Genomic DNA, 72089 nt, shown 5'->3' with positions numbered 1-72089 from the left:
AGAACTTGCTTTTTCATGGGTCTGGTGGTCATGCCTACATATATTTTCTCACATGGACATTGAAGGACGTAGATTACTCCTTTGGTATTGCAATTGAAAAACATTTTTATTGTATGTTTCTTATTGTATTTGTCAATTAAACAAGTTTTTGTTTCTCATGTGTTGGCAAGCTTTACATTTACCACAAGGATATGTTCCAGTGGTAATAGCTTTTTTTCCGCTGTCCTGTAATAAGGATATGTACTAATACATCTTTGAGATTTCTTGCCCGTCTCCAGCTCATATTGATTCTTGGTCCCAAAATGAGTTGTAGGTCTTCATCAGTTTGTAAAATAGGCCAATGAGTTTGTAAAATCTTCTGACTTTTTCTCCAATCCTGGCAGAAGTCAGCTATAAATAGAATTTCATTCCTTTTGTCAGATCTCTTTGGTTTGGGAAATACAATATGGTCTCTGTTCTTTTGTTCAGCTATTCTTCTTGATTGTTTAATGAGTCTATTACTTTATCCTCTTTCCTTTAAACGTACAGCTAGTTCATTGTTTAAAAATATCTAGGTTCGAGCAGTTCCTCATCAATCTCAGAAATTCCCCTTTTGGAATCCCTCTAAGTACTGGTGGAAAGTGAAAGCTTCTCTAATGAAGTAAACTGTTCGTGGCCATATGTTTCCGAAATAAATCCATTTCTAGACACCATTGATGTTTTTGCAAATCCGTAGATCTAGAAACTTCACTTGTTCTTGGTCAATTTCACTGGTCAGCTTTAAATTGAAACTGTTTTAATTTAATTTCTTGATGAATATTTCAAATAACAATTTTTCACCTCCCCATATTAAGAAAACATAATCGATGTATCTCACCCATGTTATGATGTGGTCTGTATATTTTATGTTGTCATCTGAAAAGACAAATTCCCTCTCCCACCACCCAAGGTATATAGTGGTGGGGTGTGTGGAGGCACAAGCTGTCCCCATCGCCGTACCCCATGTTTGTAAGTAGAAGCTGTTGTAAAAAGTGAAATAATTGCTGGTTAAAACAAATTCCAATAATTTCACAATGAAGTTGTTGAATTCTGAAGCTTTGTCCATGTTTAGAAAGTATTTTACCGCTGAAATGCCTACTGTGTGTTGTATGCTGGTATGCAGAGATTCAACATCTACTGTTGCTAGCCGCATATTTGAGTCTAATATTACGTCATGCAATTTATTCAATACATCTGTGGTATTCTTCGTATATGAAGGCAGGCAGGTGACATCCTTTCTTAGATAAGTATCTAAAAGATACTGGCCTGTTTGGTGAGGCTTCCAATTCCCGACAGAATAGGTCTGCTGGGTGGTGACAGTTCACCTTTGTGTGTTTTAGGGAGCATATAAAATGTTGGAACTCTAGGTTCTTTACATTGTAAAAATTTGTGTTCAATCTTATTCATTATTCCCGTTTGATATGCTTTATCTACCAATTTATCATATTGTTTCAAGTAATTGGTGGTGGGATTAAATAATAATTGTCTATAACACATTGTGTCCTTTAGTTGTCTAAAAGCTTCTTTCTTATATTTGTCCAATGGCCATATGACCACATTGCCTTCCTTGTCTGAAGGCTTGATGAGTACATCTTGCCAGTTTTTCATTTCTTGCAAGGCTTTTTGTTCTTCAAATGACATATTATTATTACTTCTAAAATTGGAGACCATTTGATTCATCAATTGACCTAAATCTTTTGAGACTAACAAGGTAAAAAATTTAACTTGTGGACAAACCACATCATTAGGAATATAACTTGATTTTCTTTTTAAGATGATACATGAGTGTGTATCGGTGTGTTTGCTTCAACCTTCTGTTCTTTATCAAGTTCTTCCAGAATATTAAGAGCTTGTATGTTTTCTTCTGTAAAGAAGACATTGTTCTGTGTGGTAAGGCATTCTCCAGATATAATGTTATTTAGATCTGAAGATCCTAGATTTGGTTGATTTGAAGATAAAGAATCATTTTAAATTTTGTTTCCTAACAATAATTTTCTTGCGTATAAATGGAGATCTTTTTCCCACTTGAACCTGTCTGTATTAGCAATCGGAGAAAAGGAAAGGCCTCTACTAAGAAGATCTACATGTACTGGAGATAGTACTTTATCTGATAAATTATTAATCCTAAAATTTTGTTCTTTTCCTATAATGGTTTTTACCTCCTTCTGTCTAATCTTAGATCTTCCTTCCTTCCCATTTTTCCTTGCAGAGTAAGTTTGTTCTTATCTCTCCTTATTGGCCTTGAACTTCTTTTTTTATTTCCTTTTATTTTCTTTGTGAATGTTGGGGGACTTTCTAAAAAATCCCTCCTCCTAAAATACTGTTCTCTATCACGATCAGGTACCTCAAGCTACCCAATTGTCTATAATTAGAGTGAAATAAGGAAACACACAGAACATATTCAATAGTAAATCAAAATATCAATACAAAGTGTATGAAACTAAATTAAAATATAAACATATTCAAAATAAGTATTGCTAATTAGTGAACATTCACATTGCTTTTAATCACATTTATTTTCTTATTTTCACTTCTTGATACTATATATTATTTTTTTTTGCATATCAGGTATTTTAAATGTTTAAAAATAAAGAAATTATTTTAAGAAAATTTATGAACCTTTGACTGCATTCTTTGTGGGAGAATCTCTTTTCTATTCTCCTTTTAGTGAAACTAATGGAGTACCCAAGCACTGTTAACATGACTCCATGCTGAATTATTTATTGGTCTCCAATTTGAAGGGTCCTACTTCCAAACTGAACTTCAGTTACTGGTGACATGCCCAGCATATAATGTCTTGTAAAAGTATGGATTATAGACTATCCTGCTGCTTTACAAAATTATTTTGGTGATACTTGTGCTATTTGAGCCCAAGAAATTGCTACTGCTATTGTTGAGTGTGCCTTTAGAATTTTGGGCACCTCAAGACCTTTCCCTTTATAAGCCTGTATGATGACCTCACTGATCCATCTTGCAAGGGTATCTTTTGATAGGTTATATTCATGTTGTGAATCAAATTGTAAATCAAAGAGCTGAGCAGTCTCTCAGTTTTTGTTATACAGTTGTTCTCACCAGATCCAGTGTATGAAGATGCATCTGCACTTCATTCTCTACATTGCCATCATTCTGTGCACAAGCAATTTCCTGATTTTTATGAAAAACAGATACCACGGCAAAAAAAATGGATTTGTCAAAAAATGGTTCTTTGTACCACAATGCATGCATTTCTCCTATTAAAGTAATTTCATCGTTTTCCAAAAAGCATTGTCTATGCGACTTGTGTGGTTCCAAAGCACAAGCAATTTATTAAACAAAAGCAAAAGTTTAACATTTCAATAAATGAGTACAGTACAGCCGATACCTTATACATACATACATACATACATTCGCTGCACTCAACTGCACTCTCTGCTGGATCCAGCTAGACAGTCCTTCAGTCCTGAAGACTGTGGTCAGTGTGACTGCTTAGCTGATTCCAGGGAGCTGTATATATACATTTAGTGATACAGTGAAGACAATACAGGTGACTTTGCAAGTTTCCATAGGTTCATGGATTCGAGCCACCCCAAGGCACTTACCTCCTTCCCCGGCGCGCTGTACGCTCTTTACTGAGGAGATCTCTTTACCCCGACCGATCAATGATGCTGCTGAGCACTTTCAAGGGCCCCCTGGATGCCCGAGGCCCCTGGGCTGTAGCCCAGTTAGCCCTATGGTTAATCCGGCCCTGGGTTCAGGCTTCAGAAAGGTCCAGTGTAATGCAGTCCATAAGTCAGTTCAAACAACCCCCTCAAAGGGTGGGGGGGTCAGCATTCCAAGGGTGGGGGTCAGCTCTTCAGATGATGCATACTTAGTTTTCCCACCAAGAACTGGTTCAAACTGGTCTATTAGCATTACACAGACAATATTATTCTAATCATTTATTCCCTATCATCGATAACTAGCGCACGCAATGTGCGATCCTTTCGGCGAATGAATCGGACAACTACAGATAAATAGGGGATTAGAATGATACCAAACATGACATGCTTCCTGTGACCTGAACTCTTAATATCACTAATATGTACATATAACATTAAAATATTTAACTATAAACTAAATTGTTCATAAACGACTGTGGATTGGAACTATTATAAAAATGAAATTATATATATATATATATATATATATATAAGTGAATGTGAAAGTGCGAGTGTATGCGTGAGTGATTTTTTGTGCGATTGCGCCATGAAACATGCCGTACTGATCGCAATCTCACGGCAAAACAACATTAATCAATATACGTTCTTTCATCCTATTATACGACTTTGACACTCCTCGCAGATGTAGTTGCCACCAGAATAAAAACTTTAAGAATGAACCACTTGAGTTTTGCCATTAAATCTACTGGAAGTAGACTGAATCTTCATTTCAGTAACTGAAACAATTCCTGGTTCAAAGTCCATTCTCCTGGATGAACTTGATGATGGCTTAGTTAATCTACCACAAGATTGTTCTTGCCAGCTACATGAAGGGCCTATGTTGCACGTAACACCTGTACCCCCTTGTTTGTTTATAAATGCAACTACTGTCTGAATGTCTTAAAACACCTCAAGATGTTTCTGGTGCAACACATGTCGCAAATGAATAATTGCTTTCCACACTGCTCTCATTTCCAGGACATTTATATGTTGCTGTCTTTCGTGTTGAGTCCAGGTACCTTGTATTGTTTGTGTTTTGAGAAATGCACCCCAGCCCCTGGAGCTTGAGTCCATTGCCAGAATCATCCATTCTGGTTCTGGGAGAGATGTTCATTGAACTGTCCTTACAGGATCTTTCCACCAGTTGAGATTATCTGACTGCCTGTTATCCTGCTTCCTTGGTTCACAAACTCTTGTCTGTAATCCCAATTCCTTAGGATTTCTAATTGTAGGGTTCTCGTGTGCCACCTTGCCCATGGTATAACATACCTCGAAGACTGAGGTAATCTCTTTAGAAAGGTTTTCATCGATCCAGAATGTAACAGATCACTATGTTTTGTCAAATCTCTTTGAAATGGTCACTTTGTCTTCTATGATGTCTATATATAGACCCTGAAACTGTAGCTGTTGTCTTGTTGATGATCTATCCATGACTTTGCAGAAAATTGATTACTATATCTGTTTTTACCTGAGACATTTCCTGTGAATCTCCTACCATCGTAATATCATTCAGATAGGGCTATCCACCATTACTATTAAAACCTTGGTGAATGTTCTTGGGGATGTAGCAAGCACAAATGGTAGGAATGTGACTTGAAAATGGCAGCCTTCAATCCAAAATCTGAGGAACTGTTTATGGAATTCTACTGGAATATGAAGATAGGCATCCTTTTGATCTATGGAATTTATAAACTGCACTAACTCCATTTGCTCTTGTAAAGAAATTCACTGTTTCCCATACAAAAAATGTTTCACTAGGATAAATTTGTTTAACCTTCTCAGATCTAGTGTTGTCATGAAGTCTCCTGTTTCTGTACCAAATAAAAAAGTTTTGGATAAACAGGTATTCACTTGTTTTTCAGGAGTAATTGTAGAATGTTGCTTAATTCTTGCCTTTTGTATCATACAGACTGTGGTCCTGGATTTTACAAAGATATTCCCTCTTGGAATCTCTCTGAACTCTATTCCATGGCTACAATATCTCTTCCCCCATTGATCTTGGGTAGTTACTATCCTGGTTTATAAATGCCTTGATATTCTACCCTCTACTATAGACTCTGAAAGCTGAATCCCCTGAGTTATTGGGGATTAATTGGTCTAAACCTCCTTCTCTGCGTCTGGAGCCACAAAAGGACTGTCTAGGAATATAGGTTCCAGAATGTCTGAAATACTGCTTACCAGGACGTTATCTTCTTACTTCTCTAAATTATTGATGGGCCGACGGTCTCTTAAATTTTGAGGAAAACTATGTGTCTTTCCACCAGTCACCTTCTGTACCGTAGATTCCAGATAATCTCCAAACAACAAGAAACCTTCAAAAGGAAGGAAGACTAGTTTATTCCTTGAAAAAGGATCAGCTAACCAAGGCCATATCCAGAGCGCTATCCTAGTCATAACCGTTGAAGTTGTCATTCTTGATAGTGTAACCATGTCTAGGGAAGCTTTACATAAAAAATCAATCTCTTTCTTCATAGCTTCCATAGTAGAAATGCTACGAACACTGTCCTGCCTATCTTATACAAGGCTTCCATCCAGATTCTAAGAAATCTGGAAACAGAGGCTGCTCCTATCCCAGTCTTAATTGCAGTTCCTGCAGTGACATATATAACCTTTTGAAACTCTTTTCCATTTTCCTATCCATTTTCCATTGGAATAGTAGTATTTGTGGAAAGATTGGCTACTCCTGCATCCACCCATATGAAAAAGATACATTCTCTGAATTCTTTTGGGATTTAACTGACACCTCAGGTTATTCCCATTATTCCCTGATGAGGTCATTAATAACATTATGCACAAAAAATACTCTATATTTACATTGTCTAGCCTTCAATAAGGTATCTTGTAATGAAGCTGTAGCTGGTAAATCCTAAATTCCCATTGCTTTATTTATTTGTTTAAGTAATATTTCAACCATATCTAAGTTGAAAGATTCTTCATTACTTTCCCCATCCTCGCTGTCTGCAGACCAATCTTCCATAGATTCTCCCGATACATACACAGAAGCTCCTGGAAAGTACTTGGTGCATATAAAAACCCTCTTTGGTTACAAAAAAAATCTTCAGCCACTGTCATAACTCTCTGAATTGTTCTGATGGCTGTTCAGTATCTTCACTGATGTGTGGTGTACATTTAACACAAATATTCTAAATATCCATCAGGTAACTCTTTATCACAGGCTCCACAAATTTTAAGTCAAGATTTGCAGTCTCCTTTTATCCAAAAGGCATTTCCATAGGGGTACTAAAGGGGAGTAATGATAAACATACTAGCTAACTTTATTTTATTTTTTTTAAATGCAAGTAGAACAAACTAATGAGGCTAGCATTGGTTGTGCAGTTCTTACATTTTTTTTGGAGTGTGCTCCAGCACAAACTCGGTAGCTGTACTTTAAAATGGTACTTGCTCTGGTGAACAGTCGGCAGTTCGACAGGTGTCTCCCTTATGACACGTACAGACTGAACTTTCCAGCATCCCAGGCTTCAAAAATATGAGCCATCACTCTGGATGTAAGCGATACCAGGGAGCTACCCCTCTGCCCTGGGTAGCAACCAGTCTGAGATGCAACTCCAGGACCCTCCAAACTGCACTATAGGTGTCAGGTAAGTTCCATGTAGGTACAAAACACAGCAAAGCATAACACTACAGATACCTACAATTTGCCTACTTAGCTGGGCAACACAGGGGGAAAAAAAGACACTGAGGAAGTGAATGAGTTATATTATATAGCCTCAAAAGTTCTTCTTTTCCCGTGTATGATCAGCTGAGTAGGATGTTAACCCATTAGTTTTGGCTGCCAAGGAGTCCAAAGAAGACCATGGACCAGTGTTTCCCAAACCCAGTCCTCAGGGACCCCTAACAGTGTGTGTTTTCCATATCTTCTTGCTGGAGCACAGGTATATTCACTACTGTCTGACAGATTTTGAAAGATCCACAGGTTGAAATAGTTATGTCACTTGTGACCTGAAAAACATGCACTGTTACTGATCCCTGAGGACTGGTTTTGGGAAACACTGCCTTAGACTTAATATGTTACCCGAGCCACACTAAAAGTACAAGTGTCAGCAATAAATGTCTTGCTAGATATCAAATTTGGTTTGGAAGAACTGATTAAACATTTATTTGCAAACACTAAAAGTGATCAGTCTGACAGTGAGACCTTTTATGGCTCAATGGAGACCTTCATTTAGTACTCAATATGCTTATGGATGACCCCTTTGAATTGCTACAAAAAGTACCAGTCAAATTGATAAAATAAAAGTATTATACACAGAACCAGTTACTTCTGCTAGTAGAGTTGGTAAAGGCACTATAGTGCAAGGAACCTTTATTGAATATAAATTCAAATAAGAGTGATGCTGAGATTCGATCCTGCTTTTCTACAAAATTAGTATCAACATCTCACATAAATCAAGTAATGCTACTAGTTTTCAACAACCTAAAGATGAGAAGGAAAATAAAGTGCAACTGGTCAGGGCAATTCTTATGTAGAACACAGGAGTTCAGAAAAACAGAATTGTTTGTGGTACCAGCAGGCCCAGTAAATGAACTACTTCCAGATGGATGAGAGGTGATCTTACAGGCATGCAATGCAAGAGGAGTGGGAAGACAGTACCTGGAGAACTGAAAGCCCATACAAGACACACAGACACAGACACAGCACTAGGTCCCTGAAAAGCCAGTGTAGGTTCAAAATTGCAACACAAACAGGCATCTATGGTTTTAGCCACAGCACCGACAATCGCAATGTCTCATCTTCAAAGCCGTCGTGGTTATATGAAGCAATTGCACCAGCTCTACCCTGAGTATTCCATTCTGAAGCCTTTTCAGACTTTTGAGAATGTCCTCCAGCCTCATCTCTAAGAGGTCCTGGAAAGACACAGTATTTGTGAGAAGAACCGTTGTCCTCTTGGATAGCTGCTCCAAAAAGTTGAATAAATTTAATTATGTGTCTTCTACCATGTCATTAAACTGTTGGTTACAAAAAGCCACATGCTCCTCCTTTATCTCGCACACACAAACCAAGAGGCTTACTGGAGGGATTTTGCACTTTGACTGAAACATGATATGGCCCAGGAAAGTTAAGGAGACAATGGGAAATTGGAAATGCAATGCATAGTCTATGTGAACTAAGGCCCATTCTGGCAGCATATGACCACCTCCAAGTGATATTAGAAACAAAACCAAAGAAAAAAACAAGCCCGTGCTTGGTATATCCCATATTGTATATGGTACCAGCAGCCTGGCAATATAAATGCCCATATAAGTATACAAAACAAAAAGACAGCTGTCAGCGCTTATCCTTTACACTGCATATCTGTGTGTGTCTAGCAAAATGAAAACATGAGGTATTAGTTCATATTTTGATCAAAACATTTAAGCCTGCATCCCAGCGTCAAGTGATATTAGAGCCTGAGACTGCAGAAAGCATTTAAAGTGGGAGAGTTTGGTTTAGCAGGAATATAAAGAGCACACCAGGGAAAGGATGCAGCATTCACTACCTGGGAGCACTGTATGGTCCAGGGCAGGGTTTTCCACCTCCGGTTCCCTCAAAAGTTCATAATTTAAGAAATGGAGAAATAAACCAAATCTCTGTGCTCTTGGCTTTGGTACATTTACTGGAAGGAAGGTACTCCTACCTCCAGTGGCCTGACAAATAATATTATCCAATTCAGATATTTTCCTCTCAAAAGAGAGGAAAAGCAGTGTCCCCTAGATGGACTCATGTAAAAAAAATTTCTCCAAGTTCCAAAGTCTACTTTTTTCAGTCATCCAATCTGGGGGACACTGCTAGCATGGGGACCTTTAAAAGTAGCCCCTAACGGAGGGAATGCTCACAAGCCCAGCCAGCAAAACACTGAGCCAAAAGAAGCAAAAACATTGAACGAACATAATTTAGTAAAGGTGTGAACAGAGGAGCAGGCAGCAGCCCCGCACATCTGATCCGCCGAGTCATCGTGATGCGCAGCCCAAGATGCCCCCACCGAACGCATGGAGTGAGCAGTGAGTCTCTCAGGCACCGGTCTACTAAAACTCACATAAGCCTGTCGAATCATTTATGTACTCCAAGGGGCAATAGTCTGCTTAGATGCCGGACAATCCTTCTTGTGGAAGTCATACAAGACTAAAAGCGAGTCCATCTTGCAACCAACAGAGGTCCAATGAAGATAAGAGGACCTTCCCTGCAGAGGGAGAGTGTTCGTGCTGAATCGTGAATGATCTTGCACAGAAAGAGCGTCTCACTAGATTTCATGATTCAGCACGAACACTCTCCCTCTGCACAAGTGCTCATGAGCGGGGCGGTTTGACCTTCTGGGAGATTTGCAAGCCATAGTGCCAAGCAGGTGATATTAACACACTAACTCGCGTTAGTCTTACTATTCTGAACGAATAACGATTACACATACAATTGTGTCATTGTGATCAGATTAAAGAGATACAAGGAATATGTTATACCAACAATCAGGATTTAACTACAAGCATTTGGTGATTTGGATACTGTCCCCTGCTCCACGGGCTGGAGCCGAGAGTGATTGTACTTCTGCTAATTCATTCCGTGTTGGTGGATTTCTCTGATATTATATATGATCATTTTTGAACTTTATTTATTTTATTATCGTCAATACATGTTCGTTTACTAACACATTATTAGTACTATTCTGAGAATGTGCAATTTGAATTTATAATGTACTCGTGATCCTCAATTATGCATGACTAGTAATGAATTTGTTTTATCTATACTAATATTGTTATTTTTATCTATTTATTTGTGCCAATAAATTATATAAATGGTATATCAAGCACCCACTATTTGTATAGATATCTTTTGACTTTTTATAGGCTGGATACCTATTTGTGGTGTAGCTGATATACCTTTTCAAGTCACAAGTGCCCAATTTGCTTTATCCATAACAGGTAACAGTGCTGCCCACAGCATCTGCGTTCATCCCTACACTTATTACTCCCAAGAGTAACTCTATAAAAAAAACAATCTAAAACTGTGCCCGAGCACTGCAGCTCAATTGAAAAAAAAAGCCCAACTCCTTGGCACTTAAATTAAACTGAGGCTAGCATGGGTTGTAGAGGAGTGGAGTCAGCAGTTTAGCTAACTATTTAAGTGCCAACTCCATCCACCCTCATACAACCCCATGGTAGCAATATCCACCAGATAGGATGACTAAGAAGTAAATGTTAATCTAGTACTTATGCTCCCACAAGACTACTACTGTTCTGTCAGTAGTTGAGCTCTAGAACAAACAACAAAATAAAGAACCACCATATAGCAGCCTCATCGCTCCATGTGTAAAGCAGGTCTTTGTAGACTTGGCGTGTGAGTGTCTGTTCTTTCTGGGCAGGAGCTCTTTCCGCATTAGCTCCACCCCACACCTGTTACATCAGGATCTGGATGTTCATGTTCCCAATATGATAATAGTTTGCTGTGGCTTCTCAAAATTCTAAGTCTACAATGATCCTTTTGGCTCTGCTCGTTTTAACCTGAGCAGAGTAATATTGCTACTGTACCTCAATCCTCCCTTTTCCTGAGAAGGGAGCTTGGTACCATCCAAAAAATATGGCAGCTACCACCACTCCAATTACCAGCGCTCACTGCCTTTGATGGCAGCTTTGCTATATCAGGAATACCAGTTCAGCGCCCTATGAAGCAGTAAGCACTGAAAAACTGCAGGTGCTGTCAGCGAGAGCCATCAAGCTCTGACCCTGCAACAGCTGTATTGTAATGATACTGCAAAGAGTGTGCCATATATTATGAACAGTGCACACAACCTAGTTAAAAAAAACAACAACGCAATCAAAATACATATAAAATAAACCTGCTAGCAATAAAAGTAAGCTCAACTCCTTTGGCACTTAAACTACCCTGAGGAGCTACAGCGGGCTGCAGACAGAAGGGGTCTGTTAGCATGTTACATTAAGCAGGTTAAGTGCCAATGCCACACTCCCCTCATACAACCCATGGCAGCAGTGTCCCCCACATAGGATGAAAGAAAAGAGGATTTATACTTACGATAAAATCGGTTTCTCTGATTCTATCTGGGGGACACTGCTAATCATGGGGTTGAGTAGGGTAGGGAGGAGTTTGGCACCTAAATAGTTAATTCTTTTAGCTGCTGCCAGGCCCTCCCCCTGCCAACCCCCAACGGAACTCAGTTTGATTAAAAAAGACCCAAGAAGATTGGCCAATCAACCAAGACACATAGAAGAAAGCAGAAGGGAGGGAACGCAGTGTCCCCCAGATGTAATCAGAGAAACCGATTTATCGTAAGTATAAATCCTCTTTTCTCTTTCATCCATCTGGGGGACACTGCTAAAGCAGCCCCTCTGAAGGGTGGGACCGCTCTGATAGCCCAGCACGTACAGCACTACGGCCAAATGGGGCGTCTTCAGACGCAAAGATATTAAATTTGTAAAATTTTGTGAAAGTATGGACCGAGGACCAGGTGGCTGCTCTGCATAACTGATACGCTGAGGCCCCATTCCGCGCCACCCAAGACGCCCCAACTGAACGGGTAGAATGGGCAACAATACGCTCCGGCACAGGACGGTTAGTACTGACATAAGCTTGCTTAATTGTCAGGGTAAGATATCTAGCAATCGACTGCTTAGACGCTGGCCATCCACGTCTAGAAAAATCAAATAAAACAAAGAGAATCTGTCTTATGAATCTTTGCAGTTCTCTTAACAAAAATAAGTAAAGCCCTAACCACATCCAACAATTTTCTATTTCCTGTTTCAGAAGCCTGAGGCTACTCTTTGAACAACGGAACTACTATTTCCTGATTTACATGGAAACCAGACACCACCTTAGGAAGAAAAGATGGAACAGTTCTTAAAACTGCTCTACCATCATGAAAGACCAAATAAGGTTCACGACAAGATAAAGCCCCCAGCTCAGAGACGCTCCGAGCTGAGGCAATAGCCAGCAGGAAGACCACCTTCCAAGTTAAAAACCGCAAAGTCTTAATATCCGGTATCTCCGCCAAACGTCTGTGAAAGTACACTGACAGTGCTGACACCGGAACTCTTAAGATTTTCCAAACAGAGACCTCCATCCAAGCCATCTTGTAGAAAAGCAAGAAACCTAGTCAGACGAAAAGACTTTGAATTGTAAGAAGAAGTCTTACACCACTTTATATAAGCATGCCAGATGCGGTGATAAATCCTAGCCGAAACTGGCTTCCTAGCTTTGAAGAGAGTGTCCACTACACTCAAAGAAAACCCTCTCGATCTCCACAGACCGGATTCAACAGCCATGCAATTAAATTCAGGCGGTCTAGACTCTGATGCAAGAATGGTCCGAGTCAGCAGATCTCTTCGAAGTGGTAACCGCACACCCAGACCTACTGCTATAAGAAGAATCTCTGGCTACCAGACTCTTCGTGGTCAAGCTGGAGCCACCAGAATGACTGGTCGATCTCCCTGCTTGAGTCTTCGAAGGACCTTGGGAATCATTGATATGGGGGGAAACAGGTAACCTAACCTGAAGTCCCAAGGCATTGTCAACACATCTACTGCCACTGCAAGCAGATCTCTTGCGCAAAATTCTGGAATTTTCCTGTTGACGCCATCAAATCTCGATCCGGAAATCCCCACCTGTTTACCGGTGACTGGAACACTTCCAGATGAAGCGCCCACTCTCCCGGTAGAACCTTGTGCCGACTTAGACAGTCTGCTTGCCAGTTCTGTATTCCTGGGATGAAAACGGCTGACAGCGCGGGCACGTATCTTTCAGCCCAAGCCAATATCTGAAACGTCACCTTCATCGCTCCTACATTCTTGGTGCCCCCTTGTCTGTTTATGTATGACACTGCCGTTTGAATGCAAACCGGCCTTCCTTGCAAAACACTGAGCTCTCTGCACTGCTTTCAAGATGGCCATCAGTTCCAGCACATTTATGGGACGAACAGACTCCTGCTCTGACCACAGCCCTTGCATTCTCAGGTGAAGGACCACTGCCCCCCAACCATTCAGACTGGCGTCCGTGAATAATAAGATCCTGGACCATGGAGCAAAAGACATACCCTCCCTCAGATTGTCCCTCACCAACCACTATCTGAGGGACTCTCTCGCCTCTGGTGACAATCTCATCCACTGACAATTCAACCTGAGGTGGGACCCTGTCCATTTCCTCAGCATGTCCCCATTGGAAACATCTGGAGTGAATCCTTCCATAAAGAAGCGTCTCGAAAGATGCAACCATCTTTTCTAACAGTTTCATACACAGAAGCACTGATGGCCTCCTGTGAGACAGAACCTTGTTTGTCAGCTCCTGTAAGGACCTTACCTTGTCCTCCGGAAGAAAAACTCTTGTCTGACATGAGACAGGGTGTGAGACGGCGAAGAAGAGGGGGACACAGGGTGTGAGACGGCGAAGAAGAGGGGGACACAGGGTGTGAGACGGCGAAGAAGAGGGGGACACAGGGTGTGAGACGGCGAAGAAGAGGGGGACACAGGGTGTGAGACGGCGAAGAAGAGGGGGACACAGGGTGTGAGACGGCGAAGAAGAGGGGGACACAGGGTGTGAGACGGCGAAGAAGAGGGGGACACAGGGTGTGAGACGGCGAAGAAGAGGGGGACACAGGGTGTGAGACGGCGAAGAAGAGGGGGACACAGGGTGTGAGACGGCGAAGAAGAGGGGGACACAGGGTGTGAGACGGCGAAGGGGATACAGAGTGATATGATAAAGGGGCACAATGTGATGGTGAAGGGGTCTAAATACATCTTACGTCATTTTGACCCAACTACTTAAAAAACGGGACTACCCGGTAATTTTTTTTGCTTAGGGGTGCCTTGGAAAAATTATGGTGACCCTAAGGGTGCCTCGAGCTGAGAAAGTTTGGGAACCACTGATTTAACCTCTTCCCATGATTCCCTGAATCCATCTGTCCACTGAGGACTCCGTCTCACTGTTGACTGAACAGAAGCAAACGTCCCCCCACTCCTCCCTGCGCTAACAGAGAGTGGTAGTCATGCTGCAGGTTTATCCGGAAGCTTGGTGGAAGAGGGCTTACCTGCTACGAAGAAAAGGATGACCTTTCCCCTAAGCGACCGTGTACCTCCAGAAGCTCTTAACCTGACTGTCTGGCCCTCTGCCAGACACGCCCCCACGAAACGGCTGTCTAAAAGAACTAAACCTTGGAGTCCTAGGTCTAGGAGTATTAACTGGTAAGGATGTACTCTTTCCTCTTGAGGCCTGTGAAATCCATCTACTCTCGCCACCTGTTCCCATTGGGTCATATCCTCCTCTTGTAGTGGCTATAACGACCCAAATTTTCTAGGCATAGTGAACCTCTTATCCGGATGTTTCCAAGAGGCCTCTGCGATCTCTCTCAACTCTGCAGAGGGAGGAAACTGGACCACCTGTTAAGCGAACACACACACATACATATACAATAAAAAAAAAAAAAAAAAAAAAAAAAAAAAAAAAAAAAGGAGACTGGTCCAAAGACCTAGTCTCTTTGCACAAATCAAGGTCTGACGTACTGCTTTTACCAGATCATCCATACCTTGGTACCTAGAGCCATCCTGAATCTATTAATGAAAGATCAGAGTCCTCTAACAATTCACCTTCCTCCTCAGAGGATCCCTCTGAGTCAGACAGAGACAACAGCGTATTTGCTGATCTAGGTCTCTTATTTCTATGTAAATGCCTAGGATTTTCCAGCAAATGGTTTAGCCGGTCTAAACCCTTAACCACTGCCGACCATCCAGCATCCCCCGCTTGGGATGACTCCTGGTGTGTCAGGGAAGATTGTCCTAAACCTGAGGTTAACAGACTAATCATCTCTCCTCCCCCCCACCGAACTCACAGAGGCTAGCGTTCCAGAGGTAGACGGTAACCCTATAGCCACCACTGGAATCTCAGCTGGCCTAGATAAAAGCTTAACAAGGGTATCAACCTCCTGTGACAAAGCTGCCACCCACTCAGGAGGATCTGTCCCCTGAATGGAGCTGTCCTAGGCTGTATCACTACAGGCACCACAGCGCAACTAGCACACAGCCCCCCTGGATCCAGATGTTCACCAGTTAATTTTGCATTACATTTGGAACAGGCAATATATTTGGCGCGTGTTGCTTTACTTTTATCAGCCATCATAAGAGGAAAAAATAGTCACGTACAAGACAGAATAGGCACAAACACACAAGATATTTCTCAGAAATACTATCTAATTATGAACAAGCCAAAACACAGTATTTCTGACCCAAAAAGGAAAGCTATAATCTCTTTAAAATTAAGCTCTACCCAGTATATGTGCCCTCCATATTTATACTTCTCTATCCAGCATATATAGCGAGAATAAATTATACTTAGAGAGATGTCTGTCAGCAGCTGCAACTTCCTCTCCAAATGGCTGCTGTGTCCTTTCCTCTTGTATTCTGGCGCCAGAGGAATCGTCCACCTGCTTCATCAGCAGGGGGGGGGGCTCTTTATATAACTCCCCTTCCGCTGGTCTCCATTTCATGTGCAGTATACCAGCGATTTCCACTTCTCCACCTAAGCAGAATCGCCTGGTATCTGCTGAGCAGTCCCCTGAGAAGCGCTGTTATAGTGCGCCCATTATCCCAAGTTTCCCCTCCTCGGTGAGAGTACTTGGTACGCTCCACTCCCTCCTCCACGTAATGGCCCAGGGGAACGGCAGGTGTGCCGGCCCTCTCTGCCTCTGGCAGCACCGGACCCTGCTAGCAGTGTGAGAGCGGTCTGTGCAAACCGCTTATCACACTGAGAAGTCTCACCGCTTCCATGTGCTGAAGCTACTTCTCCGCTCACAAGTGTGCTCTGTATTACCGAGCCACTCGTGTACTAGTCAACAGAAAAAAAACTAAAAAAAAAAAAAAAAAAAAAAAGGAAAAGAAAAAACCTAATTACAGTGAACATTGTTCACTGTGCAGCTTTTCAACTTCAGCCCATACTCCTTGGGCACCTACATCAAACCGAGTTCCGTTGGGGGTTGGCAGGGGGAGGGCCTGTCAGCAGCTAAAAGAATTAACTATTTAGGTGCCAAACTCCACCCTACTCAACCCCACGGTTAGCATTGTCCCCCAGATGGATGAAAGAAATATATAGTATATTACCCAACTCACATTTTTATAATTTTACTTTTAATTTGTATCTAATCATGTGCTACAGATGACAAAACCTATGAAGACACTGCAGTCACCATACACAATTGTGTTTTTGCCTTTCGTCTGTTAAAGTGATTTATAGAGCGCTGCAATACTGGTTCATCCTTTGAGCGCTTAGTTGAAACCCCTTTTTATTTTAGCTAAGGTCCAAATGTCAATACACAGTTAAGGCATCCATTTTGTAGGATAAACCAATATTCATGACTCTGTATCCCACCAATTCAATATGGACATTTCCATAGCCATACAAATATCCAATATCCATCAATAAGACCAAGTTTCACTCCAAACACCAGCCCAGCCGCCTGGGGAACACAAATGTAAGTGTGGCGATTAGAATCTCAAAGTTGGCTGCCATTACATGTATTGAAAATAGTCCCAGCATGGCAGTGGCATGTAGATGGATGGCGTTACAGAAATTTGCACATGTTGGTGTCTTTACATTTCTCTCAGGAATTAGACGGACAATACAATGTTTCAGGTTGAGCCTAAACCAACTTAATAGGATATATATGAACACAGGAACCTACTTTTTTTTTTTTTTTACTCATCTCAGATTACGAAAGAGTGCAATGTTTCTGCAATGTAGATTTAAGTTTGAAATGTGAAGTTTACAAGAGATTACATTGTTTATAGCTCCTAATCCCAATTCAACATGTAGAATTTTATTAATACAGTGCAACATGTTGATATACATGACACTTGTACATAGTCTTCAAAATCACTAACTGCAAATGTTAGTGAACCCAAACAAGTAATGGCTGCTTGACCTATTCAGAAAGCTACAAAATAGATAAATTAAGGCCATATAAAAGTGTTGGAACGCACAAGTTCAAATCAATAATTTATCTACAGGAACCAGATCTATAAATAGAGAAAGGAACTTTAATGGTCAGACAACCACACCTCTGCGGGCATTTAAAGCATACGCAGAAGCATGTGTGTAAGAAATTAGCATGCTGTTAACACATACTCACAATACATTTATACACCAAGTGACATTTGTGTGAACAAGCTGAACTTCTAGGAACAAAGCTTAACTATTACATAATATTTAAATTGTTTCCATTGATACATATATGGGGTTTGATATTAAAATATGTAGAATGGGCACTGGATTAAGAGTCTGTTAGAGTTTACAAAACAAACATAGGTTCATTAACTTTTAGTACTGAAGAAGCCCAACAGCCAATGCTTTTTTTTTTATCTTCGGGACACACTGAATGGCAGCACAGAGTGACTCTCAAGCCAAAAAAAAAAAAAAAATAATGCACTGCATTTCCATCCCCTTCTTCAAGCATCAAGTTGTTGGAGCAATAACAAAAACTAAGCCTTAAATGGTTTGACTTAAGAGGTCTGGCACTGAACTCCACCTCTTGGGTGGCTGTGGTCATCATCATCATCATGATATGCTTCACCATTGTAATGTGAACGCCTCTGCTGAGATGGATCAAAGTCCATGAGCTCAACTTGCTCCATCTCTTCAGACTCTTCAATGACTTTTCTTGACGGTAGGAGCTTTTCTAACAAAGGAAGTTTATCTGGTGAAATGAAGCCACTAGAAGGAAAGTTTACCTGTAAAAAAAAAAAAAAAAAAAAGTTTCACTAAAAACACTTTAAAACTCCAAATAGGTTGAAACCATATTGATAAATATGCAACATTGGTACTAAATTCACTAGCTACCACTCCTTTAAATTGCAGTTTCAGTGCCCACCACTAGATAATCATCAATCCCTTCAATTCAGTTTCACTCACAACTTACAGTTAGCAGATAGAGACAGATATGCCATTACTAGCTATAGAATGGTTTTAAACCAAAAGACAGGCATTTATAATAATCATTCATAAAGAACTGTATTGAGCACTCGATCTGGATAATGGCAAACATTAGGTTTTAATAATTGAGGACTTCATACTTACTTGGAATTCAACAATAAGGCGTCCCTTTTCGTATGGCCTGCGATAGATTGGCATACCTTCATTTAAGACACATTTAATATCTCCATGTTTAACAATCTGACCTGCAAGTCAAAAATATATACATGATCAAGTATAAAAATGAAAAATAAGAAACTAAAACACAGAGGGACATAGATAGTGCATAGGTAGCTATAAAAGTCACCTATTAAGCATAAACTAGAGTTCTATTAAATCTACTAACCAGGATGAGATGTAATAATTATTGTCCTTGAGTCCAATGTCACTATGGGTTTCTGAAAGCCACACAAAGCCTCCACAAGCTCTATTTCCATATGCAAAAGAAGATCTTCACCTCTCCTGGAATGCATTAAAACAAAAACATATTTGGAAATTGAATGTTAAAACAAAAGACAAACATGTGCAGACTTCACATGTTTGAGAACTAGTGAAAGCAGTGACAACAACCCAATTAAATTGTTCTATACCTTGTAAATACAGCATGATCCTTCTGGTCCAATACAATAATAATATCCCCTGGTTCAAGACCTGGCTCCTGATCTCCTTCACCAGTGAATGTGATTTTCTGACCATCCTTCATTCCTGTTGCAATAAGTAAAAGTAAATCAAAATCTTGTCACAAAATGTTCCATGCTCCAATTTAAGAGGATTTCAAGACTAGCAGCAGGCTAAACGCTATTTACAGAACAATTTATACAACATGGAAAGGCCCAGATAGCTTCTTTGAATGGACAGATGAACTTAAGTCAAGACAACTGTTCAACGCTGCATCGTAATTCATCTAGTTTACAGCTGATGTCACGGTTTAAACACTGGATAGAATCATTAGACGTGGAGAAACTCAAGATGTGAATTTAATGATTGTGCAGACTACTGTAGTGGTTTTTTTGTTTTATTCAGGAGCCACATCTAGTCAACAATGTAGATTATATGCTTCAATTGAAAATTCAATTTTTAAACTACCATAAAACCAAGAAGCACATTCACCCCCCCTCCCCAACCACTTTTTATACAGAACCAGTGCCCCATACAAATACCCACACAGCACTGTGCAAGCCGTCTGGCCGAGATCAGCATCATAGCCCACCACCACCAGTACAAAAACTGGACAGATAAATGGAAATTTGAATCTGGTCAGACAATCATACACTACCTACCACCTGAAAATGGGATTGCTTGTTGCACTGGATTCCTACCCGACCAACACAGCTGCATGCTGAATTCTGCAAGCAGCAGTCAAATGCTCCTTCATTAGTTAGCGCCCTTACTGCCACATGCTGAGGTAGCAGCTGGAAGGGGGGCACACACAACTTCCAACCAATAAACTGAGTATATACTATAACACTATGCTGACCTTCTGAAGAAAAATTATTACAGAACCAATAACCATAACAGGGAGAGAAAGGGCAGAAATAGCCATTCTGTAATTGGGTGGTAGAAATAAACCTCAAAATGTTAATTTGGGCTTACTTCTACTTTAAAACCCCCATCTGCAACCATAGCTCATATTTCTAACGCATATCCCATATATAACATATACTAAAGACTAAACACATGTACATTGCTGCAAGACCACCCTTTAAGCAAATTAAGCAGACAGCCATAGTTCCAATAGTATAGTTCATTGAATAGCACCAGCATTTAGGACTCTTACAGATTGTCATTTATTTCACTATGCACTTCATTTGCAACACACAAGAATAGCGCTCTTAAAATACAGCTGGCCCTAAAACAATGACATGGTCTTCCCCATATCTACAGTTAAATAAAATTAAACTATTTGACAGATGCACTGAAAGCAAAGGTCAATTCCAGACATTTGATACCTTACTTCAATAGTTTCTTCACCCACCTTTGTCCATATGAACTTCAAGAATCTTCTTCTCTCTGACAATCTTTCGACCATTGCAACTCTTACACCGGTCTTTTGGATTAATTCTCTCCCCCTGACCTTGGCACTCTGGGCATACAGACTGTATCTGCTGGACCATCCCTGGTCCTATTTGATGGATTCTAATCTGCATTCCAGAACCTCTGCAGTTTGGACAGCATTCAACAGCCCCCTTTCTACCGCCACGGCCTGAAATAAAAAAATGCAAATAGTGCATAATGTTCAGCTACTTAAATTCAGCTACACACTACTTTAAAACACCACTAATTTCTGGGAAAAAGTATGTGACCCGTTAGACTAGTGGGTCTTAATCAGGAAAGCGCGCACAACTGGGGTTGTGAGTCGCCAAGCTAAATCACATAATTGGTTAAACCAGTGTTCAAAAAAAAAGAAATCTAACTGGTGGAACCTCGCTCCAGAGGCACTTATTTGAAAGTTGTATATATACTGTACCATTTGATCAATTACACACATCAGTTTTGAATTTTATCCTAATCCTTTTATGAGTAAAATCTAATTACTACTATTGGGTTGTTTTTCATTAACTGCTTAATTCAAGTCATGCCACACACTTTGCATTTTGAACAAACATTGTACTAGCAAAAGGGTTCCCCCCCCCCTCCCACAAGCCAGGAGACCCCTCTTGGAATCAAAACACTCAAACTTTCCCTATTATGATGCAATTCAGACAGCATCTTATAGATCTAAAAGTTGCCTATAAATGGGGGAAATTTAGGCGTCTACTCCAAAAGGTCTCTCCTGGTTTGGAGGAAAAAAATAAAACTCCTCCACAACATATCCTGTGGTCTATGGAAGCGTAAAGCTACTTTCAGCAAAAACATGGGATCTAGTTTCAGAATCATCTCAAGGATCAATATGGTTCTCCGATATAGTGCTTTAATCTCTGTACTTTCCTCCAGCGATCCTGTCAAAAAGGTAGAAGCTAACCTAAAGATACATCTAAAGAATCTTAATTTAAGCCTCTTACCTTGTCACAGAAAACACTTGAGGTGCAAGTAGCAGCTTTAATACTATGTGATCTAGGACTGAAATGGTACTGAGTCACATTTACTGGACATGGGTCATTCCATCAAAAGCAGGAAGTGATCCAAGATTTTTGATGTAACGGTTTTCTCTTAAGTTTGTTTATTTTAAAAGGAATCTGAGGAGTCCTAAACAAAGGCTGATAGGTACGGATTTTGAAAAAATGGGTTTAGTACTGGACCCAGTAATTAGATCTGGGAATAGCAATATTCAAATTTTCCATTGTCATTTGCTTCAAGAGTGAACCGTGAGGTTCAGTCAGTGTGGTATTAGGCCAACCTTCAATTTCGCTGTTGTAGTTTTATTTAATCACTACAAATTCTATAAAGATGAAATGCATAGGTGTACTCAAGTTGTAAAACTTTCACTGCCAGGGAAGTCTTCGTGGTATAAATAATTTTTTTTCTCACTGTTCTACCAGAATTTGCCAAAATGTAGATCTAATCTAATGGCTATTTCTTGTCTCACTGGTTCAGTGTCCAATGTGTTTTCTGATAAAAATCAGAGATGCACTACACCCCCCCTCCCCAATATACACAAAGATGTTGCTTCTAAACATCAATTGTATGGAACAAGACCAGAACCTGATGTCTCACCAGTTCTCATAACTGCAGAATGCATTGCTGCAAAGTAATAGCTAGAAACCAGCTTGTACATCTCCAATTAATGATCATAATTCACGGATTGTAATTTTTCCCCAGTTCAGAAACATTATCGCTTCTCTCCAACTGGGATCTTGGCACCACTGTTGGTTGGATCCCTGACCACCTTGATTTTTAGAGGTGAACAAAAACCTTGTTTTAGTCTTTTTTTGTTTTAGAATTTCATACTAAAAAAACAACTATATAAACTGTTCACGGCTTTATTTTATGATAAAATCCTGATTCTTATACATGAATTGCCAATTTCAGGCCAACAAATTATTCTGCTTTTAGCTGAAATTCTAAAGCCTTGCCTTTCAGGTTTCTCTTGTACACCGCTTTAGCTAGATAGCCATAGGTGTATTTAAAAGGTCTGCTGATCTAGCAGCTGTGAAAACTAATTCAGCTGCCATAAAACACACTGTCCTAAGTGAAGCTAGAAAAAACAGCTATTTTGTTCAGTCTTATTCTTTAAATCACTTTTTGCCAGCTGCTCCTTCCAATGTTTCCAACAACTTGCAATACCAGCTGTAGCTGCCTCCCAAATTCTTTTCAAAGCAGATTCCACTTCCATGCCCATGGGATAATCAACTCCAGCACTTCCCTCAGCCTTTTATAAAACTAACCCTCTTTTCTCTCTTGTCATGGTTCCATGAAAATAAGTTTCTTAATCAGAGGGAGTATACAGAGATAATTTGGGGTGAGGGACTTTTCTGCTTCCCGTTCCCAATGGTATGCATGGCTCCAGTGTGTAGTGTTTCCAGGAAGGCGATATGAACAGGACATTTTTTTTACCTATTACAAGTGTCTAATAGAGAACTGGAAATTGGTCTTTAAAGGGACAGCTATACAGTTACATTACTCCACTTTTATAGGATAGTCCACTGTTAAGTATAGCACTCCTTACTCTTGGCATGCTTGATTGTTGGACAGCCACTTTAGGAACAAGTAACAAATGTTTTTTTATTTTATCTGCTTAACTGATTGAGTGAAACCAAAGTCTTCAGTATCAGTACAGCTATGTTTTCCAGGCACATCAAGAACCTTCTAGAGAACCGCACAAGGTTTTTGATCAGGGCCTGAATCACAAACGTCATCTGAAGCTGTCTCAGATCACAACAGCCACAGTTAGTGAGATTTTTTTGTGTATCTGGAGAACACTCACCATATCGTCATGACAAACAAATTGAACGTTACATTCACTCAATGGATATACTTAATACAGACCCATGTTGAACCAATACTCACTATTTGTTTGGAAAGCATATGTGCCACTTAGATAAAGTTTTCAATGAAATTTGGAAGTTTATATGTAAAAATCAGTAGTAACAACTGTTTCGCCAAAGCTCTCTCACAACTAGAAGGTGGTCTATTAAAAATGTTAAGCATTATGTTGATCACATTAACTAGACAGCTAACTTAGCGACTCATTTCTAAGTAGATTAAATAGCCAGTATTGTCAGTTGCTTAGGACAGCACAGATTCTTTTTGTTGCTGGTTCATCTTATCTATCATTACATACCTTCACATTTGTCACAGATTGTATTCTTCTGCAAAGCCAATTTTCTTGTTGCCCCATTATAAAGATCTTCCAGTGATACAGACAGCTGATGAACTACATTTTTACCTACAAACAATGCAATGTTAGCACAACAGTTTAGTCAACAAAGTCTTACTCCTTTAAATGTGAAATAGTTAACAGTACTTAAAGTGGATGTGCATATTACCTCTTCGCTCTCTCTGCATTCTTCCTCCTCCACCAAAGAACATGTCAAAAATGTCCATTGGTGATCCAAACCCGCTGCATCCTGTACCTCCTTCTTTAATGGCCTGTTCACCACCTTTGTCATATAATTCTCTCTTTTTGGCATCAGAAAGTACTTCATAAGCTTGGGAAATCTGTTTGAACTGAAAAAAAAAAAAAAAAAAGTATATTGCAAATAGACAAAACTTAGGTGATTTTGGCCAAAAAAAAATAATCTACAAAAATGTATACTGTACTTAAATAGGTCATCTACACATTTTAAAATATCTCACCTTTGACATTCCACATTATGTGCAATCAATGCAATAAATTTTGCTGGACAATATACTTGCTGTTTTCTCATATATGAGGTTTAGGTTTGAATAAATTATGGCCCGATAGAAGGGCCATAATAAACTCTATACAAATGTGAAAGTCCCTTACCAAAAAAAAAAAAAGTACAATCCATAAAGCAAACACACATACCTTTTCACCTTCATTAGGATTCTTATCTGGATGGTACTTCAAAGCAAGTTTTCTGTAGGCCTTTTTCAGTTCTTCCTGCGTGGCATTTGGTTTTACTCCCAAAGTGTCATAGTATCCAGTTTCTAGCACCATTTTTCAAATTTCAGTCAGAGGAGACAGCTTTTATTTTTGTGTTTGTTTTTGTAAGTTCTACTGTAAGAAAGCAAAACATCAAATTGTAAACCAAGCAACCTTTCATTTCCAAACATGAAACAATATGGACATAAAATAACCTGATAAATCATTACTTAAGAACAGTTGTCCAAACCATTTATTGAGAGCCAAAATCATTCACATCCTTAGAATATTACCATAGTTAAGCCCTAAAGCAGGCCTGTCCAACCTGCGGCCCTCCAGATGTTGTGAAACTATAAGCCCCAGCATGCTTTGCTGGTAGACAAGCAGTTGATAGCTGTAAGGGCATGCTGGGACTTGTAGTTTCACAACACCTGGAGGGCCGCAGGTTGGACAGGCCTGCCCTAAAGCATAGGAGCGGTAGTCTTGACAGAAGCAAAATCTGACAAATTAAACAATTAACCACATTAAGCTTATACATATCTGATGCAATTTACAAACGTGTCAAAATCATATGGCATGGTGTGTGCATGTATTAGCCAAGAGGAACCAATATGCTCCATTTCATTGCAGTGTATAGTTTATGCATAAAAGCCTGTCAGGTAAAGTTACACTATGAACAAATATGTGCTGGCATGACAGTAACTGACTGCTATATGCAAGAGAACATGGCATTATTAGGCCAACATAAGCGGGTGCACGATAAGCCATAGTTTAAATAAAATGACCAATCACAACACAAATTGGTTTTAAATGTGTGGTACTTTGGCAGCAAGTGATCTAATAAATACACCCAAAGAAAATGGCACAGAAACATATCTAGTATCGATATTTATAAATTAACCAATTCCATTTTAGGATACTTTGCATATCTATTAAATGAATGGACAGAATGCATTAGCAGCAGCAACATTTAAACATAGAATTCTGGGAAAATAAGTAGTGCAATAACAACTAGTTTTAAAATTCCCTGGCAACCTTATGTTTGAGGATGCCACAGACTTCAACAATCAGCTGTTACAGTTGCTTAGAAACTGTGAGGTCTACACTATATTTTTTATTTGCTAAAATTAAGGTTTGAAATTTATGAAACGTTCAATATACTAATTTGCAATTTACTGAAGTATTTAAATTCAGATATGAAGTCTAACAGATGTCAGCATAGGTATCAAAAGAAACTTGTAATACATGAATTTTTGACCTTACTGAACACTTAAGCTGGCCACAAAGGCAGCACTTTAATTTGAAAATTTCACTATTTTAGGCCCAATTAGCTTTCCATTAGCATATTATTGGATTTATCCAGTTTGATTGAGCAGGTTGGAAAACATGATATGCCAACAATTGCATCAGCATGTGTGGAAGCTGTTGGAAAAATAGATATGGGATACCTGCCATTTGGCTTGCTGCCTGAATGACCATATCTGCACAGTTTGGCCTTCATTGTGTGGCCAAACTGGCCACACATCTATTTATACAGTTTGAATGACTGGAGCGGCACATGCCCAAGAAAAAGGCTCTCTGTAAATGAAGGAATGCTGCAATGGCAATGCAAGGATGCGATTTTTATATGGTCTCAGCAGCATCATAATCCATAATTGTGATAAAGAGAAATAAGATAAAATACAAGATGACCAGTATGAAATGTCAATTTTACTTGAGTATACTAAAATATTCCCATTTTTTCTCTTTCACTATTCTATAGTATTGACCAGCCACAATCATCTACTGCATATGTATATAAAGTCAGACTGAAAATCCTGCATGCAGGAGAAAGATTTTACATTTATGATGACAAACATTCTCAGCACAAGAAAAACACCAAAGACTTTTACATATACTTATGTTACTAGTATGATTTTTCTGTTAAAAGCTACAGGGGGTTAAGGCAGTATTCTCATGAGCACTCTTCAAAGCAAAAATGTACATCAGCAATTTGTTGAAAAAGTACCCATCAACATAACATGAGATCTCAGTGATTGGACAAATAACATTTAGAACAAGTAGTTAGATAAAACAGGTTTATTTTGGAAAGAGGCACCTTAGATGTGATCTTACAATATGTAGAAATCTATTTGAAATCAATATAGCACAGTGCACTCCCTCCTACAGCTTAGGCATGTGAACACCTTACACTATGCAAAGGTGGTCACATGACTAAGTCCATTGCATCCGTTCTGATAAGGTGGCCACAGGTAAAGGTTGGAGGTCCGCATGCAGTCTGATGTATGGGGTAGATTTATCAAACCTTTTAAGAAAGAAAAAGTGGTGGTGTTCTTATAGCAACCAATCAGATTCTAGCTATCATTTATCTAGTACATTATAGAAAATTATACTTCTAATCTGATTGGTTTCTATGGGTAACACCTCCAATTTCCTTTTATAGAAGGTTTGATAAATCTACCCCTAAGGGGCATATACAATTCTTGCCGGAAACGCCAAAAATCTCGCGCTCCACGCACTATTACCGTTGTTATGGTAATAGTGAGCGTAAATACCGTTATTACGGTAGTTTACTCGCTGGATTTCAGCTCCCTAATAATTTTAACGCCGCGGAAAACGGCGAGAATTGAATATGCCCCTAAGAGTGGTTCTGTGGAAGTCTTTCCCACATGAAGTGGTAATGGCAGATTCACTAACTTCTTAAAAAATAGATCAGTTGCTTTTTTTTAAAGAAATATGATATGTAACTATCATGGGGGTGGTTGAACCTGGGAATATATCAACCATACTTCAGATCAAAGGGATTCCCCTTCCAGCTCATAAGGATAAACCAGCAACTGAGTCTAAGGGTTTCATTTTTACTTCCTCTGGATCTATACAATTAAGAGTTTATAAAGGTTTAAACTTGATAGACCTGTTTTTATTTTATTCAACCTCACTATGAAACAATCTGACCTATGTGACCAATTATAAATGACTGCATCCATCCATATGCATGAACAAAGCCCAACACCAATGAAAGCTGCAGGAACGTGTATTTCTGTTGAGCTCAGCTGACCAGGGCCCTGTTTAATAAACTCAGAGATCACTGTTAGAGTAACCAATTGCAGTCATCTATGGAGACTGCTGTTTTGTGACTTAAACAAGTTCTGAAAAACTGATTTTCAGAACTTGTGCCTGATGGCGTTGTCAGCTCCCACACCGCATCTTCCCGGCTCTAACCTTCAGTGACTCTCACAAAGGGCCATTTTGTGATAGGGACTATAGAAGAGATTACACTGTCAAACACTGCTCAGTCACTTCTATTCCATAAATGCCCCCTCCGCTCTATACTCAATGCGGCTGCGAGACTCATCTTCCTCCTCTGCCTCCCCTCTGTCTTTCCTTATGCTGGCTCCCCTTCCCCTACAGAATCCTTTTCAAACTCCTCACCACCACTTACAAGGCTCTCTCTCAGTCTACTGCCCCTTACATCTCTAACCTCCTCTCCATTCACACTCCCGCCCGCTCCCTGCGCTCAGCCAATGATCGCCGCCTCTCCTCCACTCTGATCACCTCTTCCCACTCTACAATCAAAGACTTCTCCCGCGCTGCCCCCATTTACTGGAACGACCTCCCTCGCTCCATTCGTCTCTCACCCAATCTGTGCTCCTTCAAGCGGGCTCTTAAAACTCACCTGTTCCTTAAGGTCTACCAACCATCCACTTAACCTCTCACCTCTTCTGGTTCTCCCCTGCCCCCTTTCTCTCTCCTCGTTGCTTCACTGGCTCCCTTATGTACCTGATTCTGTTTACCCTCCCTTAGGATGTAAGCTCATATGAGCAGGGCCCATCTTCCCTGTCTCCATACCTGTTCTTCCGCTCCGTCTACTGTATCTGCCTGCCTGGAGTTTCTGAAGTACTGGTACTTTGTGTTTATTGTTCTGTACTGTCTTACCCTGTATAGTCTACTGTTTGTACCATGTACGGCGCTGCAGAAACCTTGTGGCGCCTTACAAATAAACGATAATAATAAATGTAGCATTCAGTGTTCCAATTCATTGCCCTTCATATCATTTAAATTCAGTGTTAGCCTTTACTGTGATGAGTAAACTCTGTCAGGACTTAAATTATAGGGGGCAGCAGTTTAGAACGAAGAGTGAACTTACTATGCAGGGTACACACTAAACTTCAACAAAAAAAACCCTCCAACTACACTGATGTTGTAAAGGTTACCATAAGCCCCTACCTCCCTCCCTCCAAGTAAAGGGTGGAGACTGCTGTGAGTAATGTGAGAATGCTGGTAAAGGAAGCTGAATGCATTTTAGTTTGGGTTTTAAACCACAGTATGGATCCACGGCCCAGTGCGACTGTGTAACTAAAAACCGATGAAAGGGCAGAATCCTGTTATTTCAGACCAGCCTCCTTCCTCACCCCATTAAAGACAGGCCCCACGAAGTGTGCCTGATAGCATGGTGCACTAGCAGCCGGGGCTTCGTTACAGGGACATTTTTGCCACGTTCATTACGTCAGTAAGAAAAAAATGACCTGGATAGGAGACTGTAAGACAACAAACAACCTACTCTATAGTATACAACCGACCTGATCGTAAGAAGGACAACGACAGGAACAAAGAGTCGCAGTATAGGACACTTGTGTGTCGGCACACGACGCCGGGCTCACACCGCGGGTGGTGACTTATTACAGAGCTCGGTAATAAAACACCTCTAGGGAGGTTATTAATAAACGCTATCACCTATAACAATGGCGGCCGCACTCACCTAACGGCGCGATGTTCCCGGCGCTCTACCGCTGCCTCTCCCTCAACAACAGCTTCTAGAAAGATCGAACATGAGAGCCGCATCCGGGACCTTATGTAAAATTAGGGGCGGGGTATTCACGTACGATGTGACGACTCCGGAACCGGCTCTTGTTGACTGCCCATTGCTTAGTAAGCATTACCTATTACCGCCATAACAATGGCGCTTGGAACGCAACGTCGTGCTTGGAACGCAGCGGCAACGCGCTTCAGTGTCCACGCACTCCTGAGTTCAGCTCTAATTAGTCTTGCGGTGAAGCTAGCGCTCCTTTTCTCTGTGCTCAATCCCGAGCAGTTCAGCACTAGGTAAGAGCTCAAACAATGGGCGAAAAGATCTGCTGCGTGTGGCGTGGCAGAATGCCTGGACAGGACACCATCAACTAGGTTACTTAGCTACACTGATTGCAACGCAGTGTCAACAGCAAGACAATTTAACAGTAAATAAAAGAGGGATGTCCACAGAGTGGCTTCAGTAACAACCCCTGCAGCCTTGCCAAACCACAGGAATTTTCACAACTCCCCCAAAAAATCAAATACAAAATGAGGTACAGCAAATGGCGCTAGATGGTGTCACATCAGAGTACTGGAATATTGCAGTCACCAAAATTTAATCCAGGTCTCAATAGTATTCTATCTTCACTATTAAATAAAGACAATTTAGTACACTATTGGGGCATATTCAGTTGTTGGCACTAAAGCCAAAAGTAATGTGCCCCGCGCACTATTACGGTAATAGTGCGCGTAAATACCGTTATTAAGGTATATTTCTAAATGGATTTCAGCTCGCGGCTCAGGGAACTACAAGCTGAAATCCGGCTTAATATTACCGTAATAACGGTAATAGTTTTTCCGCAGTAAAACTCGTGCAATTCAATTGAAAAAGAGGGAACGCTGCCCCCGTGCGTTAAACACTGTGTTTGTGAGTTTTTAAGGGAGTTTTAACGTGGTCAGAAAAAAGGTTTTGAATACATTTTCATACATTAGATTGCATTACACATTGATGATATCTATGTTACAGTACTTTCTTTAGCATATTTTTTAGTTGAACTATTTTTTACCATAGAATCATCTATACCATGTTAAAACACATTACTGCATTCATATTTGTACCAAAAACATACATAAGTATAATTAATTAGTGATTTTATTTAATTTATATTTTATGGGGTTTTTTTTCAATATTTTGTCACAAGAAAATCAACTTTTACATGTTAGGCATTCGTGATAAACATAAGTTTAACTTTTTTTTCCACATTATTACATGATTTCAAATACTTTTCAGAGGTTCTTTATTTTTAACACACCCCAAAGAGGTGCCAGATAAAACAGCATATTTGCCTGTTTAACGTGCCTCGTTAAAAAACAATTGAATAGCTTTTAACGCGGCTGCCTCTCACACACCTTATACTTTCAATAGACCTTTTACTGGATCGCAAGAGGACCGTTTCATGAAAAAAACAAACAGTGAGTTAAAAATGGAATTGAATCGCGGGTAAAGTTAACCTGCTCGAAAATGAGAAAAAAAAAGCATTAAAATGACAACTAGGTCAAAAAAAAAAAAAAAAATCGCTGACAATTGAATACCCTCATATGACTAACATCTGAGAAATGGAAACAGGTACAACTGCTATAAGTTTTCATATAGTGAGTCTGGTTCAGTTGATACATTTGGTTGACCCTATATTAAGTGAGATAGCATGTCACCCTACGTTGTACACAAATTATGTTTTTTGCAGATTTCCATTTTTAACTCGTAGTACATTTGCCTGTTTGCAATAGTTGGCTTACTTGACTGATGTTAGGATGGTAAGGAATCTCTGCTAATTTTTCTCCACATCTCTGGGCCCCAAGGAAAAATGAGCGGAGATTTAAATAAAAATATTGAGGTGTCTTTCTGTTCCAGAGGCACATCATGACACTTCGCGACTAATTGAATTTGCACTTGAGTGTTGTGCTGTATCTTTTCCGATCACTGTATGCACTCTCATGCACTCTCACATATGACTTAGACCTCACTGCCCCATTGTTGACCAATGTATGTGGCTTTGCAGTTTCCAGTGTGAAAATATATTTTCATTGAAGATATTAAAGTTATTGACATCAGGCAGATGATGTGGAATGCGTGATCACATGTCACAATTAGGAGACTTCAACATAGTACGTTTAATTTGAAGTAACATTTGACACAGTTCATCTCATTTAGAGTTAGGAGCAAATCCATATACTGGAGAAAAATAATAAGCTTGTGCTCTGTATATCTCATATTATATATGGTACCAGCTGCATAGCATTATAAATGGCCATATATATATATATATATATATATATATATATATATATACACAAAACAAAAAGAAAGTTGTTGTTAGCGCTTATAATTAACACTGCAGATTTTTGTGTATCTTGCAACATGAAAACGAAGTATTAGTTCATATTTTGATCAAAACATTTAAGCCTGCATCCCAGCATCAAGGGCACCTCATTATATGCATCTGTTGGGTGTAAAATTTAAATGTGGAAAGCCAGGTGCAGTAGAATAGAGTAGCTCAGCTCCGAAAATGCAGTGTAAAAATGAAGCTAACTAGTATGTGGCGTGCCAGAGCATGCAATAATTGCCCTACATTTAAAAAAGAAATAAACTTGCACCCCTGGCAAGGCAGCTTGATTTGCTCATGTAAAAATTCTGCACCTTATCTCGCACATTGCAGAAACTTTAATTCATGCACTCATCATCTCCCGCATAGACTATTGCAATTCCTTCCTTATCGGTCTTCCCAAAATCAGACTCTTACCCCTACAGTCTATTTTGCATGCAGCGCCTAGATTGATTTTCCTTGCAAATCGTTCTTCCTTTGCTGATCCACTCTGTCAATCTCTACATTGGTTGCCTATTTTTCAACGAATCCAATATACAATTCTAATAATAACATACAAGGCCATCAACAAAATACATACATCTGCTCACTTGTCTCAAAATATCTCCCAACTTAACACCTCCGTTCTGCACAAGATCTGCAGCTCTCTTCCACTCTTATCACATCGTCACACTCCCAGTTACAGGACTTTTTTGGGGGGGGTCTGTGTCCACTCTGTGGAATTCCCTGCCTCGCACAATAAGACTTTGCACTAGACTTCATACCTTCAAGCATTGGATGAAAAGCCACCTCTTCAGGGAAGCTTCTAATATTCCTCAATCCTTTACACAGCTAACACAAGACTACAATCCTCTGACTAGCATTGCTGTGTGACTGATCATATGGCCCACTCAATACTTTTTATCTTTGCATTCTAGCTGGACCAATATGCAATATTATGCAGCACTTACCCTTGTGTATCAAACTCCCATTGTCTGTTGATTGTAAGGTTGCAACAGGGCACCCTTATTTCTCTGTCTGTATGTATTACCCAGTATTGTTTTTTACTGTTTGTTCCCATTTGTAAAGCTTTACAAAATTTGCTGGTGCTATATAAATAAATGATGATGATGATGAACATCGAATGGCCGGATATGATTTACATTTTGTGCATGGTCATAAACACAATTGTCTGTTCTAAAAATTCTAACATAAGATTATTTCTTTATTTAATTTAACGTTTCATTTTTTTTTCATAGGCACAATGCTTGAATGCTGGTTAGTGAGTAAAGAAAATACATGTCTTAGAATCAAACTACCACATGCAGAGACTGTGGTAATTGGACGAGGGCCAGAGACAAAAATAGTGGACAAAAAATGTTCCAGGCAGCAAGGTAATTTACTAGACAATAAGGTAATGACGCCTAACAATTTCTGGAAAATTGGTAATGTTAGGCAAGGAGTCTGGCCGTATAAGCTCATTATCATCAGTGTGTCAAAACACATCGTGCAATGCACACTTCTGTGCTTTTATTTTTGCTTTTTTGGTTTGTGTTTCTTCAAGTAGCAGACTATTTTATGTGTATGTGCTGTTCCTTTAACATTAACTCTATGAGGAAAGGAGCAAAGAAAAGGGTATATTTTTTTTCTTTCCTTAATACCACTGCTATCCGTCAAAAGTTGGTGATCCAACATATTCTGATTTTTATTTATTTACTTTCTGCTTATTGACTATGCAATGTTTGTTTTCAGCAGGAATCCATTTAATTAACTGTGTATATGTGAAATCATAGGATAATAAATAATTCACTGTTACATCTGTGGATTGGCTCTTCTCTGTTTTTTTTGTTTGGTTATTATTTAAACAGAACAGTTTTACTTACTAAGGGGCATATTCAATTCTCGGCGGAAACGCCGAAAATCTCGTGGTCCGCTCACGATTACCGTTATTATGGAAAAACCGCTAATACGGTGATTTACTCGCTGGATTTCAGCTATCTATTACTGTATTAACGGTAATAGTTTTTCCACGGGCGGAAAAAAAACATTTGAATATGCCCCTAAATGTCAGTACTAAATGACATTGGTACACATTTTAGCTTCATCTGTTGCAGTCTTAAATGAAATGTCCAGGTAAAGCAACTTCTTTTTTTTTTTTTTTTAATTATAGTAAGCTTGTTCTCCACACATATATCATTGTGACAGGGTGGGCTTACTCTGTCACCCTGTCTGGGGGAGGTGGTTTACCGTCAGTAAAGTGCTATTGCTGACCACTCCTACTTGCGTTTCCAAGCCACCAGACACTTCCCAACTGTGTGTGTCGACTGCTCACCATCTTGGTGCCTTCAGTTGTAAGAGTAGCCTCTGCCACCACCAGGAAACTTTATTGGCACCTAGATCCTTCATTGGAACCTGGAAGCTTACGTGTGTGTTTTGCTGCTGTAGCATATCTTTGATGGTGACTGTGGCTGGTTCCACCTGACAGCTTATTTTGGGTCTGGGCTGCAGGGTAGCAGGCAGAGTATTGGTGCAGGACACTGGGTTCAAAAGGGGACATATGGTGTACAAATTACATTGGTAGCTCTTAACAGTAGGTCGCAGGATTTCAGATATAGGTGAAATAGAGCAGGATTTAAGAAGAGTAGTGTTGGCTCTTAAAAGAGCTGTTACACTTTATTAAAAGGTAGTGACCATGGACACATAGACTAATTGATGCAGATAGAATACACTTTACTTGGGGCTTTGCAGCCCTTGTAATATAGTTTTTGCACACAGGTTGATAGGGGACAATCCAGACCCATTTCCTTTTAACCATTTTTAGGTTGGTTTACTTAACTTGCACATGAATCAGCCTTTACCTTACTCTTACCTATATTGCAGTCTGTAGCAGGGGCTGTCTTTCCCCACTATCCACATGGTGCCCAAAGTATCTTCCAGGTCAGGAGGCTAGGACCCAGACTTCGAAGCAGCAGTCCTGGTCTTTGAGCTTGTATTTGCTGCTTTGTTCCTAGGGACCTCCTGTGGACATTTGTTAGACTCCTGCTTGTCCTACCAGAAAGTGATCCAGCACTGCTGCTCTCCATACCTCATGTTGGGTACCAGGTTGCAACAGCCCAAATACCTCTTCTCTCACACTAGCTCCTGCATGGTTCATGTACACCCTGCATGGAGTTGCTGTGTTTACTTCAAGCAATGACTTCACTCCCAGCCCTTGGGAGTGGGGAAGGCAGCCTAACATTGCAGGGACCCACAAAGGCTATATTGGACACAGGGGAAGGAGGGCAACCGCTGGAACACCAGCACTCTGGTCCCCGCAAAATGGGAACTGGAGCAGCTTCATAATGCCACCAGATGCCCACATAGCGGCACACTTTAAACTAAAACATGTCCCGCGACGCTCACATATTTTAGGTTTAGTGGGGTTTTTTTGAGGCTCCATGCAGAACCAGAAGGGTAATTTATGCAATATTGTAGTTAGCCTGATTAAAAATTGGTTCTGCTTCTACACGGCACACTGTTGTAACTCATTTGGTCTCTGGGAGATATTATGTACAAATGACATCGTCTCATTTTTTTTGCAGTGCGTCTAACGTCTGATTGCAACAAAGGTTATGTGAAGGTCAAACAGGTACGTCTCTTTGCTGTATGTTCATTTTGAGGTGTAAAACCAATAACTTCAAGGTCATTTTAATGTTATTTACAATAAACATATATCAAATTTGGGTAGCTGCAATGCAAGTGACTGTTATTTAATCTGGCTTTAAGATCATTAACTGAGTTTTTAAATGTTTCTAATGTGAACAAAAATCTGAGCTATTTATTCTTTTTTCTGCCTGAAAAGCTGACTCTTTAAATGGCTGAAAATTTCAGCCTTTGGAACTAATTCACAATTCCATATTTTGTTTACAGTTTGTCTGGAAATCATACCTTTTAACATGTAATCGACATTCTCATTATATAGTATGTTAACTACAGAAATGCCCACTTATCTTCTCCTGGGCACTGAAGTAAATACACCTTTTTGAGCTCTTTTAAAAGAATGGATACGTGCTACATATATTGCTTTTCTGTGTGACTTTATTTTTTCTTGTAAATAATAGTAGATGATTGTCTATTTAATGTAGTTTATTCCATTGTTTGGCATATCGTTTATATGCTTCACATCTAATTTTGCATTTAGGATGGATGCAATCCAAATAGATTGACTTTCTTTTACCTCCACCTGGGGTACTCTGCTTACCATGGATTTGTATGAGGGAACTTGTAATAGGCACTCAAATAGTTAACTTTCCTGCTGACATGACATGCTGTATCTCCTCTGCAACCCTGTTTGAACTTCAGTGTATGTTTGAGTGCCAGACAGTAGGACTTCTGGCATGCTGTGCTGTAGCCATTTCCTTTTTAAATGTTAATTAATACCTTTTTAGAAGGTGTATGTGCTATAGGCAGCACAGCTTATGTAGGTTTTCCAGCATGATGTACCGGAGCGCAGCAGCCACGGACAAGAGAACTCTTCTGCAGGGATGTTTCTGGTAAGGGGACTGCTGTTACCCTGGCCGTTCAGACACCAGCGCTGCCTTCTGGCAGTGAGCGCCACATTTCTGTATGCCAGACGCCATTTTGGAATATACCGCGTGTCTGCTGCATTGGAGGGGGCACTTGACTCGGACCAAAAATGGAGCAGCTGCTATTGGAAAGCCTATAGATAAGAGGCCAGTAGGGCTATGCTAACAAAAGCCCGCATTTTGCCTGTATGCATCGGGCTGCCTGAGAGGGGAGGGAGCTATTGTATTTCCTAGGTACCAACCCAGGAAATACAAGGGAGACACCTATGTACAGTCAAAGGACTGGAGAAAAGGCTACATTCTGCCTCTATTTCTAGACAGGTGGCAGGTAATGGGGGCAAATCATTACCTTGTTATATTTCAGATAAGGTAAAAGCTTCCCAGTGGATCTATGTATGCTATTGTTTTGGAGTAAACTTTGTGCCACATAAACACTAAAATACAAAGTATACACTGGGACATATGTGTCATGGGTGTATGTATAGATGTATGTAATGTTTTTGGGAGGTACTGTGGGGTAATTCACAGACAAAACCATATCCTCTAGAAAGTTATTTTTATTTCCTTTTCTTTAAAAAAAAAAAAAAAAAAAAAGTTTTCTTTTCTATTTGAGCTGTTACCTTCTGCTTCTATACTACGCAGGCTGGTAATAGGGGGAACATATTACCTTGTTATATAACAATGTCAGGCAAGGGTAAGATACCCCAGACTAAATATTAAACCTGCTCCAAATGTAAAGTAAAGCTTCCTAGTGGACAGTCGTACACAGGGGCGGACTGTGGTGCGGGGGCCTGGGGTGAACAGGCGCAGGGTTCTGCGCCACAGCAGTTGGAGGAACCGGCATGGGCGGTCACGCTGGTGCAGTAGGTGTCCGCACTGACTCAAATGCTTGCCTGTCTTGCGGAGATCCCAGCATTCGCTGTGGTACTCCCCCCGGCTCCCTCCCCTTTAGCCCCTTCTGCTGCAGCATTGCCATCTGCAGCAGGGCTTGATCTTAACCTGAGCCTTGGTAGTCAGGCATTCACCTCTTGTTTCAGAGGCCCCTCTCGGAGAGCCTGCACGGTCCATGTCCTTAGTTAAAGGCCTGGACCGGTTCTATCGGTTTCTGGACACTCCCAGAACCCAAGCACGATGCTGCAAGTGTCATGGGTCTACTCATCCTCTCTTCACACTTTCTGGTTCAGAGGAGTCTTTGGTGGAGGAAGGTGAAAAACAAAAAGATCGTAAGAACAGGAAGGTATCCTGTTCTGAAGGAGTCAGATGTTAGATGCAGCCTTGAGAGTCATAGATCTCTCTGACAAACAACTAAATTCTGAACGTATTGGCCTCTTAAGCAAGGGATTATCCTTCTCACCTTTATAAGAAAATGAATCAAAAGGATTTGACACTTTTTTCCAGAAAACTCCTAAAGAAGATTTCTGAAAATAAAAAGTCTGAAGCAGCACAATCAATGGATACCACTTTAGGAAATAAACAATATTAATCCCCAGATAACAAATCTGGTAAACTCATAATTGACTACTAATCTATGGGCTCAATAAATATTATTCCAGATCATTAATACTGCCAGATAAAAAACTATATTACATGAAGGTGTTTATAATTAAAGAATTGTGAGATCACAAAGCTATTGCAGCTGGGTCTGCATCTTAATTATCACAAATCAATATATATTCAGTCTTTGTTTTTATTTTCGTTATATGTATGAAACTATAAAAAGAAAATAATTTTTAATATGTTCCAATAAAGTTTGTTTTTAATAAGTTATAGTATCCCGTAGTGGCTCAATATATACTTATTTTTCTCTTTTGTTGGACAATGTATTTGGGTGCACCCCTTAGTGATACTAAAATTACAGAATTTTTTAATTCAACTACATAATTAGTAAAATAGGGGATGTGTTATAACTGAAATTCAAACTAATAACTTGGTGCCGTTAACCTCTCTATGAACCTTCAGGGAGTCAGGGCATTGAGGATCTGGTACTGGCAGTTTGCCAGACATTGAATCTATTGGATCTAGAGGAACCTCGGTCAGACCTAGGCCTCTTTAAGCGCAGGAAACGTCATGTTGTCTGTTTTTCGGCATCAGTGGAACTTGCTGAGTCAGCTTGGAAGCAGCCAGATCATAAGTTTGTTATACCACGCAGATTTCCAGTCCTATATCCTCTGGAGGCATTAGAAACTGCCTGCTGGGGATAGGTTCCAAAGGTGGATATGCCAGTGGCCAGACTGGTCCACCATACTACTCTTCCAGTGCCGGGTTCTTCTGCACTCCCTGACACCACTGACCGCAGGGTGGAGAGTTTTCTTAAATCCACCTTCCTGGCGGCAGGTGCCTCACTAAACCCTATGCTGTCTTCAGCGTGGGTCGCTGGGGCAATGGAGACCTGGGCTGACCAGCTAGTAGCAGGTTTACAAGACTCAGATTTTCTGATTGGTGAGAGGCCAGACCATTAAGAGCAGGTCCTCTGTGGCCAGAGGTCATTCCCAGAGTGGTAGAGCCCTACAACATCCAGACCCCAGGCTGATGGACCCTTCGCCTCTCCGTGACTGCAGGGGTAGGGGGGTGTCTGCTGTGGGTCACAATTCTTAGAGCGGCGTCCTCACAGAACTTGAGAGGTGTGATCATTCAGGGGGTCAAAATAGCTGTTGTTCTAGGGTCACCCCCCCATTGTTCTTTTCACATAACAATGACACTAAATTGAAGCCAGGCTGTCACTATGCTTCTTTCAGCAGGTCATTTGCCGAATATGACCGGGAGAAGGTTCTTTTCACTCCCTTAACCCGTCAAACCTCTCCTCAAGAGATGGCTGGGCATGAAAGTTTACGCTCTTCAGATACAAATCCCCTGGGGGGGTGGGGGGGGTGGCTTAGTCTCGCTACTTCCTGAAGGGCTCCTTCAGCAGGCAGAGGAACTTTCCATCCCTTAGGGAGTCCCAGAAGTTGCTGGCCTTTGTAGGGCAGTTTCTAGTGAGCCTCAGGGTTCCTGATTGGCCCAGACACATCCGGTCCACAGACATTCTAAGCAGGGTAGCAGTTCAAAAAAGGTTTCTGCTCCGTTGAGGCGACCTGTTGTGGCTGGGCCTGGTTCTTTTTCAGCATCTACCTCTGTGGGTTTTGATGGCATGGTCTTTGAGGCCAAACTCTGGCGATCCAGAGGGCTTTCCTCCAGAGTGGTAGCACCATACTGCGAGCCAGGAAACCGACCTCAGCTCGCATTTATTACAGAGTGTGGCATACCCAACATTAAGTGGTGCGAACGAAGACTCTGCCACTCGACTAATTTTCATCTTTCCAGTATCCTAGCCTTTCTCCAAGATGGTTTGGATGAAGGTCTGTGACTTGGGTCCTGAAAGGTCCAGTTGTCGGCCTTATCTATCTTTTTCCAGCTGAAATTAGCTGATATTCCGGAAATAAGAACCTTCCTTCAAAGTGTCCTGTATATACAGCCCCTTATGTTACGCCTACGGATCCCTGGACCTAAATTTGGTTCTGACCATGCTGCAGAAGTCCCCCTTTGAACCAATGGGTTCAACGGAGCAGGGCTGGCCGGCTCCGAAGTAGACCATCGCTTGGTAGATTACGTCCACAATCAAACAAGCCTGTTTCCGTTACGATCGGCCTTCCGCCCATTCCACCCGCTCAGTGGGGCTTTTTGGGCTGCGCATAACGGGGTCTCGGCAGATCAGCTCTGCTGGGCGGCCACCTGGTCCTCTGTCCATACCTTCACTAGTTTTTATCAATTTAATGTGTTTGCATCCCCGGACGCAAGTTTCGGCCGCACAGTGCTGCAGACCGGACTGTGAGAGCGGTCCCTCACTTAGGGGGTCCGTCCCCATGGTAAGCAGGGTCCCTCAGGTGGAGGTAGGAGAAAAGAGGATTTTATACTCGTGTTAAATCCATTCTTTAATGTTGAGGAAAACCTTAAGGGGGGACATTTATGAAGATTGTGCAGAAAAATGTGTTTCCCATAGCAACCAATCAAATTCTGTAATTTTCAAAATACTATTTAGAAAGTGAAAGGAAAAATCTAACTGGCTTCAATGAGGTCACAGAACTTTTTTTCTTCTGTTATCTTTTGAAACAGTTCTCATAAATGTTTCTGAGTCTTGTAGTAATCTGTTTCCCATTTTTTATAGCATATATTCATTACAAGAAAGCATAAATAAAATAGTTTAACAATAATCAGAATTTTAATGTCTTGTTTAGATCGGAACTAATCCAACCAGTGTTGACTCAGTGGATATCGGTAAAGATCAAGAAGCGAAGTTGTCTCCTGGCCATGTTTTATATATGGTCGATAAGCTATTCCCTTACACGGTAGAGTTTGCCAAAAAACCAGAAGACTCCGACTCAAAACCACTCCAGCAGAAAAACAGTGCCAGGAAGAGGTCACATGAGAGTTCTCTAAATGTGAGCATGGAAATCTTGTCAAAGTGCACAAAACTGCAATCTGATGATGTGCTAAACTGCAGTAAGAGTGTGGATAACGCCAGTGCTGAAAAGAAACAACATGGTTCCGAGGTATGCAATGCCAAGGTTTATGTTACAGATGGTTTAAGAAAAAAACAGCCTTTACCATAGGTTTATTCTGGATAATTTAAGAAAAATCAATAGACAGAGAGAGATGGTAATAAGGAAATATGTATTTAGTGCTTTTAGTCTAGACCAAAAAACATCTACCAGTTGCTGTGAATTAATGTCTTAGTAGAGCTCAAAAGGAGAACGAAAATAGATTTTGCTTATATTTGCTTGTATTTTTGTAATGTAATGAAGTTGAGACAAGAGATGATTGGGGCATCAGTATCGTTATGCTTTAGGGGTAGACCCTATGAATAAAGAGCCCATGATCCTTTATCTACTCCACTGCGTAAGACAAGACCTGCAGCATTCACAAATACCCATGGAAAAAGGGGGACCAAAGTGATTCCTGAACAATTTTTTCTAGGTTAACCAGTGGAAGAAAACTCACTTTTTCCCAACAAGGGTCTAGTTTTAATTGAATATCCTATGGTTTCATTATACACTGCATTGAAAAAAATACTTCCTTTAGAGTAATTTGGACATGAAAAATCTGCCAAGGATGCAGATGAAATATAGTATACATAAAGGAAAGGGTTATCTAACTGGACTGCAATATCATAAATGTTTCACATTATTGGGATAAACTGGACCAATGGTACAGTACTAGGCATCAAACAATTGGTTAATATGTTGCATATAGATATAAGAAAAGGTTCATACATTTTTTTTTGGACAATTTGTTGTTTTCATAAACCACACTTAAAATCTGGATCGTAGATATGCAACAGGATATAATTTGTAAATATTTAAAAAAACAAAAGCTTCGGGAATGACTATGCTTTATTATTAAACATTGACAAAAGCTAAAAATACAGTGGAATTGTTTACGGTGGAAAACATTTGCGTTAAAACTGCCTAATTTTACAAAAATGCTTTTACTATCGGTACAAATTTTTGTGATAAACCTTTACTCCCGAGTCATAACCAGTAACCTGGTGTCCCCAATTACGATTAGAGAATAAAAGGTTTCAATATTGGAAAAGCAATAGTTTTATATTTCCTGACAGAGCTACCAAATTTCCATTTCTGTTACTAAAGCTTTTCTCACTCCTGTACCACAAGTCTGTTAGGTTACAATTGATCCTGTCATTTCTACCTATTTATGTGTTTAAAATATACATAGCATAACAAAGATGCAAATATTCCAATTCCTCCTTCTCCACCAGTACTTCACTAACCAACTTACCCTATCACTAAGCTGGCATAATTTCAGTAATTTTGAATATGTATGTGTATGTATATCATATAAGTTCTCATAAGTAACTGATTTACTAATGTCACTAGCCTGGCTACATAGTTCTGTGTGGATTCAGTTGAAAATTCTGATTCTTTTAAGTCTTAAACAATGCTGCTACTTCCTGCATATACCTCCCCCCTCCACTATCTCGCCTGTTTCTTTGATCTGCCAAGGTCTAATGCTGACCACATACATTCCAGTTGCTGAATGATAAGATCTGTAGGTAGTTTAACCTTTTAAATTATGCAGGCTACATAAAAAGTACTTTCTTTAATGCATGGAAACAAGGCAGAGGTGAAAAGCCATGCATTAAAGTAAGTACTTGTATTACAATGTTGGCTTTGAACATGTGCCTTGCAATCGCGTTTTATCACTCTTGCCCTATCCAAATGTTAATAAGATGTCTCTAATTTTCTATCATGTCTTGTTACCTTTGAGTTTGTGCATTGACTTGCTTATTTGTTACCATGAAACACTAGCACGACGAGTGCATTGATTTATTATTATTCACGTAGTTGTGGAACCTTCTGTGCATTTTGTACTCATGTATAAATTTGTTTATTGCCTAGATTAAAAACCAAGGACACTGGAGTCAAGGGCTAAAGGCTTCCATGCAGGATCCAAATATGCAGGTGCAACTGAATTCTATAATACAATAATCTTGTAATAATTTACTGTTGATTATATATGACCTACAGTGAAATATAAAGTAAAAAGTTCCATGACACATAAAACAATAAGCCATAGGCCCAGTGTTGTCATAAAGGGCTTTTAAGTGACTTCTAATATCCTTTATAAGTAGGGAATTGGACATTATTACCATCAGTACATGAGTATTGATTTGTAAAGAAAATAAATATCTTCGTATTGTTATCATTGTACTCAATTACTTATTCAGTATATATTTGCTAAAAGGAGAAAGGCAAGCTGTCACAGAGCTGCACTGTAGAAACAGTATGTGGCTTTCTTTGTCAGCTTGGATATTGGTTGTGAGGCCGATTTGCAGATTCTTGATTTTTCTTGTTGGGTGCAACCCTGGGTGTTTTGAGGCCAGTGTAGTCTCTGACTTCAGAATGGAAGAGTGAGTAATAGATAGATAGATACTGTATATATCAGCACGGTGGCAGCACGGTGGCAAAGTGGTAGCACTTCTGCCTCACAGCGCTGGGGTCATGAGTTCAATTCCCGACCATGGCCTTATCTGTGTGGAGTTTGTATGTTCTCCCTGTGTTTGCGTGGGTTTCCTCCGGGTGCTCCGGTTTCCTCCCACACTCCAAAAACATACTAGTAGGTTAATTGGTTGCTATCAAAATTGACCCTAGTCTCTACCTGTCTGACTGTATGTGTGTATGTGTGTGAGTGCGTGTCTATATCAGGGAATTTAGACTGTAAGCTCCAATGGGGCAGGGACAGATGTGAATGAGTTCTCTGTACAGCGCTGCGGAATCAGTGGCGCTATATAAATAAATGATGATGATGATGATGATGTATATAGTAAATTATCTTTGTTACTGTTTCACATCACTAGTCAACATTGATAAGGGGATATTTGAGATTGGTTTGTACATCTATTCACACCCTTCTGTATTATATTGTATATTGGTGAGTAGCCTTCTCAAGTTAAATTATGGGCTTAAATATAATGAAGTGATTTAATAAACTTCAAGATACAGTATTGCATTTAGTATTAAACGTTTTGTATGCAAAGTAATAACACGTCACTGTATAACAATATTTGAAGTCCAAAGACTTTTCAAATGGTCATTCGTTGGTGATGTTAGGATATGTAGTAGAGGGAATATGGTCACTTGGAAGCCGCGCTATTAGGATATTTGGCAAGCTATTTTGGGGTTCCCTCTCATGGGGGAATGGAGAGGGCAGTATTTTTTTTTCTCCTGTCTTGTGCAGCATATACTTTATTAATAAAACAACACATTTCACTAAGGATGAAATATGGCACTACAGTGTAGTTTTGCAGGGAAAGGATTATAGTGAACTGCCTAAAATGACTTGTGGGTGCATAGTTTAAGAACCTTATATAATAAACTACTCAATGGAATCATTACCTGTTCTAGCTACGCTGAAATAATATTATATACAAATGCCTATAAAAATATTAAAGTGCTTACAGCACTGAAAAATTTAATTTATCTCTCTTTAATATAGGTCTTCAAAGATGATAAAGTTGTGGTGATTAAGGACAAATACCCCAAAGCACGTTACCATTGGCTGGTTTTACCATGGGAATCAATCTCCAGCCTGAAGGTGTTGCGAGCAGAACATATAGAGTTATTACAGCACATGCATTCAGTGGGGGAGAAGATTGCACAACAGCATTCAACTCTCAGCAGAGCACAATTTAGATTAGGTTACCATGCTATTCCAAGCATGAGGTGAGATATCCATAGATAGTTATGGTTTTTTCATAGCAGCTTAGAAAGAGATATTCAGTCAGCCCTTATGGAATTTAAAACACCAAAATATTTGGTCTATTTAATATAGACTTTAGACTAATATTGTAATTGTATGTGTTTTACTGCATTCACTCTAGCCAATGTTTAGTTATAAGAGTAATGTATTACTTTACCTCTTTGCTCTCTAAAAATGCCTGTACCAGTTGGAGCACTTAAACACATTAACTGCTAATAGCAACAATTACAGTTTAAATTTGTTTGTACTGCAATTTACAAAGCTGCAATAACAGAGGAGTTACTTCATAACTGTAACTTAATGCTACTTTCTAAACATTTTTTTCTTGGTGTATGTACTTATTTTGTTTATTGTTGTAGCCATGTTCATTTACATGTCATCAGTCAAGATTTTGATTCTCCTTGCCTTAAAAACAAGAAACACTGGAACTCTTTCACTACTGACTATTTTTTAGATTCTGAAGGTAAGACCTGCCAGTTTTCATAAAAGTAAAATAAAAATCTAGCCTATTAGATTAGATGGTTAGTAGATAGTGTACATTTAAAAACCCATTAGCGTTTTAAACAGGGCTGATGAAAGAAAAGGATTGTGCATCCACCACCAACATAGTCAAGTAATTTAAAAGCACGAGTGACTTACAGCAATTACCTAGTTATGAAAGAAATTTTCATATTTCATAGTGTCTTCCATGCACTCCTTGTACCCACTGATTGCAGGTTTCACGTACTTAAAAATTCAAGGCACTATAAATGTCAGTAATTTACTCAATGTTGTGACATACATATATAGAAATATTGTGTGTGTGATAGGGTAGGAGCTGCACTATTTTTCAGTGCCATCTACTCCTATCATGGGACCATCTCCCAGTATGATGCCAGACTTAGCTGCACTTACTCTCCACTACCTAGTGTTTGCTCTGAATAGCTGCATTTACCATTACTCAAGCACTGGTATTTGAGTTTTTGAAGCCTGGGGATGTATTGTTTTCTGGAAACCGGAAGGCAACCATGACCTGTTTTATACGTAATAGGGTTCATTTTCAAACTAGTAAATGTAGCTCCATAGCTCTCTTTATTATGCATAAAAGCACTTATTGATTAGCACATACCTCTTCCTGGTTTAGGTAGTCCTCATGCAAGTGGTTTCTGTGACAGTTTGTGGGACTACAGGTTTAGACAGAATTACAAATGATGGAAAATATAAAAATAACAATGAAAGTCTTGACTACTAACACTTTACGACTGCAATGTGAGTTCATAAAATAGAGTGTTTGAGCTTAATTTACATATTTAATAATTGAGTGAACTGAACAGTAGGACTTTATTACGTGTCACTTTTATACATTTGCATATTCTTGTTGTATTCATAGAACTATCTCATCCAGAAACACTAATTTTTGCATGTGGGGGCTATATGAGGTTCAATTGTGCACGTAAACTTATAATTCGCAAGAAACACCTCATCTGCACAGTTCCGTAAGCCTTTCCCATATGACAATGCAAAGTTATGCACCAACCCAGACAGCTGACTCGCATCTTGACCTGCTAATTCATGCCCTTCTCAGATAAGTCTGTGCAAAAATAGATACACAATGACACAAAGGCACTGCAGCCCCACATTTTTGCAGCTTTATAAATTACTTTTTGTACTACAGGGTGCCCTGACAGTGACGCCTAAACTAGCTCTCCAGTAAATGTGATTGGTGAATAGCAAGGACTAAAGTGGTAGGCAGGCTGGGAGCTTTAAACACATCATGATGTCAGAATTGTTCCACATATAGCAACATCGTTCTTAGTTTCTTCCATACAAATTGTATTCAAAAGTGTGTTATATATATACATAATTCTCCATTTGATCTCAATGTTTCACAAGTCTCATTTCTGTAAATATACATGTTCATATATTTGTTTTTTCTCCCCCTAGACGTGATTGACATGATAAAATTAAGAGGAAAGGTTACAGTGAAAGATGGAGTCTCTGAGCTTCTGAAATCTTCTCTTCAGTGTAATGTGTGCAGATTGCCTCAAGCCACCATCCCCCAGTTAAAGGGACATCTGAAGAAGCACTGGACTTCATAGCATTGTAGCATTTGTAAAATGTGGATGTATATATTACTGTACACTTAGTCAATCTGTTACTTTGTGTCTTCCTTGCATTAAAATGTTTGTTGTTTTCCTTTATTGTGTTACGTTTCCAATACCGACCCTCTTTAAAGTGAAAAATTGATATTAACTTTAGTCCTATTATGGGAGGTGTGGACCAAAGCTGATCCTAGGTTCCAGGTGTCATGCAGATTTATCTCTCTCCAGCGAGGACATGGTATAATGGGAGTCACAGCCTAGGGTGGATGTCCCAATTGTGTGGTTGTCTAATGCTACCCTCATTCTGATTCTGACTGCTGCAGCCCTTAGGGATAGCATAGATAAGAATATCGAAGCCACCCTTATGTATGTTTACATTGCGGTGGGGGCCTTCCTCAGACCTATCTTAACTTTGGCTTGGGTCAATAAAGCAGTTGAGAAGTGGTGGGAGCAACTGGCGTAATGTTTTCTGTCAGATTTGCAAACTTGATTGAGCACATCAATGAGGCATCCAAATAAGTGGAAAATGTTGCTTTGGATGCTGGGCTCATTGGGGATAGGATCTCAGCCTCTGCAGTCTCGAAATGTGCCCACTGACTTAGGGCCTGGAAGGTGGACACAGAGGGCCTGAGTCATTAAAGAAAGGAAAGCATAACAGAGGACTAACTTTCCCCTGGGCAAAACCATGTTGCATTGGAGGGGGGAGTAAATTTAAAATGTGGGGACAGACTTATAGTTTGGGTAGGACATGACCTAGATTGACTTTAAATTTCAGAGTAAAAATAAAGCTATTGTTTGTGTGCTAGATGAAAAAACAGCCAGTATTTAACTTCTGTGCAAAATAATAAACTTAGTTGCAGCCCTTGCATTGTAACATGGTTTTCCCCAGAGAAGATTTACGCCCTTTTTTGCATTACTTTCTTTAATGAGTCAGGCCCAGAGTGTAAAAGGACTCTGAAATTGCCAACAGAACTGGATGAGTTTATTAACCTGGCCACTGAGGCAAAGAGTCCTTTTCTATGGTCAATACCCCCAAACCTAAGGTTTAGTTCCTATTGTTCCCCAGTAAGAAAAAGGTATCAAAATTCCAGAGGATAATCCTCCACTCCTCGTAGAGGTCAGCTGAGAGGGAAACAAGTGTGGACAGTTAAGCGGTTAGCTCCACAGGCAAACAGTTGGCATGCAAGACACTGACCAATGAACACCTGTGGTTAATGCCTGTTTGTCTTCTGGGACCAGTGGTTCTCTTTCCTCCTCAGTTTCATGGGTGAAAGGAATAATAGGTGGGGGGTAGATAGATATCAAGGGTGCATATTTGTATGTTGCAATCTGCTAAGGACACCTGTGTGTTCTCAGATTTGACATTCAGGCCCATCATTTTTAATTTCTGCCAAATTGTTCACAAAAATCATGGCAGTGATGGCTGCCCTGCTGAGGTCAAGGGGATTGACTGTCATTCTGCCACTAAATAGTCTGCAAATCATGACAGGATCTCTGACCTTGCTGTAAGCCCACAAGCTAGAAAAGACCTTATAATCTTATGGATATTCAATTGCAAGAAACCCAACTTAGCCTTTTATTTGGCAAGCTTTGAAAATTTCTAGGAAAACATTTTCTTGTAGGACTGTATGCATGTACCATCTAGTGATCAATATTGGAACTTATGAAAACTGACTACTGTAACCATACATTTAGATGTTTGTTGAGAATGCCTCTGCCAAGAAGAGAATAAATATATAGACATTATTACATAAAGGTAATGAGAAATTCATGTTGCTTGAGAGTAACATTGCAAAATAAAGGGTTAACATCCCCCCAGCGGATGGTTTCTTGGGGCTGCTGTTCGTTACCTGAGAGCGAGCAGAAGATCCTTTCATTACATGGGCTTGTAAAGTTATGTAGCTCGCAGACTGACATCTGTTAAATTTTACATAGAGATCTTAGGGAAAAATAGTCTTAACCTTCATGGTGCAGTTTACTGGGTACTACTCAAGGGGGATCCAGACTGAACTTTATATTGAAGTGGAACAAGTGACCCGATTATCTGATCAGCCAGTTCAACAGAGCCAGACTTCATAGGTGACTCAGTTGCTCCTCTGGTGGCTAATGGTGAGCAACCTCAACGGGATGCCTGCTTACCATCTGGGATTAAACTTTTTACTGTGGACTCCAGCCATTGTTGCTAGGTAGGTAATCATTCTTCAGTGCCACTTTCAGGGTATTTGGACTCGTAAGAGGCATCAAAGCTTGCGATAAATGTGTCGGAACCAATAGAGGTGTTCAACGCTCTAGACACGTGACTCCATCTTTATTGAGGAAATACCATAAAGATTAATTCACAGACCATGGTGGTGACATACCTCAACTATCAGACTCCCAGAACTCCCTTCCCATGAGAGGAACCAGCAGAATAATGTGAAGAGTAGAGTGGATTTTTGCCGCAATTGCGGCTGTGTTTATTACAGGCGCAGAAAATGGGGATGCGGATTTTCTTATCAGGAAGTTTTCTCACCTGGAATTCAGACAGATATTGACATGTAGCATTTCAGTTAAACCAAAAGGTGTATTGCTTTTGCCAAAAGCACAAGAGATCCAAAAGTGTTGTTGGTAGATGCCATGTTATGTTGGTCCCTTGGAACGGTCATCCGATTTACCTGTTTTATTCCATAGCAGTGCTTTGACGGGCCCTAAGGAAGGTAAAAATAAACTACAGCGTTCAGGTGATTCTGGTAACACCTGACTGGTCAAGAAAGTTGTGGTACACATACGTTCTCAACATTTTCTTTTAGAAAAAACTAGCACATTTACCAGATACATGTGTAAACTACATTCATCCCCCAATAGCTCTTTATGATTTCAAACTGGTGTAAACTGCCTTAGAACATCCTCCTTTCAAACCTTTGGTTTTGGTGGAGTTAAAGTTCCTTATCTGGAAGACAAATTTTATTTTGGCTATCTCTTCAGCTAGGAGAGTGTCAGCTGGGGGCTTTGTTTTGTAGGTGTCTTTATCTCATCTTTTGTGAACACGTACACCTGTCCTCTGTTCTGTGGACTACACCTTTTGAGACCAAAGTGGTCAAGTTGTATCTAAACCAGGACATTGTGATTCCGGCCTTAGATGGTGTTGGTCTCTGAAAGACACAGACCCACACACTCACACGTTTTTATTGCATTGTGGGGACCCATGTGTGGAACCTGGCGTATAGGGACACTCCTTTCCTAATGCCTTGTTAACAGATCAATCACTTTCATCCGTCAGAAGCTTAGAGAAATGGGCAGGCTACTGCTACAGACCAGAAGAGCTACCTCTTTGGAGAGGATTGGAGACTGTACCGCTCCATCCAAATTTCTGCACGTAGTCGACGTTGTGAAGCTGGTAGCTGGCTATGGCGAGGAGACAGGTACATTTAAGACCCCCTTGCTGGCACTCAAGATCGGACATTCATATGCTTGTCTTCACACACATATGAATGCAAGTACACACACACTGTTTCTCCACATGCCTACTTCTATGCATGGTACATTTCCTAACATGGGTGAAAGAGATCTCACCATTACACCAACACATGGATTTGTTGACTATAAACCAGAGGAGATTAGAAATTAGGTCCCAAAAGACTGTCTCATCTTTCCTCTATTGTATGTTCCCAGTTGTGTGTGTCAAAGTCACTGTCCTCCACCATTTGCTTGCACTTATGCCTATTTTGGCTTATATGTTGAGATATCTGTTTATATTTTTCTTTTGGGCAACCAGGGTCCAAGGGGCATGTGCCCCTTAGGCCAGTCCCATAGTGGGCTACCTTGGGTTGGGTCACTGGGCCACCTGCATTTTTTTCCCCCCCATCTTTAAAATGTTCCTTATAGGTTGCTGAGTCGAGTCTTGCCCCCCAGGTTAAAATTTGTCAGCCCTCCCTCCTCTGTGGGTAACCATATGTCTATTCAAGAGTAATTGCAGCACTGGAATCAATTTACCTTCTTTAAAGCGTTACAAATATACTATCTTAAATCACAATTATCTGGTCTTACAGAATGAAACTTTTAGGTACCAAAAAATAAATCACAACTGATTAATTTTGTAATTTGTCTTCTGCTTTAGCGGTACTAAGCATATTTTGATATTAGAAAGAAATAGCACTTGTTTTCTATCTTCCAATATTGTACTAGGGTTCTGGGTAGAAGCAAAGTAAATTTAAATTTCAGAAGTAAAAAGTGTATTTTGATGATAAGAATTGTTCATCTACAGACATTTGTTAACCAAATAGCCCCCTTCTTTTACTACATTGCATCAAAAATCTCTGAGACTTTTAACTTGAGTGATTCTCTCACATTTGTGGCTTAACTTCTGAATATTTAAATTAGACTGCTTTTTGAAAAGATCGATTGCATTGCCTAGTGTGACATAATCAGGGGAATAGATACCATCTCCTGGGGAAGATGGCGACGAACAGCAGCAGTAAACCACACAAGTCCAAAGGTTTCAGTTTAAAGCCACAGCTAGTTTTATTTACCAGATTGCAAACAAAACATAACAAACCAAATCCTAGCCATCTAGTTACTAAGTAATACATTTGTGGAGGCCCTCTCTCCTGTGCAGGACCTTATGTCCGACACACAAATCAAACATGTATTGCTTCTCACCACAGCAGGGTGTCTCAGGAGGCAACTCACCTCCACCCCAGGTCTGAGACAATGATTGCATATTCTAGCTGCCTTTTCACAGGCACATCACAGGTGCATTTCTTGATCAGTCTGTTTAGAGATTGGCAGGCCAGAAGACCCAGACTGGGCCTTACGTATGGAGCCCACTCTCCATAAATAACACCAGGGGCACTTATCATGTTTTGTTACCACATAGAAACACCCTGTAGGAAGCTTCTCCCACATATCTACACTTTCTCCCTGGTGTTTTAACGTACACAATGCTGGAAGCCTGGAATACATACATCTGCTATTTAGCCTCCTTCCAGTGACTGTCACACTAGTTTAAACACCTTCAGTTCTGTGGTCCTAACTGACTTAACTATGTGCAGGACAAATGCATCTATGCACCCAATTGACTATGGATAGTTCACAGATCTTTCCTTTTTACATAACGCAGACACAGTGTACTTAAGAGCACAACCCAGAGGAAGCCTGCATTAATCTTAAGGGCGAAACGCATTTGTTAACCTAAATTACTGATATTTTTTCTGCTGCCATTCATTCATCAGACTGGCAACAGGTGACAAGCTCCTTTTTAAACACCGTTATCCACCTTTCCACTAGTAAGATGACACCAGTTGTGGTCACAGCATAGCAATCAGATCCTCTGACACACCATGAGGAACAGCGACAAAAGCAGGATTAGCAGACTAGTGAGATGTAAAATCATCAAGGGACTGGGATCTGTGGGAATGAGTACCTGGAAGGGTAAGATTTATACAACCCTGTTCTATGTATTTTCCTCAAAAAGAGACTGCATTCTTAGGTCTTGGGCATCAGCAGACCTGTAAGATCCTGTGTCACATAACCTATATAAGTGAACTGTCAATGGGACAATCGTCTATAATCACGAATACTGTATCAAATCCATCCTCAAAAGGGTTATTGATTGTAATTTGATATGGATTATTTTTTTATTTGATGGCCCTAGAACCTTGACCAAGGTTAAACAAGGACTTTTCTGAACTATTCCTGTTTTGAACAATGATCAAACAAAAAAAAAAACCTATAGAGATTATTGCTTGATGATTACTATCCATCCTATTTCACAAATGAATTTTGGTTTGGACCCTATATATGAATTGAGACTATTACTCCTCATTGCCGGTTATAGCTTCTGTGCTCCAGTCTGCTGAGCTGCTTGTTCCTGTTCCTGTATCCTGATACTGCTACCGATTTCCCGTGTATGACCCCTGGCTTTGAATTGGACTTCGCTTGTGTTTCCTGTGACCCTGATCTTCGGCTTGTTTACCGTTTCTGCTGTCTGCCTGTGACCCCTGACCTCAGCTTGTTTACCGATACTGTTTATCTGCTGCCGGCCCTTGACCTCTGCGTGGACCTCACTCCTCTTGCCTGGGTTCTCCCCAGCCGGTACACACTTCACGATCCTCTGTCAGTCTGCGGCCCAGTCTGTCCCCACCATCAGGGGCTCCAGTGAACACCTGACCGGCAGAGTAGATTCCGGGTTGTGTTGTGCCGGCTGGAGGGGTTCCTAACATTATAACCGGCCACTAAGATGAGGTTGCGATGGATGGAAGCGGATCCACACCGTCTCCAGCACAGGCCTTAGCAGCCCATGTTGAGTCCTTGTATCAGATGATCCAGGGATTGGCTGAGCGTCTGTCGGTTCAAGAAGAAGCCGCAAAAACTTCTCAAACCACTCCAAGTTCCTCCTGTGAACCCAAGATGAATTTGCCGGATCGCTTCTCTGGAAATAGATCTCTGTTCCGGAATTTCAGGGAAAGTTGCAAGCTCTATTTCCGGTTGAGACCCCGTTCCTCCGGTTCAGAGCAGGAAAGAGTCGGGATCATCATTTCCCTCCTACAAGGTGACCCCCAGTCCTGGGCTTTTTCTTTGCCGCAGACCAGTCCTGCCATGCAGTCTGTAGACTCTTTCTTTGAGGCATTGGGTCTACTGTATGATGACCCGGATCGAGTTGCCTCTGTGGAAGCTCATCTACGGGCTTTGAAACAAGGTCGGCAGAAGAATACTGCGCGGAATTTCGTAGATGGTCACCTGATAGCGGATGGAATGACCCTGCCTTACGCAGTCAGTTTTGTTTAGGCCTGTCAGAACAAATCAAAGACTCTTTGGTGCAATATCCGTCTCCTACCTCACTGGAGGATCTGATGCACCTCTCCATTAAAATCGACAGGAGAATTAAAGAGCGAAAAACTGAAAAAGAGGCATCTTCTCCTCCATCTGTTCTGATTCCTGTTTTCACGGATGATGAGGAGCCTATGCAATTAGGAGCATATCGTCTCTCTTCTGAGGAAAGAGACAGGAGACGTTCGCAAGGTTTATGTCTTTACTGTGGCATAAAAGGCCACTTCTCCCGTTCCTGCCCAAATAAGTCGGGAAAAGACCATGCCTAGGGAATGAGGGTCACCTAGGTTCACCTAGGTCTGCAAATTATCTCCCCGAAAAATGCCGTATTAATCTCTGCACAGCTCACCTTCCGGGCTCGCTCTGTGGACCTGTCGGCCTTCATTGATAGCGGAGCTGCAGGCAACTTCCTTGATATCGGGTTTGCCCGCTCTGCCGGAATTCCGATGGTAAAACTCAAATCTGCTATTACTGTCTGTGGCTTAGACGGAAGTCCGTTGCCTGGTGGCAAGATTTCCTGGGAGACCCCGCCACTACAGTTGAAGACCGGAGCTCTCCATTCTGAGTCAATCACCTTCTTCCTGATAGATTGTTCATCGGTTTCTTTGATCTTGGGCCACCCATGGCTTTCCTGTCATAATCCTGTCATAGACTGGGTAAAAGGAGAGATTGTCCAGTGGAGTACTTATTGTACACAGTCTTGTTTGTCACTGTCTCTGCGTATGATTCAGCCTATTCCGGAGCGGCTTCCCTCACAGTATCATGAGTTCTGGGACATGTTCTCCAAGAAAGCTGCTGATACCTTACCGCCACATCGTGACTTTGACTGTGCCATCAAACTTATTCCTGGTTCCAAGTTACCTAAGGGGCGTTTGTATTCCCTTTCTGCTCCAGAAACAAAATCCATGCAGGAATATATCAATGAAAACCTGGAGAAAGGCTTTATCAGGCCATCTAAATCTCCCATAGGAGCAGGATGCTTCTTTGTATCAAAAAAGGACGGAGGGTTAAGACCCTGTATTGACTACCGGGGATTGAATCTTATCACAGTCAAGAACACCTATCCCCTTCCGCTCATCTCAGTATTGTTTGATCAGTTAAGAGGGGCTACTGTCTTCACTAAAATCGACCTTCGTGGAGCGTATAATCTCATCCGTATCAAAGAAGGAGATGAGTGGAAGACGGCTTTCAATACACACTCTGGCCACTACGAGTATCTAGTCATGCCGTTTGGCCTCAGCAATGCGCCTGCAGTGTTCCAGGACTTGATCAACGAGGTCTTTCGAGACTTCCTGGGTGGTTTCGTGGTCGTCTATTTAGATGATATCCTCATCTATTCCAAATCTTTACTCGCATATCAGACTCACGTCAAACAAGTCTTACGAAAATTGCGAGAAAACCACCTCTACGCCAAGCTGGAAAAGTGTGAGTTTGAGGTGCAGAAGGTATCCTTTTTAGGTTACGTAATCCCTTCTGAGGGATTTTCTATGGATTCAACAAAGGTCCAGGCTATTGTGGATTGGGTACAACCCAACAATCTAAAGGCGGTACAGAGGTTTCTGGGCTTTTCCAATTATTATCGAAGGTTCATTTACAACTTTGCTGACATTGTGGCTCCCATTGTCGCTTTGACCCGTAAAGGAATGGACCCAACTAATTGGTCGTCTCAAGCAGTAGCCTCATTCAAAAGTCTGAAAAAGGCCTTTATCTCAGCTGAGGTCCTTAAACATCCAGATCCAGCTAAAGCATTCTTTCTTGAGGTCGATGCCTCGGACGTCGGGGCCGGCGCCATCCTATCACAGAAGGATCCTCATACTAATCGTCTACACCCATGTGCCTATTTCTCCCGACAGTTCTCTTCAGCAGAAGCCAACTACGATGTCGGTAATAGAGAACTATTGGTCATCAAGTGGGCCTTCGAGGAGTGGCGGCATTGGTTGGAGGGTGCTTCGCATCAGATCTCGGTCATCACCGACCACAAGAACTTGCAATATATACAGCGTTTAAACCCTAGACAGGCCCGCTGGGCATTATTTTTTACTCGGTTTAATTTCCTGATCACCTACAGACCAGGTTCCAAGAATGTCCGGGCAGATGCTCTGTCCAGGAGTTTCATGGCACACCATGTTTCAGTTACTAACCCGGAGCCTATTATTCCTCCTTCCATAATCCATGCTGGGTTAACCCAAGATCTGAGTGTCACACTTCAGAGATTCCAGAGATTAGCCCCAGATGCTACTCCGCAGCAACGACTTTTTGTTCCAGTTCATTTAAGAAAGACGGTTCTTGTGGAAGCACATTGCAGTAGGGCTGCTGGGCACCCTGGAATTTTACAAGATGCTAGAAATCCTTTCCCGCATGGTCTGGTGGCCATCCATGTCTGCCGACATCAAGAGTCATGTCCTCTCATGTGAGATTTGTGCTAGAAACAAAGTTTCTAGGATCCGTCCACTAGGCCAATTAGTTCCTTTGGCCCCTCCTGCGAAACCATGGACTCACTTGTCTATGGACTTTGTAGTGGATTTACCACCTTCTGCAGGACACAACACGATTTGGGTCGCGGTAGACCGGTTCAGCAAAATGTCACACTTCATTCCGTTAACCAAACTGCCTTCCGCTCGGGATTTGGCTCTCTTATTCATTCAACATATTTTCAGGCTCCATGGACTCCCTACTGACATCGTCTCTGATCGGGGTTCTCAGTTTATAGCGCAATTCTGGAGAGCCTTCTGTACCCTTCTCGGAATCAAGGTCAGTTTGTCATCCGCCTACCACCCTCAGTCAAATGGGCAAACTGTAACCAGTCTCTAGAAAAGTTTCTACGATGCTACGGTGTGTCATTAACATCAGGAGTAGAAGCATGGACAGTAAGTAGGAGGCAAAGGAAGTAGAAAAAGAAAAGGATGGGGAAAGAAATAGAAAGCAACTAGCAAGGAGTAGTGGGGGAAGAGGCAGGACAAGTGTAAGAGCCTGTTGCCTATTTCTACATGTAACAGTCACCATAAAGGCACAGTGGTACTTCTCATCCCAACTCAAGGACAGTAGTTGGTATTGGGTGAATCAGTCTTGTGAAGCCATATCTGATCTTTCCGCCTCCTCCTCTTTCAAGTAACTGAGTGCATCATCAGCAGAAATGAAGTCCTTAAAGTCAGGACCATAGAAGAGCTGCAATAGAGTAGGGTAAAGCATTGCAAATATCTGCTTCTCCTTGATGAGCTCGGTGCAGATTGGGGAAAGTTACGACGTGCCTTTGTGTCACGGTCACTAAGGTTCTCGACCCAGAATTCTGCCAGTAGTTGTCACTACACTCGAGGCGCGGAGTCTAACGCAGCGGCTGGTCTTTTCCAGGGACCCACGGAAGAGGGTATGGGTTTTAGTGGCACCACTGCACAGGTCGCAGTTCTCAAGAGAGTGCGGCAGAGTAACAGAAATACATCTGAGATATAGGAGGATTGGGCAATCAGGATAATAGAACGTGATGTGACGCTTAGAGGATGTAGATAAAAACTTAAGAGCAGCGGAGAGGTGCAGATGGGGCAGGTGGTAGACACCACAGACGTAGAGATAGGATCTGGCCAATAGGAGAGATAATTCAGGAGATGCTACGGTGAACACCGGATGGCTAGGATTTACCACAGAGGTGGCGATGAGTATCCGGCCAATAGGAGATATAGATAAGTTCAGCAGATGGCTGGTATTTACCACAGTGGTGGCGATGATTATCCGGTCAATAGATGAGATGACAAGAGGTGTAATTATATTCAGTGGATGGCTGGTATTTACCACAGAGGTGGCGATGATTATATGGCCAGTAGATGAGATAATAAGAGGTGTAATTATATTCAGTGGATGGCTGGTATTTACCACAGAGGTGGCGATGATTATCCGGCCAGTAGATGAGATAATAAGAGGTGTAGTTATATTCAGCAGATGGCTGGTATTCACCACAGAGGTGGCGATGGAATTGTCCGGCCAGCAGATGATGTATAGCAAGCGCTGCAATGACCAGCGGAAGGCAGGTACACCACGGACCTGGCAGTGAAGTATCCAGCTAGCAGGTGAGATATAGCAGGTGCTGCAATGATCAGCGAGAGGCAGGTTTAGAACGGACGTAGCGGTGAAGTATCTGGCCAGCAGGTGAGATGTAGCAGGTATTGCGATGATCAGCGAGAGGTCTGGAGACGCTGAGAGGAACAGGGACCACAGGAGAGTAGAACACGGCGAACACAGCGAAGTGAGGATCAAAGAACAGACAATTAGGAGGATATCATAGGTGCCTTAAATAGTGGAAGGCTGACAGGTAGCAAATATGAAGTGAGGAAAGGTTTTAAAGTTCCTTCTGGTCTGCACATGCGCACAGGGCCACCATCAGGGGAGTACGGGGGGTACTGTTGTACCGGGTCCGGGCTTACCAGGGGGCCCGGTACAAGAGCGCAGCACAGACTTACCTGGGGCCCCGCTGGTCTCCGCTACTCTGTCTTCAGCCTAGCTGTCACCGTGACAACCAGGCACCAGGATGCGATCACAGGGGTGGAGGATTCATTCCCCCTGCGATCATGTGATCTGGCTGTCACACTCTCTGTTTTGCCCTGCGTCCTGGTCGTCTCCTCGACAAGCGGGACGTCACTTCCGGGTCAGACCCGGCAACGGTCGGATGCTTCTGCCTCAGCACTGCATCCCGGCAATGAGAAGAAGCCAAGCGCATGCGCAAAACCCCCCCTAGCTAGCCTGCGGCCTAATTATTAATTATTTAGGAATGCTTATGGGCAGTGATTGCTTAGCCTCCCTGCCGGTTATAGCATCTGTGTAGTGCACTAGTGCTGGCCTGCTCACTGTTTCTGCTGGATTGCTGTTTTGACTATTTGCCTGCTTACTGGATTTTGCCTTCTTGCCTGTGTCCCTGATCTTTTGGCCTGTACTTTGGATTCTGCTGACCTGCTCGTGACCCTGATCCTTTGGCGTGTTTTTGACTATTCTTCTTTGCAAGGGACCCCTGACCGTGGCTCGTTTACCGGATTCGCTGTCTGCCATTACTCCTCATTCCTGGGTTCTCCGCAGCCAGTACCCATCTCACGACCCTCCGTTTGTCTGCAGCCAAGTCTGTCCCCACCACTAGGGGCAACAGTAAAAACCAGACCTTCGGAGCAGACTCCGGGTTTTGTGGTATTGGCTGCTGGAGTTCCTAACACTGAGTCTTCAGTTCTTGTACAGCCATGGTAAACTCAGAGGCTGTTCCTGGACCATAGGTTCCATCGTTTCCTTTATGGCTTCAACAACATCCAGGTATGTGAAAAAGGGTAGTAGGGGTATCAGATAGAGCAGGCCTGGTCAACCGGTGGCTCTCCTGGTGTTTTGAAACTACAAGTCGCAGGATACCCTGACAGTTGCTGGTTATCTACTGCAAAGCATGCTGAGACTTGTAGTTTCACAACACCTGGAGAGCCACAGGTTGGCTATGGCCTGAGAGTAATATCAACTTGTTCATCAGGACAGGATTTGTATGTGACAGCAGTGGGTGGCTCCTTTTTTGACTGGTCACCTTTTCCCTTCTGTAATTTACTAGATGTTTGTGAGTTGCTATATCTCTCCATTGTGATCCACAGTTCGTTTCTAGTCCAGAGTAGAATTAGGGATCAGTAAAGACACTAAATAAAGGTTTCCTGGGTATATTAGTTCAGCATATTGGCAAAGATATCCAAGCATGTCAGATAAGTCACTATCGATGTACTAGTAGAGTACAAGCAAGTCAAGTGCAGGGAGGCACTGACTAAATGCTGAGTGGGGGGTTTTGTGTGCGGCTGAGAATCAAAAAGTCACCAGGTAGTAAATTTCAACGTGTAAATGTAAGGGCAGCAACTGGATAGTATCAAGAGGCTCTCAGCTCTATGTAGAGTGAGGTTAGGATAATGGCCACAAGATGGCGACAGAGTTCAAATGCTGTAGGTTTTTCCTTTAAATTATACCGTTATCAAAGCACACTGAGATGAAATTTTGAAAAGACTAACCTACCAATTCCAATCTCTAGATGGGGATGAAGGACCGTGCGGCAGGTGGTAACGATAGGGTCCCAGTGATGCAGTGCCGGACGAATGATTAGCCAGTCAAAGGTCAGCACCAGATCCATAATGCAAGGATAGTAGCAGTGGTGGCTGACGGAACCACGGGCAGGCCGGAGATGGGGACACCCAGTTCAGCCATCAGATGAGCAATGGGCAGCCTAGGGCTCCAACAGACCTGTCCTTCAGTGCAGCAGGTAAGGCAAGGATGATATAAATAGCCTGGTGATGGAGAGCAAGAGGTCCAATGCTGGGACATTCCTGGCAGTAGGAGGTGGGATGCACTGGAAAATTTTTGTGCCAAAATGGTACTCCAGAGAAGAACCACGGTATATGCCTTATAATGAGTCTTGGTAGTGCAGATGAAATCAGCTTGGAATCCAGGCTGTGCAGAGCCCTTAAGAAGTACATTTGGCCAACTTGACTGACAGGTCATGCCCCCCACCAGGGGCGGATAGGCCATACAACCTACCAGGAATTTTCCCAGTAGACCAGTGGCTGCAAATGTTAATTTTTTATGGGTTTGAAAAACTATTTTAAGCCCAATTAGGGGGCAGGGATGGGTGCCGTGCACCATGTGACAGGTGCCGTCCCAATATAATGTGGGTGTGAGGTAGGCTATTCATTTAATAATGGAGTGAGGGTGGGGCTATTTATTTAATGGGTGCTATTTTATTTGTGGTGATTGTGGGACTATTTAATTTAATAGTGGGGTTATTAATTTAAGATAAGGTGTTGGGACCTTTAACTTAATCCTTGGGTGGCATGTGGGCTATTAATTGAATGTGTGGATGTTTGGGGAGAATGATGTCTATTTATCAAATATGTTTTATTTAATGACAGTGATGGTTGCAGGAAACAGGTATATTAAACGTAAATGCTATTAATTTATTGTCGGGGGGTGTCTCTCCTGTAATTTGGGTGGGAGGTAGGCTATTTAATGGTGGACTGTTGGTTGGAGCTAATTACTTAATGGTGGATGCTATTTTTTTGTTGGTTGATGGTGGGGCTATTTAATAGTGGGCGCTATTAATGTAAGGTGAGGTGACAGGACTTTTTATTTAATACTGGGGTGGTTTAGTGCAATTCATTGAATGTGTGGCTGATCTTGGGGAGGAGGGCTATTTATTAAATGTGAATATGAATTATTTAATGTCGGGATGGTTGTGGGAAATGGTTATATTTTTTGAATGTAAATGCTATTAGTTTTTTCCTTGGACTGTTTGGAGAGAGGAAGAGGGTTTATTTTTTAAATGTGAGTACTATTATTTTAATATTGGGGCTGGAGGAAGGCCTAATTATTAAACATGGGTGCTACTGATTCAATGCTGGGTCTGGATAAAGCTTTCTAAATTTCATGTACCCATTTGTTTTTCAAAATAGGGCCTCCAACAAGCTGATCTAAAGAAACTAGCAGCCACAGGTGGTGAAAGTGACCAGGTAGGAGAGAGCAGGACAATCGCCAACTGTCCTGAATCTGGTGGGACAGACCCGAATTTGGGTGACTATCTCTCTTATTCAGCTCTGGTGATACTTTTTTGGTTCTTGCATTGATCCCATTGACTGACTTCTACCTTGCACTGGTCCCATTCTCAAATCACTTAATTAATCCTGCCTCAGTTGCACTTAGTATATCACCAGCAAACTCTTGGGATAGCTCTCCCCTTCACTTATACCATTGTCAGTCCCCACTGTACCAATCCCCATTGCTAATCCTCCCTGCACTGTTATTATTTCAATACACCCCCAATCACTGGGCAACAATCATACACAATTGTTGGCCCGCGCTGCCCCCCTCCACTGGAACAAGCTCCCTCCCTCCATCAGAACTTCCCCTAATCTGTCCAGCTTCAAACGGGCCCTAAAAACCCACCTTTTTCTTAAAGCCTTTCTGTCTCCCACTTAACTTCCTACATTATCTTCTGCCTCTGTCCCCCTACTCTCCCTCTCTCCCCTGCGTCTCTCTGTCTGTCCACCCCTCCCCTTAGATTGTACGCTCCTCTGAGCAGGGCCATCTCTCCTCCTGTTTCCACCACTTCTAACTCTGCTCTCCAGCTACTTAGCCCTCCTCCTTGAGGGTCCTCCACCCCACGTCCACTCTCGCTCCCTCCTCCCCCCTGGGGGTCTCCCTGTCTTCTGCGCCCTCCTTCTTGGGCCCCGTCGTTTGCGGATCCTCCCTCCCCCTTCCCCGCCCTCTCTAGCTGTGCATTAAACGTACTGAGTTGCTGTGTTTACTGTACTGTGCTGTCTCCCATTGTATTGTGATTTTGTTTGTCTCTGTACGGCGCTGCGGATGCCTTGTGGTGCCTTATAAATAATTATTAATAATAATAATAATAATTGTTGCAAAAGTGATTTGCTGCAGATGCTAGAAGAATTTAATGCTTGTGGTGATCGCACCTGGAAAGCCATTTATTATAAGGATAATTTTAAATGCATGTTTTGAAACAGACAGTACATATTTTATATACATTATATATATATATATATTTGGTGGTCGTGAGCCTTAACATTATAACTGCCCAGTGAACTTACTGGGGAGGATTATTCATTTATGACAACGGGACGAATCCCTCTCCAGCCCAAGTCTTGGCAGGACAGATCCAAACCTTGTCACAGATGGTCCAAGGACTCTCGAATCGCTAATCTGCACAAGAGGAAGCCTCTAGGACTTTGTAAGCCCAGCAAGCTCCCCTGGCAGCTGCTGTGGAACCCAAGTTGTATCTGCCAGACCGATTTTCTGGATAGAGAGCTTTGTTCCATAATTTTAAAGAAAGTTGTAAGCTTTATTTTCGGCTAAGACCCTGTTCTTCAGATTCAGAGCAGCAAATGGTCGGTTTTATAATATCCCTCCTCCAAGGTGACCCCCAGTCCTGGATGTTTAGTCTTGCTCCTGCGAGTCCATCTTTACAGTCTGTTGATGCAGTATTTAATGCCTTGGGTCTGCTTTATGATGATCCAGATCGGATGGCCTTGGCCGAGGCTCACCTTAGGGCCTTGAAGCAAGGTCGGCGCTCCGTTGAGCAATACTGTGCCGAATTTAGGCACTGGTCTACTGACAGCAATTGGAACGATCCTGCATTGCACAGTCAATATCGCTTAGGTTTGTTGGAGCAGATCAAAGACACCATGGTACAGTATCTTTCTCCAACATCTCTGGAAAATCTTATGCAGCTCTCCATCAAACTTGACAGACGGATCAAGGAGAGGAAGGCGGAAAAGGAGGTACCTTCCTGTTCACCACCTGCATTTGTTCCTGCATCAATAGACACTGAAGAGCCTATGCAATTAGGAGCCTACCGTTTTTCTGGGCAGGAAAAAACAGGAAGATGGATCCAAATTCTCAGTCCCTACTGTGGCATCAAAGGTAATTTTTCCCGTTCCTGACCTAATAAGAAAAATGCTTCCAAGGCTTAGTTACAAACATTAATAACAAGACATTGTTAGGAACCCCCCTAGCCGGTACAGCACAACCCTGAGTCTGCTCTGCCAGTCAGGTGTTCACTGGAGCCCCTAGTGGTGGGGACAGACTTGGCCGCAGACTAGCAGAGGGTCGTGAAGTGCGTACCGACTAGGGAGAACCCAGGAAAGAGGAGTGAAGTCCAGGCAAGGGTCGAGGGCCGGCAGCAGACAGGGAATCCAATACACAAGCCGAGGTCAAGGATCAAAGGCACGGTAGCAAGGTCTAGATACAGGCAGGAAGGTCAGGGTCACGAGCAAACAAGCAGGGTCCAAATCCAGGCAAGGGGTCATACACGGGAAATCCAATAGAGTGTCCACGGGACAGGGACAGGAACCAAAGCAGGTACCAGGATAAGCAGGTCAGCAGGACTGTGGCAGAAAAGCTATAACCGGCAGGGAGGCTAAGCCCTCCCTGCCCTATATACTACCACTGACCAATGGCAGGCAGAGGAACTAGCAGCTGACCAGACCCAGGAGGAGAATAATTATAATACTGTGTTTCCTATATATTTCGCATGCGCCCGGCTGCCCCTAATGCCGGGACGCGGCGCTACATCCACAGTGCGTCCCGGTCGTTGCCTAGGCAACGACCAGGGAGAAACAGGAAGTGCCGTCCCGGTCTTCATGGAGACGGCCGGGACACTTCCTGTCGGGCAGAGAGAGTCGCGGTGGCCTGAGGCACCACCGCGGCTCATAACAGTACCCCCCCTTGAGGAGGGGTCAAGGAACCCCGACAACCAGGTTTCCTAGGAAAAAATGTTAAAAATTCCTTCAAATGTTTTGAAGCGGGCAGTCGTCTTCGCGGGACCCAGGACCGCTCCTTTAATCCGCGATTTTTCCACTGCACTAGGAAGTGCACCTGACCCTGCACTTTTTTAGAGTCTAGAATCTTCTGGATAACGTATTTTGGTGGTTTGTTCATATTTCTCACAGGCAAACTTGAAGGCTGGGATTGGTTCGGGTATAGTACCGGCTTAAATAGAGAACAATGAAATGTGTTGGGGATCCTCAGTGAACCAGGAATCCTTAATCTGAAAGCTACCGGATTAATCTGCTTGATAATCATGAACAGACCAATGAATTTAGGCCCCAGTTTCTTACAAGGCTGTCTAAGCCTAATATTCTGTGTTGAAAGCCACACTTTCTGGCCCACTTTGAACGAGCAGGTGGTATGGTGGCGATCCAAAAATTTTTGGGAGAAAAATGAGGCTCGTTTTAAAGAGCACTGAACTTTCTTCCAGATACTTCTGAGATCTGTAGCTGTAGAACGTATCTCCGGAATACCAGCGGACCTGAGCGAATATAATGAACTGGACCTGGGGTGGAAACCAAAATTACAGTAGAACGGAGAAGTGTGAGGGGATGAGTGACAGGAATTGTTGTACGCAAACTCTGCCCAGGGTAACAGAGAGGACCAGTTGTCGTGGAATTCTGTGGTGTATAATCGTAGAAACTGCTCCAGGGACTGGTTAACCCTCTCAGTTTGGCCATTAGATTGAGGGTGGTATGCAGATGAAAGGCTGATTTTGATTCCAAGAAGGGTACAGAAAGACTTCCAGAACTGCGCAACAAACTGAGAACCACGATCTGAGACAATATCAACAGGAAGACCATGGAGTCGAAATATATGTTGGACAAAGAGAACAGCCAGATCTCTAGTGCTGGGAAGTCTGGTTAGCGGTATGAAATAGGACATTTTACTGAAACGATCTACAACCACCCATATGGTATTATGTCCTGCAGAGGATGGGAGATCAACGATGAAGTCCATTGATAAGTGTGTCCAAGGTTTTGAGGGAATGTACAACGGAACAAGCTGGCCTGAAGGAGAGCTCCTGAGGACCTTACTCCTTGCACAAGTCTCACAGGAGAGGACAAAGTCTCTGACATCCGCAGATAATGAGGTCCACCACACGGCACGAGAAAGAATTTCCAATGTTTTATGGATTCCAGGATGCCCGGCTGTCTTGTTGTCATGTGCCTCAGAAAGGACCGCTTTTCTCAAGTGGAATGGAACAAACAGACGGTTCCGTGGAGTATTAGCAGGAGCTATCTTTTGGAATCTATGGAGCGTCATACTTAAATCCTGAGTTAGTCCGGCATGGATTATAGAGGAAGGAATGATAGGCAGGGGATCAGAAACAGGAACGTGATGCGACAAAAAGCTCCTAGACAGAGCATCTGCCCGGACATTTTTAGAACCAGGTCTGTACATAATTAAGAAATTGAAGCGGGTAAAGAAGAGTGCCCAGCGGGCCGGTCTGGGATTCAACCGTTTTGCCGACTGGATGTACTGTAGGTTCTTGTGGTCCGTAATCACGGAGATAACATGTACCGCTCCTTCCAGCAAGTGATGCCACTCCTCAAAGGCCCACTTAATAGCCAATAGCTCTCGGTTGCCCACGTCATAATTCGCTTCAGCAGTAGAGAATTTGCGAGAGAAGTATGCACATGGATGTAAACGAGTGTGAGGATCCTTCTGAGAATGGATAGCGTCGGCACTGGCATCGGAGGCATCCACTTCTAATACAAAAGGAACATCTGGATTGGGATGTCTAAGGACTTGAGCAGATACAAACGCTCTCTTTAAGGCTTCAAATGCAGTTACCGCCTGAGGAGGCCAATTAGTAGGATTCATCCCTTTCCGGGTAAGGGCGACAATAGGAGCCACTATATCAGAAAAACTGCGGATGAACCTTCTATAATAATTTGCGAAGCCCAAGAACCTCTGCACGGCCTTGAGGTTGTTGGGTTGTACCCAGTCGAGAATGGCTTGGACTTTAGTTGGGTCCATGGAGAAGTCAGCAGGGGAGATGATGTATCCCAGAAATGACACTTTCTGTACCTCAAATTCGCATTTCTCCAACTTGGCGAAGAGATGGTGGTCTCTAAGTTTTTGGAGAACCTGATTAACATGACTCCGATGCAAGGACAGCGACTGAGAGTATATCAGGATGTCATCCAAATAGACAACCACAAACTGGTCAAGAAATTCACGGAGTACTTCATTAATCAAGTCTTGAAATACAGCAGGTGCATTACGGAGGCCAAACGGCATGACCAGATACTCGTAGTGACCGGAGTGTGTATTGAATGCCGTCTTCCATTCATCTCCCTCTCTGATGCGGATGAGGTTGTATGCTCCACGGAGATCAATTTTGGTGAAGACGGTGGCAGCTCTTAACTGATCGAATAGCACTGAGATGAGAGGGAGAGGATATGTGTTCTTGACTGTAATTTGATTAAGGCCCCGGTAGTCAATGCAAGGCCGCAGTCCACCATCTTTTTTTGACACAAAGAAGCATCCGGCACCTACAGGAGATTTGGATGGCCTGATGAACCCCTTCTCAAGATTTTCCTCAATATAAACTTGCATGGCCTTGGTCTCGGGACCAGAGAGAGAGTACAAGTGCCCCTTAGGTAACTTGGAACCAGGAATCAGCTCGATAGCACAGTCAGTCTCGATGAGGTGGTAAAGTGTCAGCAGCCTTTTTAGAGAACACATCCCAGTGCTCATGATATTGTGAGGGAAGTTGCTCCAGAATAGACTGGATCACACGCAGAGGCAGAGTCAAGCAAGACTGTGTACAATGAGAGCTCCACTGGACAATTTCTCCTTTTGCCCAATCCACGACAGGATTATGACGGGAAAGCCACGGATGGCCCAGAATCAGGGGGACTGACGGACAGTCGATAAGGAAGAGGATTATGGCCTCGGAATGGAGAGCTCCTATGTTCAGTTGTAGTGATGGAGTCTCCCAAACAATTTTACCTCCAGTCAATGGACTACCATCTAGGCCACAAACTGTAACTGCAGAACGAAGCTTCACCATAGTAATCCCAGCAGAACGGGCAAACCCGATGTCAAGGAAGTTGCCTGCAGCTCCACTATCAATGAAGGCCGAGAGGGCCACGGAACTGGTACCGAAAGCGACTTGTGCGGGAATAAGGACAGCATTCTTTTGGGAAACAATTTGGAAGCCTAAGTGGACCTTTCCCAGACATGCTCCTTTTTCAGGTTTGAATGGACAAGAGCAGGAGAAGTGGCCTTTATTGCCACAATAAAGACATAGACCTTGCGCCCGTCTCTTTCCTCAGGAGGGAGGCGAAACGCCCCTGACTGCGTAGGTTTCTCAACATCCGTGGAAGCTGGAATAAATGCAGATGAATGTCCTCCTCTCCTTGATTCTCCTGTAAATTTTAATAGCAAGCTGCATAAGACTCTCCAACGAGGAGGGGAAAGGATACTGCATAAGTGAATCCTTTATCTCCTCTGACAGTCCTAGTCAAAACTGGCAGCGCAATGCTGGGTCATTCCACTCACTGTCAGGCGACCATCTGCGGAATTCAGCGCAGTAGTCTTCTGCCAGACGCTGGCCTTGCTTTAAGGCCCATAGATGTGCCTCAGCAGAGGCAACTTGATCTGGATCACCGTAGAGGAGACCTAATGCGTTGAAGAAAGCTTCCAACGATTGCATGTTAGGACTCGACTGTGGTAGGGTGAAAGCCCAGGACTGGGGGTCACCCTGCAAGAGGTGAGATGACAATTCCAGCTCTCTGCTGTTCTGAACCAGAAGACCAAGGTTTCAGCCGAAAATAGAGTTTGCAGCTCTCTTTAAAATTCCGGAACAGTGCTCTATCTCCGGAGAACCGGTCCGGCAAATTTAACTTGGGTTCATCAACAGAACCGGGAATGGGCAATGTAGTCCGGGAGTCCTCCTCATGAGAGGACAACCACTGGGACAATCCCCGGACCATTTGGTACAGGGTCTCAACATGACCCGCTAGGGCTTGGAAAGGAGACGATTTGGTTCCGCTTTCTTCCATCCCAACTTTGTCTCAGGAACGTCTGTTTTTAGGCCGGTTATAATGTTAGGAACCCCTCTAGCCGGTACAGCACAACCCGGAGTCTGCTCTGCCAGTCAGGTGTTCACTGGAGCCTCTAGTGGTGGGGACAGACTTGGCCGCAGACTAGCAGAGGGTCCTGTAGTCCGTACCGACTAGGGAGAACCTAGGAAAGTGGAGTGAAGTCCAGGCAAGGGTCGAGGGCCGGAAGCAGACAGGGAATCCAATACACAAGCCGAGGTCAAGGGTCAAAGGCACGGTAGCAAGGTCCAGATACAGGCAGGAAGGTCAGGGTCACGAGCAAACAAGCAGGGTCCAAATCTAGGCAAGGGGTCATACACGGGAAATCCAATAGAGTGTCCACGGGGCAGGAACCAAAGCAGGTACCAGGATAAGCAGTGTAACGGATTACTGGATACACTACTAACCTTGATTAGCGCTGGCTTACCTGAGGCGCGGAGTCTAACAATCTCCCCGGTATTCACCAAGAACCGCCGCAAGGCGGGATGGGCTTTGCTGCCAGGAGTCGCAGGTCGCGGTCCTCAGGTTTGCCTCAAGATGTAGTACAGCGGAATAGGAGCAGGATGAGAATAGTCGGACAGGCCGGGTTGTTACACGGGTAGGCAATGTAGGCAGATACGGGAGACAATCTCGGAGTCAATCAAACCGGGTCGGTACACGGGTCACCAAAACAGATGCGAAGTCAGCTAGCCGGGTCGGTACACAGAGATGGCAGATAAACGTGTAGAGGAAGGAGCGTCAGACAATCCGGGTCAGGAGCACAGGCAATCAGGAAGGTCAGCAAGCCGGGTCGGTACACAGGGGTAACAGAGTCCAGAAGGGTTAGCAAGCCGGGTCGGTGCACAGGAGATAATACACACAAGGAGCTGAGACCAGGAGGACACAGGAATCAGGAGCCAGGAACAGGTAAGTTGCTCTGACTCTTCAAGAGTGTCAGAGCGCTGTTTAAATAGGAAGTCCAGATTTGAATTCCCTGCACAGGTCTGGCGGTCATGTGACCGCCGAACCCGGAAGTGCGGCTTCCGGGTCCGATGGAGCGGCGGGGGAGCGGAGGAAAGGTAAGTATCATTACAAGCAGGTCAGCAGGACTGTGGCAGAAAAGCTATAACCGACAGGTAGGCTAAGCCCTCCCTGCCCTATATACTACCACTGACCAATGGCAGGCAGAGGAACTAGCAGCTGACCAGACCCAGTAGGAGAATAATTATAATACTGTGTTTCCTATACTCTGCACACGGGGCCGGCTGCCTGGGGGCTCATAACAGACATACAATATGTTGTATACAATAAGTTTCAGAAAATAAAATAGGAAATAAAATCAGTTACTACTTACTAGTTAACATCTGGTGTGCGAGGGAACACAATTGAGAAACATGAGACATTTCAGTCTTGATAGACCCCCTCATGAAAATGCACACATGTGACCGCCGAAGCCGGAAGTGCGGCTTCCGGGTCCGACGGAGCGGCGGGGGCGCGGAGGAAAGGTAAGTATCGTTACAGTACCCCCTACCTTAAAGGTGGACTCCGGACACCTACACAGGTTTACAGGGAAATTTCTTATGAAAAAGTTTGAGTAGACGGGGGGCATAAAGGTCATCCACTCTTACTCACGAGCGTTCCTCAGGGCCATATCCTTTCCAGTCTACCAAGAACTGTATGGAACCTCTGACTTTACGAGAGTCTAGGATTTGTTTCACCTCATATTCACCCTGATTCTGAATACTAACAGGAGGAGGAACTCTGAAGGAGTGGAAAATTCGTTATTAACCACTGGCTTCAGCAAGGAAACATGAAAAACATCTGGAATACGAAGAGAACGTAATTTTAGTCTGAAGGCTACTGGATTGATGATCTCGGAAATGGAAAAAGGACCAATAAACCTGGGAGTAAACTTCTTGCTGGGAACCTTTAAACAAATGTTCTGTGTAGACAGCCATACTTTGTCGCCGATGGAGAAATTAGGACCAGCTCTTCCCCTTTTATCGTAGGCCTGTTTAAAGCGAGTGATGGCCTTTCTAAGGCTTAATTTGGTTTGTTCCCAGATGTGGGAAAACTTGCAAAATAATATGTCCACTGCTGGAACCTCGGTAGAATAAATCTGGGAAAAGGTGGGTAATCTGGGATGGCAGCCATAGAGAACAAAAAAAGGAGAGTTGGAGATAACCTTGTGGAAATGGTTATTATGGGCGAACTCAGCCCATGGAAGGAGATCCACCCAATTGTCTTGATTGGCAGAGATGAATATTCTTAAGAATTTCTCCAGCTCCTGGTTAGTTCTCTCTGTGAGGCCGTTAGACTGGGGATGATATGCGGAGGAAAAATCGAGTTTGATTCCAGACTTGTGACAAAAGGATCTCCAAAACTTGGATATAAACTGAGAACCACGGTCAGAGACAATGTGATGAGGACAACCATGAAGACGGAATATTTCCTTAATAAAAATATTGGCCAAAGAGGAGGAAGAAGGAAGACCTTTCAGTGGAATGAAATGAGCGGTTTTGGAAAAACGATCTGTGACCACTAGGATTACTGTACAAGACTTGGAGGAAGGTAGGTCCGTAATGAAATCCATGGAGATTTGTGACCACGAGTATTCTGGAACTGGCAGTGGAAGCAAATGGCCATAAGGTCTCCTCCTAGGAGTTTTGTGTTGGGCACATAAGGAACAAGAAGACACAAATCTCTTTACATCCTCTTGTAAGGAAGGCCACCAGTAGTTGCGAGATAGCAACGCCAAAGTCTTGCGAATGCCAGCGTGACCCGAAAAGAGGGAATGATGAGCCCATCGTAACAGTTTAATGCGAAGAGGAGCAGAAATTAAGGTCTTGTCTGGGGGACAGCTTCTCTTGAGATGTGTTGCTGCCAAAATTCGGCTAGGGTCCAGAATAAATTTATTCTGCTCCAATGGTTCCGAGTCAGCAGGATCAAATGAGCGGGAGAGAGCATCCGCCTTAATATTCTTAGATCCAGAATGGAAAGAGATGTTGAAATCGAATCGGGAGAAGAATAAGGACAATCTTGCCTGCCGAGGATTTAGACAGCGAGCAGTACGCAAATATAGCAAGTTCTTTTGGTCGGTGTATATAGTAATGGGAAACTGAGCACCTTCTAGGAGATGTCTCCATTCAAAAAGAGCCAATTTAATGGCCAGGAGCTCCTTGTCCCCAATGCCGTAGTTCCTCTCAGCAGGTAGGAGGCGACGGGAAAAGAAACCACTTGGACGTAGTTTACCCATAGAATCTCGTTGAGAGAGACCTGCTCCTGTACCTACGGAGGATGCGTCCACCTCCAGAATGAAAGGACGGGAACAATCAGGTTGTTGGAGGATGGGAGCCGAGGAAAAGAGAGATTTTAAGGTAGCAAAGGCCTGAGTGGCTTCCACATACCATACTTTGGCATTCGCAAACTTCCGGGTCAGGGCGGTGATAGTAGCCACAAGCGTAGAGTATCCTTTAATAAACTGGCGGTAATAATTGGAAAAGCCTAGGAACCATTGTGTAGCCTTCAGACCAGAGGGTTGAGGCCAATCTAGAATGGCCTTTAACTTGGTGGGATCCATTTGCAATCCTGTGCCAGAAATGATGTAACCTAAGAAAGGATTCTGTGTTTGTTCAAAGGTACATTTTTTTAGTTTGCAGTATAAATGGTTTTCCCTGATCCGAGACAGGACTTCCAGGACATGTCTGCGATGCGATACCAAATCTTGGGAGAAGATGAGGATATCGTCTAGGTAGATGACCACAAACTGATACAACAAGTCTTGAAAGAGTTCGTTCATAAAACCTTGAAACACAGCAGGAGCATTGCACAACCCAAAGGGCATGACTAAATATTGAAAGTGACTGTCCCGGGTATTGAAAGCAGTCTTCCACTTATCTCCCTCCTTAATACGCACCAGGTTATAGGCTCCTCTGAGGTCCAATTTCGAGAAGATGGTAGCCCCTTAATCTGATCAAACAATTCAGAGATTAATGGTAAGGGGTACCGATTCTTTACGGTGATGGCATTTAGACCTCGGTAGTCGATACAGGGGCGGAGGCCCTCGTCTTTCTTTTTCACAAAAAAGAAGCCTGTCCCCGCAGGGGAAGAAGATTTTCGGATGAAGCCCTTTCTCAGAGTATCGTGGACATAGTCCTCCATAGCCTTGGACTCGGGTACGGAGAGAGGGTACACTCGGCCTCGCGGTACTGGTTTACCAGGAATCAAGTCGATGC

At 42.2% G+C, this 72089-nt stretch overlaps 2 protein-coding genes across 3 annotated transcripts; one reads left to right on the top strand and one right to left on the bottom strand.

The window, feature by feature from the left end:
* Positions 1 to 17697: 17697 nt before the first annotated feature.
* Positions 17698 to 29521, bottom strand: DNAJA1 (DnaJ heat shock protein family (Hsp40) member A1). 2 transcript variants are annotated; one of them, XM_075204627.1, is made up of 9 exons: positions 29394 to 29521; positions 24578 to 24766; positions 24075 to 24255; positions 23870 to 23974; positions 20624 to 20851; positions 19239 to 19353; positions 18995 to 19110; positions 18754 to 18854; positions 17698 to 18407 (listed from the first exon to the last, which is right to left on the bottom strand). In XM_075204627.1, the coding sequence occupies exons 2-9, from the start codon at positions 24707 to 24709 to the stop codon at positions 18180 to 18182; spliced, it is 1206 nt and encodes a 401-aa protein (XP_075060728.1). In that variant the 5' UTR covers positions 24710 to 24766; positions 29394 to 29521; the 3' UTR covers positions 17698 to 18179. The 2 variants fall into 2 exon arrangements, with proteins under 2 accessions (XP_075060728.1, XP_075060727.1); XM_075204626.1 differs by having other exon boundaries at positions 24578 to 24769; positions 29394 to 29520.
* An 83-nt stretch (positions 29522 to 29604) lies between these two features.
* On the top strand, positions 29605 to 46781 carry APTX (aprataxin). Its single transcript, XM_075204628.1, has 8 exons — positions 29605 to 29737; positions 33045 to 33179; positions 35367 to 35413; positions 40562 to 40876; positions 42743 to 42805; positions 44340 to 44566; positions 44963 to 45066; positions 46527 to 46781. Exons 2-8 carry the CDS (start codon positions 33050 to 33052, stop codon positions 46679 to 46681), a joined length of 1041 nt encoding a protein of 346 aa, XP_075060729.1. The 5' UTR covers positions 29605 to 29737; positions 33045 to 33049; the 3' UTR covers positions 46682 to 46781.
* Positions 46782 to 72089: the final 25308 nt, after the last annotated feature.

This window comes from Mixophyes fleayi, chromosome 1, assembly GCF_038048845.1.
Source record: "Mixophyes fleayi isolate aMixFle1 chromosome 1, aMixFle1.hap1, whole genome shotgun sequence".
Lineage (NCBI taxonomy): Eukaryota > Metazoa > Chordata > Amphibia > Anura > Limnodynastidae > Mixophyes > Mixophyes fleayi.
Note: the sequence above shows the minus strand (reverse complement) of the source record. Positions and strands in the feature narration are given on the sequence as shown.

Bases quoted from the DNA above. Each gene is read 5' to 3' on its own strand.
- APTX (XM_075204628.1), top strand. From the start codon at position 33,050: ATGCTTGAATGCTGGTTAGTGAGTAAAGAAAATACATGTCTTAGAATC. The intron at 42,806-44,339 runs GTGCAACTGAAT...TCTTTAATATAG, and splicing joins TGCAGGATCCAAATATGCAG to GTCTTCAAAGATGATAAAGT. The intron at 45,067-46,526 runs GTAAGACCTGCC...TTCTCCCCCTAG, and splicing joins CTATTTTTTAGATTCTGAAG to ACGTGATTGACATGATAAAA.
- DNAJA1 (XM_075204627.1), bottom strand. From the start codon at position 24,709: ATGGTGCTAGAAACTGGATACTATGACACTTTGGGAGTAAAACCAAAT. The intron at 23,975-24,074 runs GTAATATGCACA...CATTGTTTGTAG, and splicing joins AATGCAGAGAGAGCGAAGAG to GTAAAAATGTAGTTCATCAG. The intron at 19,354-20,623 runs GTGGGTGAAGAA...TTATTGCAACAG, and splicing joins TGAAGTTCATATGGACAAAG to GAATGAAGGATGGTCAGAAA.